Source organism: Triticum aestivum, chromosome 6D, assembly GCF_018294505.1.
Source record: "Triticum aestivum cultivar Chinese Spring chromosome 6D, IWGSC CS RefSeq v2.1, whole genome shotgun sequence".
NCBI lineage: Eukaryota > Viridiplantae > Streptophyta > Magnoliopsida > Poales > Poaceae > Triticum > Triticum aestivum.
Genome location: NC_057811.1, coordinates 2,348,879 through 2,420,967, shown reverse-complemented (window position 1 = coordinate 2,420,967; position 72,089 = coordinate 2,348,879). Strand labels below are relative to the sequence as shown.

General features: G+C 44.8%; 1 protein-coding gene across 1 annotated transcript; it reads right to left on the bottom strand.

Annotated features, from left to right (window-relative positions):
- Window positions 1-29,387: 29,387 nt before the first annotated feature.
- LOC123142909 (E3 ubiquitin-protein ligase UPL3) lies at window positions 29,388-39,353 on the bottom strand. The gene is made up of 18 exons (XM_044561615.1): window positions 38,343-39,353; window positions 37,820-37,930; window positions 37,519-37,635; window positions 37,246-37,413; window positions 36,985-37,146; window positions 36,064-36,303; window positions 35,845-35,966; window positions 34,345-35,746; window positions 33,291-33,383; window positions 31,331-32,902; window positions 30,950-31,180; window positions 30,749-30,853; window positions 30,564-30,644; window positions 30,419-30,487; window positions 30,209-30,337; window positions 30,006-30,125; window positions 29,722-29,914; window positions 29,388-29,621 (listed from the first exon to the last, which is right to left on the bottom strand). The coding sequence occupies exons 1-17, from the start codon at window positions 39,078-39,080 to the stop codon at window positions 29,849-29,851; spliced, it is 5,526 nt and encodes a 1,841-aa protein (XP_044417550.1). The 5' UTR covers window positions 39,081-39,353; the 3' UTR covers window positions 29,388-29,621; window positions 29,722-29,848.
- Between the last annotated feature and the right edge of the window lie 32,736 nt (window positions 39,354-72,089).

Here is a 72,089-nt window from a genome sequence, read left to right as displayed (position 1 = left end):
CAACAATCCTCATGAGCTACTTCAACGCATAGCCCGTCTGGTAGTTCGATCTTCTTGCTGTCCGTGTCAGCCATGATTCGGCCTGTATATTATGGAATAATAACAAACGAACAACCATCGTTATAAACAACGCAAACGGTTACAAAGCAAAATAGAAAGGCATTCGATAGCTATACTACGTACATACTTCCAGCAAGGAGAAGTGAAGAAAAAATTAAGCGTTGTGAAGATACAGAAATATTGGTGTGCTAGATGCCTTACATTGAGCAACAGTAGCAGAGCATACGAGATGTAGACACACTAGGGCTGCTATTGCAAGAATGCGAATCGTGTACTTGTCCATGCCCAACCAGATACAACACTAGCTACACAGGCACTCAGATCACTTTGGTTGTGGATGAGAAATGTTTGGTTACCAATCTGCACATGAGACGATCGTATATATTGAGAGAAGAGAGAACCGGTCATCCTTATCCCGTGTAAACATCAAACAATAAAATTGGATTTATTTAATATCATCCCATAATATGAACCCTCATTAAAAGCATAAATTAAGTCAGACTAATTTTCTCCCTATTTAGACAAGTTCCCAAATTTGGTCGGACTTATCTCCTATGTCTATATTTGTATATTTCAGAATTGTAATTAATTCTCCAATAGTCGTGGTTAGAGGAAAGGGATGGTTCCTCCACCTCGGCTGTTGAAGAGGGCTCATGGAAAAGTTTATGGAAAGTTCAGGTGGAAAGGTGAGGATGTTCCTTTGGCATCTATCCAAACATTCTATACCAACAAATGATGTTGGGGCACACAGGCATATGGCGGACTCTAGCTCATGCGGTTTTTGCGGATCAACTTACTCATGGAGTCACCCCATGTTGAATGTACGATCGCTTGATGCACGTGGGCGCTGGTCGATGACGAGCTAGCTCAATCCATAATTTGTACGACCGAACCAAATGCTGGTCATTGGCTATTCTCACTGATGAACTCATTATCACATGTGCATTTCGTAAAGCTTTCAGTCACACTATGGGCCATATGGGCTGCTCAATGGAAGGCGATTCACGATGGTATCTTTCAAAGTCCACAAGCTACTCATTGTTTCATTAACATATTTATTGACGAGCTTGAGATGATCAAGGAAGTGCCGACATCAACGACGGAGGGGTGACCCTCCATTCCAGTCACTACAGCCCAACGTCCAAAGGTCCCGCCAATGGGCTATGCCAAGATACACGTCGATGTTGGTGTTCGAAAGGGAGTAGGAGGAACAGGCAACAACATTGTGTAGAGATAGAGATGTAACGGTCCTGGGAAGTACTGCACTTATCATTGGAGGAGTGGACGATCCAGCAATGTTCGAGTCCATCGCATGCAGTGAGGCATTAGCATTGGCTGCAGATCTTCACCTCCACCGGTTGGTCATCGCTTCTGACGATAAACAGGTGATTGGGGACATCCAGAAAGGTGGGAGAGGAGACAAAGGATCAATTATTAGCAAGATCAAGTTACATGCGTCGTCTTTTGACTGTATTTTTAATTTTGAAGGTCATGATGTCAATGTTGAAGCACATAGTCTAGTCAGGTTTTCACTTTTGTTAGGTCCGAGACATCACACTTGGCTTGACCAATCCCATGGCTAGAACTATATCCCGCATTCTGTGGTGTTTGGTGAATAAAACTTGGTTTAGCCGTCAAAAAAAAATTCTCCAATATTTATTGCCTTGTATGGTCTAGTACTTTTTGCAAAAGAAATCTTTTGAGAAAACGGTGTACTACTGTTAGCAATAGAATTAATTAGGTCTATTTTTTGAACGAGGGATTTATATTAGGACCACAATAAACGCCTGGCGTTTGCCAGTGGAGGGTGTTCGACCAAGCGATTCAATCGATCCACCTAGGGGGGGGGGGGGGGGACAAGCGAACATTTTAGTTCCCTAGGATAGGTAAGCCCACGCAAACATCCCTCGATACAGTCCAACCCTCGTTTTATCATTCGTCTTCACTTGTCCAACAGCGATCCAGCCCAACCACCATTACCTTGATTTTATTACCATGCTAAAAATCACCTATATGTTGAAAAAACTGTTTTGGCCATGTTGAAGATTCATGTATTTAAAAACATTCATCTTAAACAGACAAAACACAAAGTTGCCATGTTCAAATAATTTGCATTGGTAATAGGAAAATCAATTTTCCATTGTTTGTTTCCAAATAATTTACTAAAAAGGGAATTTACGACGACATTATCAAAAAATGTAAATGGCGAGGTATGTACAAATATGAGTTTGCCATAGTACACGAAAATAATATACCATGTTACAAGAAATAAAATTGCAATGTAACTAAAATAATTTTGCCATCGTGAAAAGTAAGAAAATAAAGAATTGCCATGGTCCAATAGTATAATTTGCCATGTTACCAAAAATAAAATTGCCATCATGGGAAAAGTAAGAGAAAAGAAGGAATTTGCTATGGTTGGAAAATAAAACTTGCCATACTAGAAAAAATAAAATTGCATGGTTAAAAAATATATAATTTGCCAAGATGAAAAATCAAGAAAAGTTCCTTTTTCATGTGACAACAAATAAATTTACCATTTTGATTGTATGTTTTATAAAAATCCTAAAAAATTACCATGCGGTTTTGCGAAAAATAGCCATGATTTATGTGAAATAATTTTCTCTTTATTTTGCCATGTGCAAAGCAAAAAACAGTTAGGAATAACATGGCAAAAACATTGTGTATAGAAAATAAAAAATATACAATGTGCACATGGTTTGCCATGATTGAAAATAAAACTGAAAATTTTATGAGTTTTTTCTCTAAATGGCAATTTTTTAATTTGTAATGGTTGTCGATGAGAAATGTTGGGTTACCAATCAGCACATGAGTCGATCATATATATAGAGAGATTGAGAGAAGAGAGAACCGGTCATCCTTATGCCGTGTAAACGTCTAGCAAGAAAATTGGATTTACTGTATTTAATCTCATCCCATAATATGAACCCTCATTAAAAGCATAAATCAAGTAAGACTATTTTTCTCCTTTTTTTTAGACAAGTTCCTGAATTTGGCGGCCAAAATACGTTTGCGGGTTAGGATTGTCGGACTTATCTCCTATGTGTACATTTGTATGTTTCTGAATTGTAATCGATTCTCCAATATTTATTGCCTTGTATGGTGTAGTACTTTTAGCAACTTTTTCTTTAGAGAAAATGTTGTATTACTCTTAGCAATAACATTAGTTAGGTCTAGAATTTGAACAAGAGATTTACAATAGGACCGCAAAATACGCATGAAGTTCGCCAGGGGAGCGTGTCTGATTGAATGATTTGTTCGATCCACCGGGGGGGGGGGGGGGGGGGGGGGGGGGGGGGGGCAAGCGAACATTTTAGTTCGCTAGGATAGGTCCGCCCACGCGAACACCCCACGGTACAAGCCAACCCTCGTTTTAGGACGTCTCAAGTGTAAACCAAGTAATCATAAGTATTCCCTCAAAAATATATAATCATAAAAACATGAATTTTCCCCCGAAAATATATGATCAAATAAATACACAATGTTGCAATGTCACTCAAACTATGTTATCAATGTGAGAACCATTCTGGATTTGTGGAAACGTTGTTGGAAAATAAGGTATGAGGGGTCCGGGAAAAACGGCTCATACGCCATGGAAACCACGCCAAAACTAGCTACCAAAGTGCCAGAAACGCTGCCATGGCGACTAAACCTATGTCATGGCAGAAAAACGCTGCCACTGCAACATTTCAAAACAGTGTACCCCTCCTTCACAAACCGAAGGGCATGGTTCCCATGGGTGACTAAAACCCTCCGGTATTGTGGGGAGGAGGGGTCCTCCTGGTTGGGCGTACGGAAGTCGGTTGGTTTTTCGTAGGAAAAACACCCGTCTTCACGTAGCCCAATTCCTTCCCAACGTCGCCTCGGATGTCCCGTCGTTATGCAATGTTCTTGCATGTTGTAAGATAAGATCAAATCTACTAATCCTTCCATCACAAAATCTACTGATCTTGCACACGCATTTCCTTTCATGGAACCCTAGCATTCCACGATTGAGTCATCAGCTACATCAAGAATTATATAGACATGACAGTCCGTTAGCTACATAGAATGGCCTCCGTGAGCACAGATCTTCAAAACAAATTGCAAGCGCAACTGGGTCAAAACTGGCTAGCATGCATAGGATCTTCACGATACAGTGCTTCTGTAGGATCTTCACCAAGTCCAATTCACGGTTAAACTTATGGTGCCACATATGGAAACCTTTTCTATCTAAGAAACATTGTCAACAATGCGCACTCATATATTTTTGCAAATTTTCTTGGCAAGAAACTATTCAGCGAAAGAGGATGACAGTTGAACTGTAGTTGGTTTCATTTGGGGAAACTTTGTTTAACAAAAATACAACCGCAAGAAAGTTTTAGAATATTTGATTTTTTTTGGTGGGTACAAGCGACATTTAATTTTTCTTTAGTGCAATTCTAACAGGTAATACATTTTCAGTTCTCCAAAAAAAGGAAAATGGAGCTTGGGAGCCGCACCGATCCTCAGTCTTATGTGGCCTTGTCAAGTGTTGTCACGGCGACCCGCAAAAAAGTGTTTTAACACAGTACATACGCAAGCGCTCATACATACACGCATACACACACCCCTATGAACGCACACACACACCCTACCCCTATGAGCATCTTTGAGAGACTAAGTCGGCATATCATCTTGAGATTTACGAAGTCACCGTAGATGCCTCGTCGTCGACGGGAATGTCTCCTCCCACTGAAAGCACATCGCCGGACTAAATAAAAATGAAGGGAGTATTTGGCTCGGGGCTTGCCTGGGGCGCTCGGTCCTTGCGCCGCCACCGAGCGCGTGCACATGTCATTTATTGGCTTACCATATTTTGTCTATTTTTTCTTTTGAATTCATCTAAAGAGCCCACTGGACATAGGAGTCACCTCAATGTTCCTACTTGACTAGTGTTCCACGTAGATCTTCCCCCCGAAGACAGGAAAAGCGAGATCGCTTTCTGCCATCAGGGAATCGCCTCCGTCGCCATTCTCCGGCGGCTCCCCTCCACCGACCAACTCGATCGTCGGCGGTGGGGGGGGGGGGGTCGCCGGATCCACGCGTGTGGATATGTTTAGATCAAAGTAGCTTAGTTTTTTAGGCTATTCATCGTCTTGTCGGCGCTGAATAAAACTTCTTTAGATCCTACTCTAATGAGGCGGTTGGTCCTATGGTTGGGGATGGAATTAGAATCCAGTCTGTTCAATGATGGTGTGGCGTCGGCGGCATCCTGGTGGTGGACCTGTGTCCTCAGGATCCGTCGTTGTGACAACGTTTGCTCCAGTGCCGACACGGAGTTTGGGAGGTAGTCTAGGAGCGGATACAGATTGTGGTCTGCATCTGTGACATCTGGAAGATGGTGGATTGTATGCTGGGTTCGTGGTATGTGGATGGCAGGTATGGTTTCCTCCTCTGACGTCATATGAGGGTGCCAAATCTGGATTTCGATGGCGTGTTTGGTGAGTTGCCCCGGTCTAATTCGTTCAACAGTAATGGTTTCACCTTTGGCGAGCCACCTTAAAGGTCTGCAAAGCTGCATATCAGCGATGGAGCCTTGTCGAGCTCGGGTGTGGAGATGATCAGTCATTTTTCCTTTGGTGGTTGTTGTGGTGGTGCTACAGGCAGGACGGGCGTTAGTGTCAAACTCAAAGGTTTTTCCGGTCTTCTTTGTATTTTTACTTCTTGGCTGGTGTTCCTTTGTGCAAAGGCTAGCGTTCTATTATTTGTTTAGTTCTGCCGATCAGTATGTACGTGACTTGTACTACGATCCTTATGATATAAATGAGACACGTATTAACATGAAAAAAAAACTAGCGTTCCATGTTGTGCATGGCTTTCTACCAGTTTTTTTACAAGGAAGGCGCAAGAAGCCCCTCGTTTTAAACTTGTATCTGATTTGGGTATGAGAGCTTGGGAAAACAAGAACACGACGCCTTGCGAGAGGCAGGGTAGATGCGAACCCTCCATGACCGGGTAGAAGAACTCGCTGCCGTCGAATCTTGGCTAGGGACAGCCTCCCCTGGCCATCCATAGCCATAGGACAGGTAGATCAATGGACTACTTAAGGAGAGGAGACGCGCGGGGACGGAGTACTTCGGTACAATATGGCCCACCTGTAGATGTATTCACCTCTGTATTCTAAAACATACATGTGGCAAAAAGTTAAAAAAAACTGACAAATCCAAGCTGCGCTTGGGGGTCATTTCGCCGCTCTCCAAAGTTCAGATGCAATTTGCCGAACCAAAATACTCAGCAACAACTGCTAGAACATTACTCTTATTGCATAACTGGATTTCCGCACATGAGGCATTATTTCTGGGGACAATCTTGTAAATATGTAAGCCAATTTGACTAACTAGGCTGGAAAATTAAGGAGGGGGAGGGGACATCGTCATGGCCACTAGCATGTCTTGTGAAGACGAGGATGTGCTAACACTCCCTCTTGCAATCATCCAAAGAGGGGTAGAGGATGTCATTTGTCAAACAATGGAAGCACCCATTATTGCCCCCGCATAGTTTGGTATCTACTACATGAATGCATAGCCCATTTGGTAGATTGATCTTCTTGCTATCCGTGCCAGTCATGGTTCGACCTGTATATCATGGAATAACAAGAAACGAACAATCATTGTTATGCAACTATTTTAGAGTGGTATAAATAAACAACGCAGTAGATTAGACAAGACGCAAAAGAGAAAGGCCTTACTAACTATACTACGTACATTAACCAGTGAACAAAGATTAAGCATTGTACAGATACAGAAATATTTGTGTGTTGGCTGCCTTACATTGAGCAACAGTGGCAGAGCATACGAGATGTAGAGACACTAGGGCTGCAAGTGCAAGGATGTGAATCGTGTGCTTGCCCATACCCCAAATCGATACAACACTAGCTAGGCGAGCACTCAATCACTTGGTTAACCTTTGAAATATTTTGCTACCAATCGACTCATGACTCGATCGTATATATAGAGAGATTGAGGGAATAGAGAGCCAGGCATCCCTATCCCGAGCAGTTAACATCAACCAATAAAATTGGAACTATTTAATATCTTCCCATAGTATGAACCCTCATTAAAAGCATAGATTAACGAACATTAATTTTCTTCCCTTTATACAAGTTTCAAAATTTTAGTGGCAAAATACGTATGCGAGTTAGGAATGTTGGAGTTATCTACTATTTTTATATTTGCAAATGCTATACATCGCGTTAATTTTTTGCGTCTTTCGTGCGAGCAACCTGAGGAGCATTGGACTTGACGCATGAATCTTACGGCACATCCCCCTGTCACCTCAGCATGGAGAATCGTTCAATCTGGTCGTTCATACCATGAACGAGGGCTCCCTCACTTATTTGTCTTGTCTTGAACGCATCCATGCACCCCCAAGTTCCCCTCCCCCACTGTCTCTTCCATCTATAATATATAATAAGTTGTATGGATCTTAGTTTCAATTCTCATAGTTAATCCAGCTATTAATGTTTTATACAATCTAATCCAACGGAAAATAATAGAACCAATTGACACCACAACACTATGATCTTGACTAACGTATATCTCTCAGCATGCGAATATTGTTGGAAATATGTCATAGAGGCAATCATGTGATGATTATATTTCGAGTCAATCACACCACAATTGCTTGAACTTGGCAAGAAAAGTCCGTTTGGTGCTAAAACGTGCGACATACATTGAACTGGTGACAAAACTATGCTTGGGCGTGTATCTACGGTGCTAATCACATTTGTATACAGGGGACCCACTGTCACTGGCTGGAAGGCACGAACGGTATGACCGCTGCATTTATATGACACATATCTTTAAAAAACCACAGAACATCAGGATACATTTGTATGGTCGTTGCGGTTCGAACATTACAAACATTACAAACTTGCGTCGCTGTAGTTCGAACCCACGAACTCATGCGACAGGTCCAGTACTTTATTTTTATATATATTAATTTTAATTTACATATATTGAAATAATACGTGAATATATTTCAATGATTTCATTTATTTGTATGTATATGTTTATTATTTTAAATAAATTATATTTATAGTTATAATTTACATGAACATATTTTTTAGAATTGCATAAAAGTAGTTTTTACAGAATTCGCAGAAAGGTAAGAAAATAAACATGTGAAAAATAGTCTGCAGTGACTGCAGGCCATTAAAGGCTACCTAATTTGTGAAAAAATATGTTCATGTAAATTATAACTATACATCTAATTTGTTTAAAATAAATATATTAAAATTTAAAATAATAAATCATATACATACAAATAAATTAAATCATTTACATCTATTCACGTATTATTTAAATATATGTAAATTAAGATTAACATACATACAAATAAAATATTTCTATTTAAAATGATGTACATGTAATTTAAAAAAATATTCACATATTATTTGGCAATGTTTACAGAAATAAGATAGTATTAGTGAATATAAAATATTATTATATATCCATAAAAATATTCATGCATTAATGTATTTTAGGTTATATTCATGCATTCCAAAAAACAACAAGTATTCATTTTATGAGAAATATTATTATTTAAAATAATATTCAAGTAATTCTTGAAAATATTAATTTATTATTTGGAAAAGAATATTAACATAGGTAAAATAATAATTATGAATTATAACTAGTCGTCAACCCGTGCGCCTGTACGGCATAGGTACTACCGGGATAAATAATTATTAACAAAAGTCTATTATCATGTAAAATGTAGGAGGTTAAACTCCAGATATCATACAGTTGAACAAATGCTAAATTACTCAAACAATCAGAAAAAGTACATGTAGTATGAGCTTTATTTTTGGATGGAGTGTGTCTATTTTCCCTGTTCTGCAAGCTGCTATCATTGGTGTGAATGGACTTTTTCTATAATGATCGAAAAATACAACTCTTCCTAAATTATATGTTATCTTTCGATCAATATGGCAATGTACATATCTTCCTAAAATACAAAATTAAACATATAGATCCACATTGTAGCATATATCACATCTTTGTAAAAGTTTCGAGAAAGATACCACATAGAACCACCACTCAACAATACTTGAATTGAGAGGCATGAACATGGACAAGTTTTTTATAAAATAATGTATATATCAAAAGAGTTGGATTTTTTTATTAGAAGTGGTACTGAGTGTTTTCTAATGATAATATACTTGTGATAGATATGTGTTCCATTCAGTGATGGATTTTTCCACTATCTATGCGCCGCGGTCCGTATATATATGTACCGCAATAATAATTCTACTCTTACCATTTAAATATGGTTCTTCCTAATGCATTGGACAGTGCCCTACCTCAACTTCCAATATTTTCTTTTGAATTACTCGAGAATGTGTTTAGATATAATCAAAGTAGATAGTACAATTGTGAAATATCCCTATGTGAAAAACTGAGGGCTTGCCTCGCCGACCCCTATCACAAAAAGCAATGATGTTCCTTCATATTCATATATGATTTTTTAATGCATGAAAGTTACACATAACTTTTACATGTCTTATAATTAGGTGATTTCACATATAAATTAATGACCTTGTAAACGGTGATATATGTGATCCATTTGGGAGAGATTTATGAATATATATATATATATATATATATATATATATATATATATATATATATATATATATATGACACATTGATTTTTTATATCCAGCTTTTCCAACCCTTAGCACAAAAATCAATTATATTCCAACACCAATATAGAAAAGCAATGATATTCGTCTAATGAAATTTCCTTATTCTTTAAGTTTTTTTAGAATGGTAATGCTTTAACTTCATATAATATTTGTGGATGTGTGACAACACATATTTTCCTTCTTGTTTACAGATTAGGTTATTTCACATATTAAATTAATAATCTTGGTTGTGATAATATGTAGGAGCTATGAGGGAAAGATTTATGTACATTCGTGTATTCTTACAGAGCCTTCTTTTTGTACGTGGGGATTGAGATCGCTTTTTCAATCAGGCATAGGCTTTCTTATTAACGTGAGGCTTGTGGGCTGTTTATCTATACGTGTCCTTTTACTTCCTTCAAGCGGACATGCACGTGATTTTTGATAAGGTGAGAAGTGGTATGTGGGCTCTTCCTTTTAACATGAGAAAATGTTTTTTGTACGCATCCTTTTTCCTTTTATTTATTCAAAAGGCAGAAGGCGCGTCTTATTTTTGGAAGTTGGACGTGTTTTTTAATTAGTAATACAATTTTTTTACGTGATGTCTTTCTGTAATAATAAGTTGCGTGTCTCCTTTTTTTACGTGACGTCTTTCTGTAATAATAAGTTGTGTGTCTCCTTTTTGTATCCATGTGTTTATTAACATAAAGTCAATCTATTAATCAGCATAATCAGTCATGTTTCAAACTAATACTACATAGCTTTTCACTCCAGTTGCTTTAGTATTTGTGCTTTCTCATGTTTTAACACAACAATAAGGCTCCGATTTATAGATTGTGTAAAACTTGGGAATAATAATCTAATAATACCATGTTGGTTTTGTCCATTTGGCATTAAACATCGCACTACAAAATGAACACTACAAGCACCCCTTGAAGACAAGATTTTTTTTCCAATCCAATTCTCATAGGCCTGTTGACATATTCCATTAGCCACATACAATTCATCATTTGATGTTCGTAGGAACGCTTTCGCATTCTTACAAGATTTTTAAATCATTCTTTTATTCTCATCAAGGGATTACATTTTTTTAATTAAACCTACTTCTTCAAAGTCTAGAAAAAAGAACACGTGTCAATATGAAACTTGATGAAATTCAAACCGAAACTAACAAGATGCCACTTTTATAATAACACCTTGATCGTCAATGTGACCCTTTTGACAGAGTGCATCACTGGTTTCAGCCATTGAGCCCATATTGGAATACACTTGCTTCCTTTGGGCTTTCATTCCATTCATCTCTTCCATGAGAAAAGCTACTCTTCATTCAAAGAAATGGTCTCATGTTCCATATTATTCAAAATTTGCACGAGTCATGATATACAACATCAGAATAGTTTTAAGATAATGACAGATCAAAAACCATAATAATCTAACACGAGAAAGGGAATATAGTCGCTTGCATGAAATTATTATGAACTCCTCAATTTATTCAACTACCGAATAATTGACCATCCACTATCTAGACCATTTTCCCTTATCAGCCTACAACATATTAATCGAAAAGTAAGAAGCATGCTAAGGAAGGAAAATGAGATATGAACATTTGGATTTTTGTTACTCTTTTTTCTTGCAAACATTTATTGCATCTCTTTCTTGAGTCAATAAATGATTCAGATGAATTTGCATATGTGCCCTTGCCCAAACATCTGCACCCACAAGTTTCTGGACCTTCACTATGCAGTACTTCTATGGACTAATGAACCTATACTTCTATGGACTAACAGAAACCTGTGGAGACCAATCTAATACCTCCCTGAATTGTTTAGCTTTCCGCAGAGGCCAATCCAATACCTCCCTGAACATTTTTGCCAAACACTGCTAGCCTCTTTTCCTTCATCCATATCACCCTACAATATTGTAACAAAAACCCCACTGGAAAATTTAGATGCATTCAAAAACCAAAATGCGAGCAATTAGAATTTCGAAGTGAACAATTAGGTACTGCATAATATATTTTTGTTGTCCATTACAATATAGTACCATAACAACACCTTAAGTTTAGGCTACAAATAGAGGAAATGCAACATCAATGCTAGCATCGACAGTCAGGCTTCAGAACAAGAACTGCAAGAGACCCAATAGTACTAACCAAATGCATCAAGGGAAATTAAATTGACTATGATATAGGTACTACTTACAAGATAAAATTGCATGACGTTAAATGTTTTCGTATCTATCATCCATAACCTACATCAGTGCAAAAGAAGAAAAAATGCTCAACATTCCACTAAATGCTGCAACAGAGGATCCTCTCCATGGCTGTTCCACAACCTGCATTTATCCATAAGAATCCCAGTGAAATAGCCAGACCAACACCTCAATCAGCCGACTTTGGGTATGGGAGCTTGGGGAAGACAAGAACATGACGCCTCGCGAGAGGCGGGGTAGATGCGAACCCTCCATGACCGGGTAGATGCGAACCCTCCCCTGGTCATCCATAGCCACAGGACAGAGAGATCGATGGGCGGACTTAAAGAGAGGAGACGTGCGGGGACTGAGTACTTCGGTACAGTAATGGCCCAGACCTGCAGGTGTATTGACCTCTGTATTCTAAAACGTATATGTGGCAGAAAAGTTAACTGGCAGATCCCAAGGTAAGCTGTAGCACTCAGATTTCCGTAGCATGTGCGCTCGGGAGCCATTTCGTAGCTCTCCCAACAACTGCTAGTAAAAGTTCAAATGCAATTTGCCAAACCAAACTACTCAGCTCTTATTGCATAACTGCCTTTCCGCACATCAGACATTATTTCTTGGGACAATCTTGTAAATATGTAAGCCAATTTGACTAGCTAGGCTGGAAAATTAAGGAGCATGTAAAGGACGAGGAGGGGGCGTCCTCATGGCCACTAGCACGTCTTGTAAAGATGAGGATGTCTTACACGCTCTCGTGCACCTATCCATACTGGGGTAGAGGACGTCATTTGTCAAACAATGGAAGCACCCATTGCTCCCGCATAGTTTGGTATCTGCTATATGAATGCATAGCCCGTATGGTATATTGATCTTCTTGCTATCCATGCCATTCATGGTTCAACCTGTATATCATGGAATAATAAGAAATGGTCAATCATGCGAATCGTGCAAGCATGCGAATCGTAGAGACACTAGGGCTACTAGTGCAAGCATGCGAATCGTGTGCTTGCCCATACCCCCACTCGATACAACACTAGCTAGGCAAGCACTCAATCACTTGGCTATCGATGAGAAATATTTTGCTACCAATCAACTCATGACTCGATCGTATATATAGAGAGAGAGATTTGAGAGAATAGAGAGCCAGTCATCCCTATCCCTTGCAGTTAACATCAAGCAATAAATTGGAACTGTTTAATATCTTCTCATAGTATGAACCCTCATTAAAAGCATCGATTAAGGAACATTAATTTTCTTCCCTTTTATACAGGTTTCAAAATTTTAGTGGCAAAATACGTATGCGAGTTAGGAATGTTGGATTTATCTACTATTTTTATATTCCCAAATGCTATATATTTGACGTTAATTTTTTGTGTCTTTCATGCGAGCGACCTGACGAGCATTGGTTATGATGCACGAATCTTAGGGCACATCCCCCTGCCACCTCAGCATGGAGAATCGTTCGGTCCTGTCGTTCATACCGTGAACGAGCCCCCATCACCTATTTGTCTTGTCTTGAACGCGTCCATGCACCCCCAAATTCCCCTCCCCCGCTGTCTCTTCCACCTATTAATGTTTTGTACAATCAAATCCCACTGAAATAATAGTAACAAATTCACACCACAACAGTATGATCTCGACTAACGTATATCTCTCAACATGCGAATATTGTTGGAAATATGCCATAGAAGCAATCTGTGATGATTATTTTTCGAGTCAATTACATCACAAGTGCCTGCACTTGGCAAGAAAAGTCAGTTTGTTGCTAAAATGTGTGGCATACATTGAACCGGTGACAAAACTTGGTTTGGACGTACATCTACACCGCTAATCACATTTGTGTACACACAAGGTGCTGACAGGCCATGCCAGCGTGGCGGGGGACCCACTGTCACTGGCTGGATGGCACGGGTGAGGTCTTGTGCCATGGTTTTTTGCAAAAAAAAATCTGAAATTTTATTTTCTCACGAAAAAGACCTCGAATTTGTTTTTTCTTTAAAAAACCACAGAACGTCAAACAACAAACAAACATGGAAAAACTTGCATTGTTGCCGTTCGTACCCACGAACTCATGCTACCGGTCCAGTAAGGCTAGCCAACGGACCAACTACCAATTGACATCATATCAGATAGCGGCCCAGTTCTTTTGGCCGATTCTCTTAGAATCTTGAGAATCGAGGCTTGCCCCAGCTTCTCCTAGAATTTTGAACCCATATACTCTTTCCGTCCCAAAATAAGTGTCTGAACTTTAGTACAACTTTGTACTAATGTTAGTACAAAGTTGTGACACTTATTTTGGGACGGGAGGAGTATTTTTTACAATCTTACCTAGTTAGGATGTAAACAACTAGGATTATCAAAAAAATATGGATGCAAGATTCTGGGAGTAGCTGGGTGGAGGGTCGATTCTCAAGATTCTGGGAGAATCGGCCGAAAGAACTGGGCCAGCAAGTCCTAATGGCCTAGAACCAACCACACACGTAAGCTTTAATGGGTTGCAGTAACCGCCGCCTATTTTTCACATGTTTATTTTTTACATTTCTTGGAATTCTGTAAAAAATCATGTAATTCTAAAAATATGTTCATGTAAATTATAAATATACTTATAATTTAGTTAAAATAAGTATATTATAATTTAAAATAATAAGTCATATACATACAAAAAATATATTTATATATATTCACATATTATTTCAATATATGTAAATTAAAATTAATACAAATAAAGTATTCTTATTTAAACAATGTACATGTAATCCAAAAAATATTCATATATTATTTGGCAATGTTTACAGAACTAAGATAATATTAGTGAATTATAATTTATTATTATGTATTCATCAAAATATTCATGTATTAATGAATATTAGGGTATATTCATGCATTCACAAAAACAACATGTATTTCCTTTACGAGAAATATTACTATTTAAAATAATTTTCAAGTAATTCTAGAAAATATTATTTTATTATTTGGAAAAGAATATTTACATAGCTAAATAATAATAATGAATTAAAATAGTAGGGTTTTTTGGGTACGAATTTAACAAACTATCATGTTAAAAATTGGTCGAGGTGGCTTTAGCTCATTTAAGCCTCGTGTGCGTGTTCGCCTATAGGCCATTACATATAGCTATCCTATGCATACAATCAGCTTGACTTCGTGGGGTGGCTAGCATTGCTGTCTTTTAGCGATAGTTTGTTCGTTCGAACTAGCGTGGCTGGCATTCTTTTTAGCTGCATGTAGATTTCTGCTTCTACTGTTTCTTGACGGGTGGGCCCCAACTGTCATAGAAACCAACCTTAAGAGCTTTCTTTAAGAAAGGAAAATTCAAGGGGATTTTCGTGGCAAAAAAATAATACCAGGGTTTCTTTTTTTGCAAAAAAAGCAGGCCACACGCCCTCACCAACGTTTCCGGTCACTGACCGTGGGTCCCACGCTATGCGGGCGCGCCTAGTCACCAATGTGTTTGTATACAAACACGAATTGCACCGTATATGCACGCCCAAGCCAAGTTCTTTCATCAGTTCAATGTGTGCCGCAAGTTTTAGCACCAAACTGACTTTTCTCGCCAAGTTCAGCCACCTTTTGTGTAATTGACTCTTATATTTACAATGTATTCATTAAGTTATCCTATATACATAAGAAGTTGATCCCCACTATCCTATTTATCTCAACATGCACACATGCCACCTCACCAAAGACCCACCACTACATGCATGATAAAAGCTTTTCATTATTAGTTGATCTCATGCACACCTTTCACCTAACCACACATGCCACCTCATGAAAGGTCCACTCAATATGCATGAAAAAGGTTTTTCATTACCTTATGCCATTTATGTTCAAAATATTTTCTGACTACACAATAATTATATGTAATATTTATTTTTATCTTTAGTTCATATATTATTAATTCAATAATGTAAGCTTCATACAATCAAATCACTGAAATATATTGCAATCATTTCTGCAGCAACGCGTCGGGCATTCTCTAGTTTATATAGTCCTTGAACAATATCACCGACATATATCGACAAGTATATGTGACTTTTTTGTGAAACTATGTTTGTGTGACCTTGACACTTTTTTAGCCTCACTCATGTATATTAATTTTAATTTACACATATTGTTAAAAAAGATGTGGCATTGGCAAAAGCTGATACACACGTAGGTCAGAACATTCTTGCTGATATGATTTTGTTACAGTTGAGCATTGAGTTGGTAGAAAAGGTCTCAAAAGGATCTACATGTTATGATCGATAAATGTTTTCAGCTTATTATGATATGACATTTTTATATGTTTTGTGCTTTGAAGCCTCGCCAAAACATAAACAAGGAGACAAGGTGACCTGAGCATACTTATGGAAGGGGGCGGCTAGGCTTTGCAATATGGAACATTGAAGAACACATCTTGAGATTGATTGAAGAACACATCTTGAGATTGATTGATTGCAATATGTCTTACAATGGATGCCTTGTGCGATTGATGATTACAGGTATGAATGGGATGGATGAGCACTATGGTGGTGGTGGAGATGGCTATGGAGATGGCGGCGGCTAGGTTTGCGGATGAGGATGATGATGATGATGAAAAGGTTCTGGCTTTTGTGCTTGTCTCTCTGTTGACATTTCGACGGGTCCCTTTCACGAAAGTTGCTTAGGTGGACGATCTGCCTCGGAATTCATGCCATACGGGCCATCATATGGGCGCTATGGAACGCCGACTTTTGTGCTATCTTCGCGCAGACGCCTCCTGTTGATTCCTTCTTCCTCCATTCTCCTTCCATTCCATTTCGACACGTGACTTCTTCCCTTTTTAGCCCATTTCCTGTGGAAACACATCAAAGAGACGGTTTGTGTAGTCCTTTGCATTTATTAGTCATGTGTACCAATATCGGAGCGGATATCTCTTTTTAATTGAAATATCTCGATTTCAACAAAGGTGAAATGAGTGTAAAAATATCACTCATCAGGAAGCCATGGAGAAGCTATGAGCTATGTACAAGACGACTAGGAAACGGAGTGCGAGAAGCAAGAGGAGGAGCTGCCGGCTCACTACAGGATCCAGACGTCCGACGGCACACCAGACTTCCTACATGAAGCAGAACCTCCAGCCAAAAAGACCGCAACCGAGGAACTCTACAAAGGGCGGACAACCAATAGCACAGCGGACGTCCGACACACTCCAATGCCCGAACGACCGGCCATCTCCGCAAATCTGATCCTCGGAGTGCAGAAGCAAAACATTGGAATTCCGACGACCACCAGACACCCGGTCCTCCCCAAGCCCTCGGACGACCATCGTCCTCCGAAAACCCGACGTTGTTCGTCCAGAGCCAAATCGTCGAAAGTCGGGAGACCTCCGGGCAACCGACAATCGTCAGACGTCCAACACTGCCTGTGCACAGACACTTGGGTTTTGACCCATGTATCCCCCTCTCTACCCCTAGAATATAGATACCCCTTCACTTGGACGAACTAGGGTTAGCAAATCATATTATGAGATCTTGAGAGATTTTCTCCTATCTACCCATCAAGGCCTCCATGTGAGAAGATCCCTTAGGATTCAAGGCCAGTCTAAGGGAAGATTCATCTTGGATACAAGGCCCGTCTCTCCTTGAGATTGGGATGAACTAGCTACTTATTTGTCCTACGTTTGTTGGATTTGGATCTTGGATCTTCATATGTGTATGTGGATTTAGTGGATGCGTGATTGGATCTTTGTCCTGAGTGTTTCCTCTTTGTGTTTTTCCCCTTGATTTCTCCTTTCCCCTCCTCCAACAGTGAAAAGATCACTAGCAAGGGCTTGGCCCTATAACACTTATACAGATAAGTTTCCCCGTGCCACTTAGACCGTCGAGAAAATTTGGCTCCTATTATTGACCACGTGATCCTATATTTCATCAAATCCAGCATGTTGCTCGATGTTCAAAGATGTAAACATATCAAGAGGCTCGTAGTCAACACCGAATGACAGCTCCTTCCATACCTCTCTCAAGTGGTCGCTAGAACAATCACCACCTATTTCCACCACCTCGGGAAGGCCATAAGTTTTGATATCCTTCCCCATCTAGTGAGCAATATGTTGGATGTATCTAAGCACCATCAGTTTCCCAATGTGGTCTGGTTGGGATGGCTACGACAGCAATCCTCGAGCATTGACTCTAGACGTTTCACCCAACATTCTCTGATGTTAATCGCCTCGCGGAACACTAAAATAGTCGCAAAAAGCCTTCTTAGAGAACAAGGCATCTGGAAAGTAGCAACCTCAGTGAGGCAATATCCATCAAGGGAATTGTCTAAAGGTTAAGGAGAGCTTTCCATGTACAATTTTCAAATCGTCGTATTAAGTCACACCTCTAACATGACTAGGAGGACTCTCAAGAAGTATCTCTCACCTTCAGCTAGGTTGGCATACAGAATTTCTACCAACTTGTCCCCTTTGTTTTCTTCTTTGACACCTTTTCTTATTCTTAATCCACTGGAAGAATTCTAGGAGCTCTTTGTACAAGAATTTCTTCGCGTAAGGATCCTTCCGGTTCATCCAAATATATTCTGTGAGCATGGTTCTGGAAGAAGATGGCTTTCTGACGACATCCTCTGGATTATCAGTCGCTTGCAACTAGATAACGGCTAAGAAAATTTGTGCCCTAGCGGGGGTCATCGGAGAACATGGGTGTGCGCAGCACCAGAGTGGATGAAGACGAGTCGGCAAGGCCGGCCGAGTGCTGGTTTGGGAATGGGAGCTTGGGGAAGACAAGAATAGGACGGCTCATGAGAGCCAGTGTAGATGCGAACCCTCATGACAGGGTAGAAAAACTCACCGTCGCCGGATCTTGGACAGGGGCGGCCTCCCCTGGTCATCCATAGCCATAGGACAGAGAGATCAATGGACTTTTTTGTACGCGAGTGATCCATGGGCTTGAAGAGGGGAGGTGCGGAGACTTTGTACATCGGTACATTATGGACCACCTGTAGACGTGTTCACCTCTGTATTCTAAAACGTATATGTAGCAAAAAGTTAACTGGCACAGATCCCAAGCTAAGTTGTACCACTCAGATTTCTAAAGCATCTGCGCTTGGGAGTCATGTCGTCGCTCTCCCAACAATTGCTAGTAAAAGTTCAAATGCAATTTGCCAAACCAAAATACTCAGCAACAATTAACTGCCGGAGTATATATTACTCTTATTGCAGAACTGCATTTTCACACATCAGACATTATTTCTTGGGACAATCTTCAACATATGTAAGCCAATTTGACTAGCTAAGGAGCATTTAAAGAAGGAGGGGACGTAGATGAGGTTGTGTTACACTTGCTCTTGCACTCATCCATACTGCGGTAGAAGACATCGTTTACCAAACAATGGAAGCAACCACCGTCCCCACAATCGTCAGGACCTACTTGAACGCATAGCCCGTATGGTAGAGCGATCTTCTTCCTATCCGCGTCGGCCATGTTTCGGCCTGTATTTTATGGGATAATAACAAAAGATCAATCATCGTTATGAAATTGTTTGAGAGTAGTATAAATAAAGGGCGCGATAGATTAGACAAGAAGCAAAATAGAAAGGCCTTCACTAGCTATACAAAATGGAGAAGTGAAGAAAAATAAGCGTTGTGCGGATACAGAAGTATTGGTGTGCTGGCTGCCTTACATTGAGCAACAGTAGCAGAGCATACGAGATGTAGACAGACTAGGGCTGCTATTGCAAGGATGCGAATCGTGTACTTGTCCATGCCACACCTGATGCAACACTAGCTGGGCGGGCACTCGATCACTTTGGTTGACGATGAGAAATGTTTGGCTACGTACCAATATATAGAGAGGGATTGAGAGAAGAGAGAACTGGTCATCCTTGTCCCGTGGAAACATCAATCAATAAAATTGGAATTATTTAATATCATCCCATAATATGAACCCTCATTAAATTCATATAAATCAAGTAAGATTAGTTTTCTCCTTTTTTAGACAAGTTCCGAAATTTTGGTGGCCAAATACGTACGCCGGTTAGGAATGTCGGATTTATGTCCTGTGTCTATATTTGTATGTTTTTTAATTGTAATTAATTCTCCAATATTTATTGCCTTGTATGGTCTAGTACCTAGCAGTGCCCCTTCCTTTGAGTGTTCCCGAAACTGAAACTAATTAATGCTGATTGCCTGTGATACCGCCGCTGGATTTTAGCAAATTGATTTCTAGTCCTTTCAACGTAGGAGTAGGTCTCTTTAGTATCTTGCTTCCATATACTCCTACACATAATAGCTTCCTATAATCACGCTTATTAAATTTAAATTCCCTTTAATTTACACTCTTTTTTATACCATTTTATTTTCCAGGAACTTCCACTTAACAAAAGATGTTTCTGGTGCTACTAAGATTTGCTGCTTCCAGTGCTAGTGCTTCCAGTGCTAGGAACTTCCACTTAACAAAAGACGTTCACTATGTTTCCATTGTGCCAAAAAAAATGCTTCCTTTGTTTAGCAAATTTGCTTCCAATGCAACTGATATTTGCCTCAATGTAAGAATTATTTTTCGACGTCCCGCAATATTTTGCTTCCTTTGGGAGAAAACTTATTTCTAGGCGGTCATAGCACGTTAACTAGTTATGGTACCACAGCCAATGCTTCATTTTTATTTCAATCATATGGAATTGATGCTTCCAACAATACAAATTACAAACTATGCTTTATAATCCATAGTAATTGTTTCTCCAAACATTGTCATGCGATGTGCTTTCTTTATTTTCGCATCTGATTTCCTATGTTATGCTTGTTCTTTTTTTCGTTTACTAGCAATTTCATAGCAGTTGCCGTTCCATCCCCATCTGTCCTTGCTCTACTTCATCCACAGTGTCCGACCTAGCCTTGAAAGCTCCATTTCCCCCACAAGTCAGCAGGTGACGGTGTTGTCGAGGAACGAGAGTGGGTGGGGAGCAGCGATGATGCCACCATGGAGGGGGCGACTGTTGGCCAGAATAAGCCGCGGCGACGGGTCGGGCGTGTCTAGCGCGTGTATGGGCATGAGCTGGGCGCGTCGGGTCCACGGCGTAGGTGTGCGTGTGTGCGTGCGTGTGGTGCACGGGGGTGGCCGTGTAGGTGGACACCGTACGTGGGTGTGTGCATAGTCATGCAGTTAGCGATCTGGGCGGGGTGATCGCATCGGTCCGTTGCGGGCTTAGCGTGGCGAGCGCGAGCGGGAGCGCGTCGTGGGCACGCTGAGCGGGCCGGACCAGGCGGGGTAGTGGGTAGATGCATGCGGGTTGTTGCCCAGCGCTGGCCCGGGTATAAAATCGCCTAACCGTGTGGTGGGGTTGAGTTTGTTGCTTGAGAAAGGCAGCGTTCGTGCGCTGGAAAATCTCCTAGAGTCCACCGTGTGTTCCCTTGTATCTTCTTCATCCTTGTTCTGTGTTCGAGCGCAAAGAGACAGTAAGGTGCAGAGAGAGGCTAGCTAGGGCAAAGTTAGGGTTTGGGGTAGACACCAACAGCGACACTCTTAACCCGTGGTAGCCAAGGGCGCATCTTCCTAGTTTGCTTCCAAGCTGATGACGAGAATACTAGCCACTGAGATTGTCCATCTCATTCCACATGTCGTTCCACCATCAACCACCAGTCATGCTCACCATCTGCAAAACATTTTCTCCCGCTCCGGTCGGCCTTGCAGAACTTTAGGAAGCATGAGTTGTTGGATTTGACTACAAATAGGAAGCACAGAAATGAAGCAACCTGAAACACTATAGAAGCACAAGTGTTAAACGTATGAAGCAAGTTGTTGAAGAAACACAACTTGGGTGATTATGAAGCAAACTAATTAAATGTATGAAGGATGAAATTTTGGTTCCATCATATCGTGCAATCCAACATAATATGCATAGTGGAAGCATATAGATTTCTAAAAGCGGAAATAACAAAAGATTTCTACATGGTCATTCAGACTCTGATCATGAAGATATTCATCTTGTCCATAATATACATGAAGTTTAGAGCACGAGGGCGGCGCAGTATGAAGCATGGAAGCAAAACTGAACAAACTGAATCACAAAGATCCCGGGAGCATATTCTCACATAATATATATGAACTGAGGATGCAAAAGTAGGACATGTATGTAGCATGACGTATTGACTGAAGATGGTCCTTTCGTTCTGACGTATGAAGCAACAACGACCTCCTCTGCAGCATTGGCGCGCGCGCGGCTCCTGGCCACCTCCTCGGCAGAACAAAAAAGACTGACATGAATTAGAACGTGTACATGGGGAAGGAATCTACGATGAGGAGACGAGGCCATGGATGGTGACTCGTGAGAAGTGGGGGTATGTGCGTCAATAAATCGGGAAGGACGTAGCTTCCATAATAAGTGGAGAGATTGGAGGAGACGTGGGCACATGAAAAACGGAATGTTGGAACAGAGTTTGATGGAATCTCGCTAAGCCGTCGGATGAAACAAAGAATCAACGGTGCAGCATTAGTCTGATGACTTTCTTGCATCAGACGTCAGATGCAAAGTGTTTCCCTTTTTTTCTTTTGAGAAAATGGTGTTTCCCTTCTAGCAATAACCAAAGTGCAGCACAAGGGAGTCGGCCGAATGATATATGGAAGCGTGTATGGGAACTTCGAATTCCTGGGAAGGTTCAGCACTTTGTGTGGAAGGTAATCAGAGGAGTCCTACCTTGTTATGGTACCCTAGCAAGTCGCCATATACCTGTCACGGGACAATGCCCGATATGCCATACAGGTTCTGAAGATGCACAACATTGTTTATTTACATGTGAAAGAGTGATGGATATCTGGAAGGAGCTGGGACTTAAGGAAGACGTTCAGAAAGCTTTAGCGGAGGACCGGTCAGGCTCTTTCACAATGGCTGCTCTTGTAGGGCAACATGATACTAAAAACACATTGTCTGTGGCTGAGTTAACCGCGGTGGGAAGCTGGTACATCTGGTGGCAGTGACGACAAATTGTCAAAGGCGAGATAGTCCGGCAGCCGAACCAAACTGCTATATCAATACGAGTTTTAGCGACAAACTTCATTCGTTCACTAACACCTAACCAGCCGGTGGTGAAGCGTGATCATATGTGGCACATGCCAAGGAGAGGAGTGGTTAAGATTAATGTTGATGCATCCTTTTAGCGCAGAAAATATGTCTGCAGGTACAGGAGCGTGGCACGAGATGAACATGGCGAGTTTATAGTTGCTGCAGCCTGGTTCATACCGCATGTGGTGTCAGTGGATGCGGCAGAGATGATTGCTATTCGGAATAGTTTCTATCTAGCAGCCAAGATTTTTTTTTTAAATGGTCACCGGGGGGGAAAGACTCCCCGCCTGAATATATTTCAAAGTGGCCTTAATGCTATAATATTGATCCAGTTTATAAGGGAAATTGTGCCGAAAAACGTACAAGAGAGGGAAACGAGAAGAGAAACAACAAAATGGACGCCCCAGAGAAGGCACGCCAAGCTAGCAGACCAAAGACAACACCACGAGAGGCACAAGTAGATGAGGGGAGTCGTCGAAGGATCACAATACCAAGAGTGAGCAAGCGGCCTAACGCACCGCACCGGTGTGCGTACCGAACACCATGGTGCAACAAAGGAGCATCCACAATCAACGAGTGAAAGCCCGAACCTTGACCGGGAACTCCCCATGAAAATTCAGAAACGATTAGCAGGTTGGGGAGGCAACTTGCAGCGTCATTGAGCAAAGATGAACCAGGATGATGCGGAGCATCCTTCCATCATCCCCGTGGACTCTACACCAACACATCAAGCACCACGAGGACCCATGACAAGAGCTAGAGCACGCGCAATGGAAACCGAGGTGAACTCCTTCCTACTTGACATGCATATGGACATGAGTGAAACTTGGTTGCTACCTCACCAAAATGCACTATGTATCATTAGGTATGAAGAGGAACATCACCAAGGAGGAGGAGAACCACCCCAAGGCCTTGAGGAAGAAGAAGGGAGCCAACAGGAGCTGGAATGGAAGTCCCAGACGACCCCATGCGCACGGGCCCCCGAGACCCCATGCCCACGGGCTACACAGGGAGCTACGGCTGTAGCACCCTGTGCGCACGGGCGTGTACCGTGCGCACGGGACCCCCGTGCGCATTGGCCCAACTTACCCCGTGCGCACGTGTCCTACAGGATGGCCGGCTGAGATTGGGTTTTGGGCCTCCTCTTCATCCAGCTCGCCCCCAAGCCTATATATTTCGTACCTAGGGTTATGTTTAGACTTAGCAAAGTATATGTGAGATATTTGAGAGCTTTGCTCCTTCTACCACTCCATTGGAGATCTAGACCTCTTAGGAGAGGATCCACTTGTGGATTTCAAGACCTCCTCTTGGAGAAGACTACTATCAAGACCTCATCTCTTAGGGGTGGGAAGAATTCTACCTAGTGCTTGTTTCCTTTGATTGTGCTTCTAATCTTGTGGATCTATGTGTTTGCTATTCTAGTGGATATGTGATTGGGTATTGTTGGAGTGATTTCCTCTTTGTGTTCTTGGTGTTCATCCCTTTTCCCCCTCCAAGTGTGAAAAGATCCACCTTAGGATTTGACCCTACAACACAGGACAACGCCAAGAGCACGAAGCTCGAAGCACTAGAATGGCAGCCATGGGAGGTCTTGAGCAAGCACAGCAACACGAGCGACGGCAGACAAAGACCATCACCACCAGAGACACGGGTAGTTGTGGGGTGTCGTCGAGAGATCACAATGCTAAGACTTTGCAAATAGCCAAACGCACCGGCGTGAATGCCGACCCCCACAGCACAACTCAAGAGCATCCAAAATCAACGAGTGTCATAACAAACACGAACCTTGACAGGGAACTCCGCCATCAAAATCAGAACGACAACCAAGTTTGGAGGCATCTTGCGCCATCATTGAGCAAAGATGGACCGAGAGAACACCGAGAGCACGAAGCTCACCGCAACACAGCGGCCCGCCATGAGAGGGTCTTGAGAAAGCATCACGATAAGTGGCGGAAACTGGAGGTAACGAAGGGGTGGTTGGTGGAGCGGTCATCGTCGAAGAAGCAGAGGAAAAACGAGATAGGTGCACTCCAGACCACGCCTCCAGGGAGGTTTACGACGCAGGAGAGCGACACCATGGTCGATCAAATACGAGATAGGTTGACCATGTATTCATAAAATATCAATCTTATATTTGAAAATTGTTAATCAAGCATTTGAAAAAAATTAAATGTGTATGAAAAAATGTCGAACATATATTTAAAAAAAATTGTATTGGAAAAATGTTAATCTATATAGAAAAATGTGCTTGACATAAACAAAAAGTGTAAAATGAAAACCAAAAGAAGCAAAGAAAACCAAAAAATAAAGAAAATAAAACCAAAGAAAATAGAAATAAAACCTAAGAAATAAATAAAAAGAATAAAAGCCCGAAGAAGAAAAAAGAGAAGAAACAAAAGAAAGCAAAATAAACAGAAAAATATGGAGAAGAAACAACGACTTGTTTGGACTTAAGTAGTCTCGCCTTACTACTCTGTGATGAACCTAAGGCAAAACCTCGTGGCTAGCCGCGCTTGCTTGATACCAGGAGACCGTGGTTCGAATCACCCCGCGCTCCCTTTTCTCTTCTCTTTTCCATTTACAGTGCGCGAATGGGCCGGCCAGAATACTGTGGACCCTTCAGCAAGTGATCATTCCATCTTGCTTAATGCGAGATATAGCTCTCACGGGAACAGAGTCGCTCGCCCTGTGTGTGTGCCTTCAGGCCTCTTTGACAGTTGGGCTTCTGTTGGATGATGGGCCTCCTAGCCTACATGCTTTTTGTATACACTACAACACTACTAGGTCTCGGGGCACCTAGTTTGGCTGGGCATGGGCCGTCGCCCTGCTGCCCTGGCGACAACGGCAGCTGGGCGACCGGACGCGCTCATCCGACTCCTGAAAGCAAAAGCCCCACCCACGAGGCATCGCCGGGGCTAGAAAAGAACACCTACTCAACTAGATAAAATTGAGACCATCATATCGTATTCGTTTGGTGTAGGATCTTCACGGTATGGTGCTTTTGTAAGATGTTCACAAAGTCCAGTTCATAGTTAAACTTATGGTGCCACATATGGTAAACTTCCCTATCTAAGATTGGTTGTCATCATTGTGCACTCATAAGAAATTATGTTTTGAACACAACACAAACACATACGCCCACATACACACACGTACTAGCCCCTATGAACGCACACATATACCCCTACTCCTATGAGCACCTCCGATATACTGAGCCGGTATCAGTGGAAGAGGATGACACCAGAGTTGTAGTTGGCGCTTCGTTTTGGGAAAATTTCTTTAAAAAAAATGCAACCGCAAGCAAGTTTGAAAATACTCGACTTTTTTTTGGTCGGTACAAGCTACACTCAAATATTTCTAGTGCAATTCTAACATGTAGTACGTTTCAATTTTCCAAAAAAGAATGGAAAAGGGAGCTTGGGAGCCGCACAGATCCCCAATCTTATGTGTCTTTGTCGAGTGTTGGCATGGCATCATGTGTGTCTCACCAAATTGGGGGATGGATCCTTCTTTTATTTGTTTATGATACGAAGAGAGAAAATATGGCGTGACAGTGAAAGCTCGTTGGTTGCATCTACCTGTCCATGTCTGTTGTAGAGGACCTTTTGTGAACCCTGTTTACAGCCTTCGGTCATGTTCATGTGGGCCCGCCTATTTAAGGTCAATCATCTTTTGAAAGAGAAATGCAGGGCCCACGCTGCAAGTATATTATTATTATGCACCGGGATTGTTCTCTTGATACCAGCACGTGCTAATTTGGGGGCAACACCTGTTCATATAATTCCTTTTCGTACCAAACTAGAATGGACAAAATTTGTTTTGGTACGCAGACATTTTGATAATTTGTTTCGCCTGTGTTCTATATACCCTTTTTTTTATTTTGTGAAATAGAAACAATACGCTCGGTCAAAATGGCGCGCCTAGCCTAGGTAGGAACGAGGCTTGGTCAAGATGGCGCACCTAACCGAGGCGGGCACGAGGCAGAGGCAAACAAATACTCCATGCAGAGGCAAACAGATACTTATATGATGCGTGAAAAAATTAGAAAAATACTATTATTAATGTTTCTCCTTTGTACATCTTACGATGGATGCCATAGCTGGACGTCCAAACCAACCCGAGCGCTTGCATTGCGTGAGCATGAGCAACGGCGAAGACATGTCAAGATTACCCGACCTGGATCATGAGGCTGAGTTCCTTTGTGCACTATAAAAAAAAAATGTTCAATACAGTAGCTAGTATACAGCATCACGATCCAAGACGGGTATTAGAATTCTTTTATCTATTTTGTACGAGCTGTTAGAATTAATGGGCTAGGCCCATAGCAATTTCTGAAATCTCAAAGCCCATGTGTAAAATGGAAGTGGTGGTGCTAAGTTTAGTCCCACCCCGGAAGTTGAAGAAGAGTTGGACCTCTTTATATAGTGGGTTCTCTCCACCACTCTAAGTGGTGTGTGAGAAGAGAAAGGGAAAACCACATGCGCGCGCTCGCTCGCCTCGCCTTGCCGGGCCGTGGCGAGGCGTACATGCGACATGCGCGTGAATGGTCCGCCGAAATCTGGTCCGTCTCCTTGCAGGCGCGCAGCTTCCTTTTGCCGTTTTATTTTTATGTCTTGGCAGACAAGTTTTTGATTTCTTGTCCGGTAAGTATACGAATTAGAAACCGAGTCGGTTTGGGATTGTGGTCGCGACACAATACCGCCTCTGGTCCTAATATATATACAGCAAAAACACCTAGGGTTTTGCCTCATCTCACAACTTGCGCCGCCATCGTAGTCTACTCCATCCCAAACGCCGGCGTGCATCGGCGCGTGGGAGAGCAGGTCTCCGGAACCGTTCGTCTTTGCGATCCTACACCGGGAGAGGACGAATTAGGTTTTTGGGAAGCGCTGTGCGCGACTGCTCAAATTCGTCATCACGGGTCGTCTTTCGTCCAAGTCGGGCGGTGCTACTCATCGTCGTATTCATCGCCGTCAGCAGCAGATCGTCGCCAACATCGTCATCAACACTGTCGCACCCATAATAGCTAACGATCAGTACGTCCAACATCCTCTGTTCATGTCTGTTTCTACAGCTATTGTTACGTGTTTGCTGCTGTTATGCATGTCTTGCTGTTCTTCTAGTTTGCTAGATTATTGCATGCTAGTATCTCTTCTAGTCATAAATTATTTACTGGAATTAATCATGAACTTGCCTAATATTCCAACACGAGCCGCATTTGAAGACATTCTTTTCTCCCTCATGAAATCTAGCAGACCTTTGTTGCATTCTAACATATGCATGCCATATTTTTCCTTTTGAATTCGTGTAAATAGCCCTGCCCCCATATTTTTCCATGTACAATGTAAAAGAAAAGGTTAGGGAAGTTGCCATGTTTTCTAGAATAACATGGCAAAAACATCGTGCACAACAAAAAATAAATATACAATCTCCACATGGTTTGCCATGATTGAAAAAAACTACAAATTGTTCTTCGAAGCTGCCTATTTTAAAAAAAAAACTCAACTCGGATTTGAAAATGTAAGGCATATTTATCAAGCAATTTGTCTCTTGTTTCATAATTTTGAATATGTCATACTGATCCCAGGTGCACATCCAACTGAGATGTACAATAAATTCCAGAAAAATAGAAAAATACTAGTTTAAAAAAATTAGTGACAAGTATTGCTTAGTTTTTTAACCACTTGCACATTTTTCTGATGGGACGGCTTTCATGGAGGCCCGGGTACAAATAAAATATTGCTTCAAAATACTTTCGGAGATTGTAATTTTTTTTTGTTACAAAAAGTGCTTTGAGAGATAGCCTTTTTGAAAATCGATTTTGTTTGTTTTCCCATGCTACTACAAATGTTTTTCTACCAGTAAACTTTGCACGCGGGTGAAACACTCAGTAATGTTTGGCACTCTCAAGTAACTAGTTGCACATGATCTCAAGCAGCTGCATACATCGACAGTGTATTTATCAAATAAGAAGACCTTAACAGCTTGCTAAAGGCACTCTCAATTGCTTCCAAGAACATGCACGATCTTGACTACTCCACGGTTTTCCGCTCCGCCAACAGATCTGAAATCACATCGTCGAAGCTTAACCGGTGCACCCTCGCATCCCTCGTGAAAGACGCAAAAGAACTGCATGACATGGTGCCATCTACTTCTGTGAGCGGCGGATTCGCAATTCAGTTTGGATCCTTCTATTTTTCTTATGTTTACCACATCAAAAGGCAGTAGATGAACCATCGTTAAAAAAAAAACAGAGAAAATAAGATCCTATCGGTTCATCATAAACACAAACATTGTGGAAGATGAGTGGTTTAACATGCTGGCCCTGTTTGAAATGTTGATTTGTGTTAAAATGCCAGGGACCACTTTACCTTTCAAGTTTGGGCGATAGGGCTTAGACCGTAACTCGAGAGAACCAGCCAAAGAATAATCTCAAATACACTAGAGCGCGTGAATTTATTATCGAGTTACACATGTACACAATGTCAAAGCAAACACAGCAACATTCTCAAATCGATACATAGGACAGGGTATCGCCAACGAACGAACAAATCCTTACGACAAATATGTATACTCCTTTTTATTTACATGTACTGGAGGGAAAGGTGCTCCTGATACTTGTCGGTGGTGCTCGTGAGGCTCGCCGCTTCAGCAAGTTCAACTGAAAAACCGCAACACAGACAGCACATGAGGATGAGCGGAAGCAAAAGATTCCACGACGAAGCCAAACATAGGCAGGCTGGTAACAGCTGGAACCTGACCTTTCAAGCTTTCTGCAGAGCGGCTGGTAACCTCAACCTATGTTATTACAGGCAACGAAGAAGAAAACTAATTCGGGATAAAATTGACGGGCATCGAATGGTGAGCCCTGTATCGTTAGTTATCAGCTCAGGATAGATCAAAAGATCCACGGCCTTCTAGGATGGCGTAGAGCAGCTTCTTGCGCATGACTTCCTGCAAGAACACGCCCAAACAAGCGAGTTAGTGGGGATACAACAGACCTTTAAACTTACCTCCAAACACCAGAGAATAAAGCCATACTTACTTTTGTGGAATATGGGGGTAGTTTGAGATAATTGGCACATGTCATGACGCTGGGCAAATCGTCATCCGCGGCATCCGTTACCCCGCTTGTATTCAAAGTACTCACCCCACTCGAGGGGTGCTGACAATCAAAAGAGATAACAAGTTAAGAAAGAAACATGGCATAAACAAGACGTGTATGCAGCAGATGTCGACATAAAGCACCTTTCGAACTATGGTAAGCTTGGGACTAAGAGCAGCCAAACCACCAGTTGGAAGCCGAGAAGCACCGGTTACAAACTGGCAGAATGCATGCTGCTGATCAGGGGTAAATTCCGACATGATCTCGAGTAGCTGCAGACAAGCAGAGGATCAAGAAATCATTAAATATACACAGTGCCAGATTAAGATATAGGAAAATACGGGCGCACTTACATTTATAATGGCAGGACTTTTAGCAGTAAACCCATGATCAAATTTTATGTTATCTACCAGTGATTCAGCCTGCAGCAATCAAGTCCGGTTCAGTAGAAATGTAACGGAACACAACTGAAATCAAGAGAGGGAGGTGAAGCATTACCTCCCATATTTCTTGACGACCACATATTAGATAGTCAAGCTCTTGAGGTGAAAATATTTGGAGGGATGAGATATCAAAGACCTAAAACAGAGAAAAGTAGGCAGGCATTTAGGAAAAATAAATAAGTCTTGAGACATCTACAAAATGATTAAAAGGAGTTGACAAACGACAGAAAGAGGTCGCACCTGGCTAAAACCTGATCTGAAAGCTTCAACCTGCTTCATAATCCCTGACTTCACTGTCGCATCGACTACCAAAGAAACATACTCCTCTAGGTTGTGGATATTAACCTAAGGGAAAGAATAAACTCTATTTATTACTCCCCGCGTAAAAAAAGAGAGCAAATGCAAACACAAAATCCCTAAGATAAACACGAAATCACTTACAATTGTGTTTTGCTCGCCTTCTTTGAGAATATAATCAGGAAAACCTGGAAGAGTAAAATCTAAACACAAGTCCTCGATAGGAGCTCCCCGGAAACGCAAGTCTGCAACTTCTAGCTGATCCTTGCCACAGGTGGACTCAAGGAACCTCTTACGCTCAACAAGAACTTGCAGTTCTTGCAGCGTCTTTCCAAGCTCAGCATCAAACGAGATAATGTCGAATAAATCAAGCTCCTAGCAAATAGAAAGCATTTTACATTAGTAATAAATGCTGAAAATGGAAGGAAATACAGTGATATAAGAAACTCAAGTAGAACAAGCATAACAAGATGGAAAAAAAAAAGAATGTTGTTTCCCTGAATAAGAGGGTCTGTATGTACTTACTTGTCCGAGTATGAGCTTATAAAATGCTGTTGACAAAGGCAAATCTAAGAGCCTTCCATCCTGCAAGACTTTCGCCACGACTCGACCGACCAAGCGGAAATATTCTACGACTTTGAAGAATCTGCTACCCTCTGAGGTATCAACATTAGATGGCCAAGGGCGAGGAAATAATCCAAGAGGAGCTTGTATCAGATTCCGGGCATCTTCGGATGAGTTGAGTTCTTGAGGAGCTGGCAAATCATCGTCAGAATCCACATGGATCACACCATTCTTATCGATTTCCATTTCTGAATAATCGTAAGGCGAACTAGATCTCCATAATCCCAACCGAGCACTCTGCAGTTCATGGCCCAGGAGAGTATAGAACTCCAACGTAGGACCCAGCCCTGTCCCAACCTCACCAAAGTATTCCACCTCAAGAACAGCTCTCTGACTAGAGAACATCTCCATAACTTTAGCGGCAGAATCCAGAATACGGTTACGGGAAACACGGACTTTCTGGCGCTGTAGCCTGCCAAACCGGACCTCTCTTTCGCTCCCGGTGTTGTTGGGGTTATCGCCCTGCTGCTGCTGAAGTCGGTTCAGCGCTCGGGACAACCCGAAAGCTGTGGAGTGGAAGTACTGCCTCCTTGTTTCGAAGGGGAACAGAAAGGGGCAGGCTTTAGTGATCTGATTACACCAAGAAGGTAAACTGCCACTGCAGAGTGCAAGAACATCCTGCATCTGCCGAGTAAGCTTCGGTGTCAACTTGCTGTTGACGAACTCTTCTGAAGGCATCTTGGTTCCAGTTTCATATAGCTCATCCAGCGTAGCGATTTTCCCCTCGGCGAAATCAACAGATGCTGCCTGTGCTCTTAAACGAGGGGATAGCTGATTCAGCCCCTCTAATACACGTAACAAGGCTAAAATGCTGTAGGTTGAGTTTGTTTTCTCCAAATCACATGGCAGTTCCCCTTGTAAGATGCTATCAAGAAGAGAAACCTTGTGTGCTTCAGAAACAGATCTGCAAGATTCAGATTTTTGATGCAACGAGGCAGAACTACCTTGGGATCCCTTCTCAGCTTGGCTATCAGCCTTCTGGTAAGTTATCGTGAACACGTCACCCCAGAATCGGTTTCCATCGTTTGGTAAGTCAGACCCGTTGAACCTTTCTTCATCATCCTCATCGAGCATCAGTTGACGTTGGATTGCTTGATATACGGTCAAATTTTTGCTAAGCTGCTTCCCACCAGCCATGAATATCAGTTTGTTGTGCTCACTCATGCTACCCCCAAGTGACAGGCCACGCCGATCACGACCACCTCTAACACCGCGACCACCACCAGAAGTCAGCCCAGCCATTGTCGCAGCAACAAATGACATTGCACCTTGCGATCCAAAGGCACCCGCACTTCGAAATTCAGCAGCATTTACTCCCCTGCCCATAATGTTTCTAGCACTGGAACCAGAACCAGATGATGGCTGCGCCTGGCTATCACTTGCTGAACCAACATTGGAGTCATCAGCGTCACCCAATTTCACATCATGCACCCCATCTTGAACACAAATAGGAAGAGATCCCTCTTGGAGAACCTGAGAATCTCAACATCGTTATTTATTTAGAAGCAGAAAAAAGTAAAAGATCTTCAGGGTGTTCAAGTAAGACCTTTATTTCCTGAGTGTGGGCTAATCTTAAAGCATGTCTGTTAAGTTTAGTATCTTACAGCGTATAATCTCAATAAACTAATTTACTATATGAGCCACCCCCAATGCCTTTGTATTCTCTGTGGATGGATCACTTAGGTCAAACAGGCAAAATATAGATGCTTGTCTACCCCCAACTTACACCTAAGCATGAGTGTAAAATAGGCCAGACTGGCCGGCTGTCTAAACTATCTCATGAACACATTAATACTCCAAATACAAATACATATGAGATTTACGAGAGAAATGAAGCGGATTGAATCATAATAACTATCACCTCATGGTCATCATCTTCATCCTCTGAAATGTCATCATCATCAATCATCAAAGCATCATCAAGCTCAATATGAGATGTGTCAAGCTCCTCATCCTGCACATAAGTACATAACAGATAAAGAGGTATTACCTGGTAAAGTTCCAGTTCGAGTAAAAATCCAAACATTATCCTCAGATTTTAAATTGTGAGCTTGGTTGACAATGGCTTAATCACCCTTGCATATTATGGCAAACTATACAGCACAAGATGGTCCTCAGTGCATGGCACCATTACTCACAGAGAAACTCACCAGGAAAGCGCCAATAAACAACCATGGGTTATATATAAAAGGGTGGGGAGCTTTATCTATTTCTTTGGCAAGAAGCTACGAATAACAAAAATGGACATGAAGCGATGCCCAAAGAAGATGCATGTTTAAATATCTGGTGCTGGCCTAGGGTATGTGCCAATTGCACTGGTACTTGTACAAAATGTCTCAAAACATGAAGCCCTCTTTTTCAAACATGATGTACATCATTGGTAAAATCTACTCCCTCCATCCGAAAAAGCTTGTCCCTCGAATGGATGTATCTATCACCAAGTTAGTGCTAGATACATTCATTTGAGTGACAAGCTTTTTCGGACGGAGGGAGTATACAGCTTGTGTCACATATAACAACAATAACTAAATTCAAACCCGCGTGATATCCATGCACAGCTTATTGCTACAAATTCCTTATGATATCACTAGCTTTCACAGTTCGTGCAAAAACAGAAATACAAGATTTGAGTATGTTTCTCTATTCCCAGAAGTTTTTCTGGAAGATATAGTTCAATGAATTATCTAGCACTTTCTAAAGCTTACGGTGCCGATGCAGCCACATGACAAGAAACAGAAGGAAGTTACCCGTTTTTTTATAATTTATTATTATTAACCCGATCTTTCTCATATTTAGTATCACAGCTTAGATGGAACATGCACTAGAATCTTATATAGGAAGCTATACTGAAATAACAACCACATCCTTTTTTGGAGTTCTCTTATTCGTGTAGAGTGCGAAAAAAAATAGCATACCTCAGAACTACTGTCACCATGTGTTTGCTTCATGTCCAAATCTTTCTCTGAGGCAGATTTTCTGCGGGTAGCATTCCTTGTGTTCGGTCCTTTTGGTTCAGCTGAGCTCGGTTTTACAACAGCTTTGCCTTTTGCCTTTGCACTACTAGTGCCTTCCTCTAGAGGCTCCTTATTAGATGTACCGCCACTTGCAGCAGATGACTTTGATCTTGTCGTTGGACGCCGGGCTGATGCAGGTGTTGATGATGCACCAGCAGTGGCAATGGGTGTACCAGATTCAGAATTATTTGCAGAAGCGGCTAGAGGTTTGGAAGCAGCCTCACCGCGCTGAACTCTGGGCCAAAGAAAATCTTCGACAGCTGCTAGACTCGCAAAGGGATCAATAAGCACAATATTTGATGAATAATCCCGAAGTGATTTTTCGCCTTGAGCTCGACACAGGCGCAACTTGAAGGGTTGAGCTAGAGCACCAAGACCTGAGGTAAGACGGGAGCCTCCAGTACCAATTCTGTTAGACTGGCTGAGCACAACAGGGAAACGCTCCAATGAACATAATGCACTTTGCAGTTTTTGGACCAAAAGAGTCATTGGAGTTTCATCCCTTTCACGGTCAGCAGAAAGGGCAACAGATATGAAGGACTTGTATCGCCTAAGCGCCTGCTGGCGAAGCTTTGGCAGGTTTGCTTCGGATACCTTTTCCTTCCCAAATGTCCCACATGACAAATAGTCAAGGAATGATGTGATAACTCCGCTCCTGATGAACTCAAATGTGGAAACACCATTGGCTTTGCTTAGCTCAGCAAGCATTTCATTTACTATCAGGTCTAACTGTTCCTCCACATCATGTGAGATGTCAAAATGGCTAGGGCTCAAGGCTTTTGATTTCCCTTTGGCTTTTGTTACGACATTTTCAGTTGCAGTATTCAACTTTGCACACAGTGCTCTCAGTTTAAGAAGGTCATCAGTGACTCCAGCATCGCTCGAACCATGGTCTGAAGGGAAGTATTTATCTTTGAACGACTTCGCACGATCGCTAACTTCAAAACGGAGACTGGTGACTGGAACTTCTGTGGAGCATGGCGATGCGCTGGCAATGCCAGAATTGGAAGCGTTTGACACATCTAACAAACTGTTCTCTGTAGGTGCAGCACCCCCACGACGACGCTGTCGTCTAGGGCGTGAGGACATAACAGAATCACCATCCTTATCCTGTGGTGGTACCTGAGGAGGCACCATATTTGAGGATTCCGGACATATAAGTGCTTCCACAGCATGAACAACACCTTCCCTCACAAATAACTTGGAGAATGTCTCGGGAAGTTTTTCCATCATAATTTCTGCTATCTGAAGAGCAGGAATCAGCACTTGCGGATCTTTCCAAGCAAGAATGCCTGCTAGGAAGCTGCAAGGCACATTTGTATAACTCAGAAAGGATCAGCTAAGAAGAATTGTATATTGAAGAAATGAATCACACATCATAGTAGAAACTTGTATTAGTACCTGGATATGTTTGTCGTGCTAAGGAGAGTCTGGATCATTTCAGCAGAGCTATAGCACATTAATTTCCCGATGATAGATAAGCACTTATGGCGTATTGGTGCATTTACACTTGAACCGTACACCTGTCCGGTAGGAGAGGTTATTAAGCATGAGAACGAAAAATAAGTCCAAAAGTTCGTAAACAAAATTCATCAATAAGAAATAAAAAGGAGAACAGACCTGTGTCATTACGGGCAATAAGTCCATACCGAACTGCTGTAGAAGTTCGGGGTGCTCTTGTAATAGACTCTCATGGCCTGACCTCTCATTTTCTGTTGAAGCAGCCCCATCTTGTTTGGTGGGAGCAGGTCTCCTTGTAGAAGAGCCTTTAATAAATACACGGCAGTTTGTTGGTAAAGAAATTATCCCCACAGGCAAATGTGGGAGCAAATCATCAGCAAGGCTCACGATCTCAAACATCTGCAGGGTTAAAAGTAAATATATGAACACAATTCGTGCAAGAAAAGCATGCAAGTATATATCACCCTCTCACTCCGGATCAAACACATGTGATTTTATTGTTTTAATCAATGTTTGAGAAGCTACGCAAGAGAAGTAGCTCCAGACAACATTACACATCTATACCCAACAAGTGTCAGATTCTTTTGAAACTCTACAAAATATGTTTATTGGAATACATGATTTACTTGTGCATTTCTGTTCCCTATTCGTGCCTCCATAGAACATCTCGAAGGTTTTGATGCAAGATGCCTAAATCAAGGATGATAACTAAATTGGTTGGCCATCCATGCTCCTAAGTCATGGCATTTTTACTTGGCTCTATAGTTCTCTTTTGGATGATAATCTGCACGTTCATCGTCAAGACAACTGTGGACTAGTTGGCTATATAACTCTCTTCAGTACTGAAGAAAAGTACGCATGTATCCGGCATGTATAATTAAACAAATGTTACGGAACCTTTCCATTTTCAGCAAGTTTTGTAAGGCGTGGAGAGGGTGTGAAAGAGGCAATGCTAGCACATCATCTGCTAGTCAAATTTCAATAGATAATACATACAAATCGGGTCTCATCAAAGATGGTAAAACCTAGTCCTAAAGCTAACACCCACAGAATAGTAAAGACAGTGATAGATGTAACTACCTGATCAGCAGGCCTTGACAAAGCTGGGGCGACTGACGTTCCAGCAACTAAACCGGACCCTGAAAGAATTTCTTTAATGGTGCCACTAATGCCAAGAAGAAGAAGTGTTTTGGCTGCCAACAGCGATCCACTCGCACATGTTGAGAGAAGACGGATTAAGCCCTGAAAGGATGCCCAATCCATGCTTAGCAAGACAACAGGGGGAAAAAGGCCCAAGTAAACAATACAGATGGATAGCAAAACAAATATATCTGTGTATACCGTATATGTCGAAGTACTCAGCGATGTCTGGCCTGGGGAGTTACTGATGGATACCAAGTTAGCGGCTTGCGCAACCAACCCATGATTGCACAGCTCATCCAACTTCTCTGGATGGTGAGCAAAGGCCTCTGCAATGCGTGTCAAGCAAACCGAAGCATGCTCTAGCACCTGTACTCAATGTGCAAAAACAAAAGGTTGAAACAAATGTGTGTATGCCCTGGCAGGATTCGAAGTTTGTAATAAGAAATCACGGGTCAGAGGCAAGGCACATACCTTAGAGTCATGGTGGTGTAGGAGATTAGTGAGCAACGGTACCGCTTCCATGACGAACTCGGATGCATCAGAGGGTAGCTTCCTGCAAATATTGGCAGCAGTAGACAATGCAACTCTCTAGAAAAATGCATGTCCACCAAGGAAACATATATGGTAAGCAGAAGCAAACAGTGCACACAGGAGAGAAACGGGGGAAACAAAACTGAAGTAAAATGGAACCAAGGCTTGTATGCTCTGTGAATACGACAAAATGAAGTACATTCTGATGAAGAAACCGTGGAGTTGTAATTCGAATAAATACCTGAACACCAGTGGAGAAGAAGTCCAGATACGACAGGACGGCCATTAGCGCGCCAGCTCTCAAACAGGCGGTCGGATGCTCCAGCGAAATCTTCCTCAGAGCTTGCAGAGACTAGGAGCATCATACAAACATATACCGTTATTTGTCAGTATCTTGGCAAGTGAATGCATGAGTGGAGCAAGAAGACATGTTTGTCTCCCATGCGAATCTACCAAGACTGTAATAAAATAAGTAGAAGTAGACACATCCATGATTCATGACAACATAATATCCAAATATGGCGCGCACACATTCAAAGTTCTAAGCAACAGCATATTCATTTCGCAGGCACAAAGAAAAGAAAACCAGTTACAGCTTGAGCTACCATGTATTGTAGATCGATCAATTAATTTCTACTCCCTCCATTCGGAATTACTTGTCTCGGAAATGGATGTATCTAGAACTAAAATACGTCCAGATACATCCATTTTTGCGACAACTAATCCCGAACGGAGGGAGTAGGTCGGTTAATTTGGCAATTCACCTGCTCAGCGAGGTCCATGTACTCGATGGTGAGGAGCCGGGCGCAGAAGCACGGTATAGCGCCATAGTGCACGACGGAGGAGCAGGCGGACGGCAGCACGTCGACGAGGTTGGCGAGGGCGCGCGCGGCGAGCAGCATGACTTCGGGGCTGGCGCCGGGGCCGTCCTCCTCGCGGAGCAGGCCGACGAGGAGCGGCACGAAGGCGTCGACGGGGAAGGCGGCGAGCGAGTCCTCGGTGCCGATGGAGAGCATCTCACAGAGCTGCATGAGTGAGCCGAGCTGGCGGGACTCGTCGCCCTCGGCCTGCAGCCCGGCCAGGATCCGCTTGAGCTGCGCCGAGGTGGTGGAGGAGGCCGCGGCCGCTGCGGCGGAGCCCGGGAGCAGGTCGTCGAGCCCGGCGCCCAGCCTGCGGAGGAGGCCCTGGAGCGCGGTGCTGGCGGAGGTGAAGGAGGGCGGGAAGGGCGCGGCCGCCGAGTCGTCGTCATCCTCGTCGTCGTCTTCCTCGTGGTGGTGGTGGTGGGGCGCGGGGTTGGAGGTGGACGAGGGGTCCGGGTCCTTGCCCTTCTCCGCTGCGGCGGCCGCGGCCGCCGCCGCGGCGCGCGCCCGGCGGCGGGAGGACGGGGACGGGTCCATCGCGGGCGGTCCGGGGCGGCCGGCGGGGGCGGTGCGGGCGCGCTTGGAGGAGGAGGCCGGGGAGGAGGTGCTGGCGGCGGCGCGCTTGCGGCTGCGCGTTTCCATGCACGCGGCGGGCGGTCCGGCGGGGCGGCTCGCTGCCGTGCCTAGGCGGCCGGCGGCAGCGGGCGCATCGGGCGGATCTGCGCCTGGCCAATCCCCGCGGGCCGGATCGCCGGCGGCCGGAATCGATCCGGCGGTGGCGCGGGGGAGGAGGGGGAGGGGGATGGATCCCTAATGGAGGGGGGAGGTCGCGCTAATGGCGTGGGATTTGGGGATTTTCTCGAGGGTTGAAGGAGAAAGACGGGATTTTTGGCACTGACTTCTCTTCTCTTCACTCCCACTCCCGGACCGCTTCTCCCCTCCCTTTTTACTCCCTTCTCCTCTCTTCCTCCACCAATAAAAAAATTATATATTTTTCCTCCTCTTTTTGTGCCGAATGACAATGTTTAATTACTATGTTTTGTAACAAACAAATATTTCCTTCTTTTTTCGCTATCTTTTTCCGTATCTTACTTGTATCTTTGTTCCAGACAAGACCGAGCAGCCACTGAAGGGCTCAAACCGCCGCCCATGCGCGTGCGCCGTGCGGCCGCCCAACGAGGGATCTCCCCTGCGATCGTCACACACAATGACAAACAGGGGACTACAAGATCACGTGCATTTGCAAGGGGCGGGGCTCTTTAGACCAATTCGAAAGAAAAATCATGACATGTGTAGGTTAGAATGCAGCAAGGTCTGCTGAATTAAGAGAGAGAAAATGATGTCTTTGAACACGGTTCGTACAAATAGACATAGATATGATGATCTAATAAATGACATGTGCATGCTCGTTGGCAGTGGCACAATCGGGCAGACCAAGGCAAGCCCTAGGCCGAATACCAGCTAGTGTAGTAAACAACATAAGGGCTTCTTTGATTCGTAGGATTTCTAAAACGCGGGAATAGGAAAAACATGGATTAGAGCGGAATATCGTCTTAAATCCTACAGGATGGTACGAGTGTTTGATTGTGCATAGAAAAAACGCATGATTCTTTCAAAAAGGTTTGAATGGATGGGATATTTCCTATGAAATCTAGTGCAAATGAATCCTATGGAAAAAAATCCTATGGTTTACAATCCTATGAATCAAACAACCAAGATAAAATAAGGATTAGAATTTTCCAAAATTCCTTTGAGAATCCTTTGAATCAAAGAAGCCCTAAAATTTGCTATACTGCACAAAGGAACCCAGCCCACGATTCAGGCTGGGCAATTCTGGCCTGTCTTCGCCGTTGCACGCGCTCGGCTTGCTTCGATGTCCTGCTATGGCAATGCACCATAAGATGCATATAGGAGAAAGATTAACAATAATATTTTTCTTCTTTTTTCGCCCGTCATATGTCTTGTTTTTTTGCCTCTGCCTAGTGCCCATCTCGGTTAGGTGCGCCATTTTGACCAAGCCTGGTTCCTATCTCGGCTAGGTGCGCCATTCTGACCAAGCATATTATTATTATTATTATTATTATTATTATTATTATTATTATTATTATTATTTCACAAACTAAAAATAAGGGTGAATAGAGGACGGGCAAAACAAATTATCAAAATGTCTGCATACCAAAACGAATTTTGTGCATTCTAGTTTCGTACGGGGGGAAATTGTGTGCATTATACATACTACCTCCGTCCTGGTTTATTAGTCTCCTGTGTAATTTGTGCTAAATTTTGACCAAAGATTTAACTGGTAAAATGTTAGTGCATGTCAACAAAAAATATATCATTGGGTTCATATTTAAACATAGTGTTCAATGATATAATTTTTTGTGACATAAATGAATATTTGTTAGTTAAATTTATGGTCGAATTTTGGCTCAGAGTACGATGGGGACCAATAAACCAAGACAGAGGCAGTAGTTCTCTACGAAAAGGAATTACATGAACAGGTTTTGCCCCAAAATTAGCACGTGCTGGTAATCATGAAAACAAACGGTGTATAATATGCTCGCTCGCTGCGTGGGCCCCGCATTTCTCTTTCAAAGGATGATTGACCTTAAATAGGCGGGCCCACATGAACATGAGTGAGGGCTGTAAATAGGGTTCACAAAAGGTCCTCTGCAACGGACATGGACAGGTAGATGCAACCAACGAGATTTCACTGTCACGCCATATTTTCTCTCTTCATGTCATAAAAAAAAAAGAAAAGAAAAGAAGGATCCATGCCCCCAATTTGGTGAGATACACATGATGCCATGCCAAACACTCGACAAAGACACATAAGAGAGCCCCTCAAAAAATAAAAATAAAGTCGCATAAGAGTGAGGATCTGTGCGGCTCCCAAGCTCCATCTTTTTCATTCTTTTTTGGAAAATTGAAACGTGCTACATGTTAGAATTGCGCTAAAAAAATTGAATGTACCTTGTACCCACCAAAAAAAAGTCAAATATTTTTAAACTTGCTTGCGGTTGTATTTTTTTAAAAGAAATTTTCCCAAGACGAAGCGCTAACTACAACTCAGGTGTCATCCTCTTCCATTGATGCCGGCTCGGTATCTTGGAGGTGCTCATAGGAATAAGGGTATGTGCGTGCGTTCATAGGGGGTGAGTATGTGCGTATGTGTGGGCGTATGTGTTTGTGTTGTGTTCAAAAATTAATTTCTTACCGAAAAAATTCACAAAATATATGAGTGCAACGATGACAACCTATCGTAGATAGGAAAGTTTTCCATATGTGGCACCATAAGTTTGACTGTGAACTAGACTTTTGTGGAGATCCTACAAAAGCACCTTACGGTGAAGATTAGGGATGTAAATGGTACGGATAATTTCCATTCCGGATCCACTTCCGCATCCGTTTTTAATGATATGGTATGCACTTTCACAAATCCGAAGGATATGGATGCGGATATGGATTTTGGTCAACCGAATATCCGGCGAACATGGTAGAGGATATGGTATTGATAATATCCGGCATTTTTTGCGGATTATCCGAGGTTGTCAAATAGGATTATTCGACAAATTTAGCCCAATTGAGAAGCCCAAATCCACAATCCACATATAACTAGAGTTTAACCTAACCCTAGTACGAGACGACCACAATCTCTACTCCTAATGTCTCAGTTGGTAGTCCGCGTTCCGGGTTTATTTTCGTCCCACCATTTTCGTCCGGTTTTTTTTCGTCCGTTTTTTTTCCGTAGGTTTTTTTCGTCTGCTTTCACCACCTGTTTCACCCGAAAAAACCCGACCCGCAGTTGTTCGCATCCTTCCTCTCGTCGCTCCTCGTCTCCACTCTCTCTCTCGTCTAAATCTCCGCCGCCCCTCCTCTGATTCTGGCCAACGCCATCCGGCTCTCACGTCGGCCACCATGAGGACGAGGCGCAGCCGCAGACGCCGCCGCCGATCCGGGGACACGCCTCCGCGACGCCGGCAACCGCCGCCGCCGCCGTCGCGGATCACCAGGACGCCGCCCCCGCCGGCGCTTCGGATACGTCGCGGATCTGCAGCCCACCGTCTTTGCCCGCCTGCGCCGCCCACCGTCTTCGCCCGCCTGCTGCCGCCCCTTCGCCCGACCTTCCTCCACCGGTGAGGCCTACCCACGTCCAGATTTTTCGTTCGTAGGTATCTGTATCTTCCTTTCCTTTTCCCACCCTCGCTTGATCTGGATTCAGAGGAGGGGTTGCTCTGTATGGCGGCGGCGTCACCTGGATCTCCTCGAGCCAGGGCCCTCTGCGCGCCAGCACCTTCCCCATCGCGCGCGATTTGTCCGCTCCGACGCACGGTGAGCGCGCTGCCGCCGCCTTGTCACCGACGTCCTGATCCATCGGCGGCAACGGCGGCTCCTTCTGGCCGGATAAAGGCGCGGAGACCCGTGGGATCCCCTCCTTCGGCAGGACCTCCTCATCTGGTGAGATCCCCTTCCCATGTCTAATGCCTCAAACCGTTCGGAAAGCACCAACAAGTTTTTTACTGAGTAATTAATGTATTGAATGCAAGATTGCATTCTTGCATGGACAGAGAGTGGAACACCACCTTCAGTTTCTCATCTGATCCCACTTGTGGACTCCATGAATGAAGTAAGATAACAATCCATTGGTCAATTACATTGCCTCTTTAGATGGTTTTTAGTGGGCGTCAGACTTGGTTTAGATGGCTTTTGTTGTGAAAGAAAACTTATCTTTCTAAAGACTGTACTCTGAATCTTACATCTCATACTTGAATTTTTTTTGCATAATTTTTTTAGGCCTGATGTGTATCCAACGGCATGGGAGATTAAAGATTTTCATGAGACTGACGATTGTGATTTTGGCCCTGTACTGAATAATTTTGTGAGCGACTGGGTGATGATGATTACAAGCCAGGTAACCGAAAGAGTCCTTCGGCCGCTGGCTAGCTAGCTGTTCTTATCTTACTATTATATGTCTTCCTCAGTATTGATTTGTGAATTATTTCTTTTTTCGAACTATGCAGGAGGACTGCATGTGATGAGTTAAGGCACAAGAACTACGACCATTTTAGCTCCAGCAGTAAGTACACAACTAATCAACAATGCATTTTCACGACCCAGACTTCTGCATTCTGGCTGACAGGCTCGCTGGCACAGCCACATAATCTCATGCATTCAAATTGCTAGCTACACGAAATACGCCCAGATCTACGAGTAGGAATCCAAGGTAACACTTATTGCTTACAAGTATTTACTTCATTTTTCTTCTTGTAAAAAGAGAATGCAAGCTGAAATATAAAGTCTGCAGATTCCTCATGTATGTTCAATTTCCAGAATAGGAAGAACCATACCAACAGCATACATACATATTACAGTTCTGCATTTTAAATTTGAAGACCAACGCAAAGCCCGATCGATGTAATTGGAGGTGAATGTCTGTTTTCTTGCTTGTATTTAATCTTAGAAAACAGAATCTCATCAAGTGAAAATCCGCAGGCATTGCAGTCCAATTGTTCTAGGGATTGGAACCAGACGTGTGACTGAATACTGCTTGGAAGATGTGATTCTGCAAAGTTGAGGAAGTTGAGGAAGTATGGACTCAGATCCTTTAAGGGTTTGTTTCCATACTGTGGGGCAGCAGGATCTGAGTCCCACTATGAGGGATCAACCTTCATAGATCAGCTACCGGCGTCATACTGCCCCCACAAGGTAAACCCGCCATTTATCTGGGGTCCCAAATTGCAGTGTTTGTCTCTCTTCATTTGTTATTAGTCTCTGCGATTTCATTCTTTAGCATCTGATGTGGTAGACCGTTTAATCAAGTTTCGTGGATAGTCTAGCTCATGTGTTTGTGATCTAAGTGGTGCCACATGTTTCTTCATGAAGCCTCACAAGAAAGTTAGATTCTTCTCCATATCTTCAAATTGGCTGTTTATTGATGAGCTAGGTTGACTTGAGCCGTCTTCTGCAAGTGCTCAATTGCAACCTTAAAACCAGTCGCAAAATTGTTTTGGTCCATGTACGACTTAAATAACCTACTGTGTATTTAACTATTGATGTGTATACGCAATTATTTACTTCTATATACGGATATCTTCGTTACATAAAAAAAGTTACGGTGTACTAATTGGTAAGTAAATAAATTTAAAATAGTCAGTATGATAGTTCTTCTCTCCTCAAGTCTCAGATCTATTTAGACCTATTTTGTTTTTGTACTGACTCTTGAATTTTCTGCTTTCTATTTCCGAACCCTTTTGATATGTTCCTTACTCTTGATTTCAGCCTTTTAAGGTATGTTCTTCTTCAGGGATTGCAGAGAGCATGGACCACCGTATGGAAGAAGGAGATGCCATCCTTGACTGTCGTTGTCTTTGGTGTGTTGCTGCCATTTTTCTAATTCTTGCACTACAGAGACCTTAGTCTATCCATGTAGGTCATGCCTTCTGATCAGTCTTTTGACTCTTATGTACGTGTGTGCTCTTGCATTACTTAATAGATCTTGTTGTATACGATGATCCATTGTCAGTTATACAAAGGTTCTGATTTTAAAATTTTGTAATGTTCAGTTTAGATTTAATTTTATTCCACCTCATTTTGAATGGACAACGTGTGTGCTGTTTAAACGATCACATGTGAAATTCATAGGCATTGTGAGGGCATGGAGAAAGGATTCGATTTTTGAATCTTTTTTTCAGGGTTCAGAGCTATTACCTGCTACACCTACACACATGGAAAACTTAAACTTAGCAGTCCAAAATTAAGCAGCAAACTTTATTGCCAGTCATCTGAAAATTCAGTGACAACTGCTGACACATGAGCTTCATTTTTTAGTAGAGTAAGTAGATGATGCAGATGACAGTTCTACCTCTCTGACAGAAACACGAACTTTCTGACCAAGGGCATACCTACAGGACAGCAGGAAGTCCTAAGGCACGCATCACACATTCACAAAAGATATGGAGCTGATATTTTAGATTAGTCTGAAGCTTTGAACCTTACCAACGCCCGTGATTTGACTCTTGGTGCTTGTGAAGTCTGAATGAAGTACCAGCAGCCAATCTATGAATGATTTCTCATAGTATGTTACATGCTCTGATGTGATTTATGGCAGTTGTGTTCATCGTTTAACCGATCTAGCAATCTATCTTCAGTTCGCTCGAATTGTTTCTTGTTTTGTGGTTACATCTTACATGCATGGTTTGTAGAAGTAAGGGTCCATCTAGCAATCTATTTTCAGTTAGCTAACTACTCCCTCCGTTCCGATTTACTCGTCGTGGTTTTAGTTCAATTTGAACTAAACCACGACGAGTAAATCGGAACGGAGGGAGTAGAAGAGAATGGTATTATTATTCTTAATTTCCTATATTAAAGAAGTATGTTGCCAGCAACCTACTCGGGTCCTCCCTGTGCACATCTGGTGGTGGCTCCTCCTTCTGCTTCTTCATGTGCAGATCTATTGGTGGCTCCTCCTACCCTCCACAGATCTTTATATTTTGCCATTGCTAAAGGTACATGCCTTCATCCTAGAAGAGCCTGATTTTTCTTTTGATTGCATACATCATTAGCTTGCCAGTTTAATAGTCAAATAGGAAATCAAATTCTTCCTAAGATCATGAACGGATTTTCTATAGTTTGGTTGCAAACTTAATGAACCGGTTCCTCAACATTCCAGATTGTGATGATAAGGTTCACAGGAGATGCAAGTACGTCTTCTGTCCAGAAAGGATAAATTGGTGTCCGATTTGACCACAAGCATATGATCTTTGCTCCACAAGGTTGTACTTTGATAAGGCGTGATGCTCTTTTTTGTGTAAGTTTGCCGAGGAGCAGGTCGTGCGCTGCCGCAGGGACGGGAGAGCCGGCGCCGGCTCCAAGTACGCCATCGTCCAAGTTGCGCTTGGGCTTCCCTCCAGCAGGTCCACACCGTATCTTAGGTCGTGATCGGGCTGACAGCGGTTTGGCCACTACACTCGACCATGTGCTCTGCTGACCTCGATGCCCATATTTTCCTAGACACCATGTCACGAGTACCTACCTCACAGGCTGAACTGATGGATGTTGGTATTTTGATCTTGCTATGTCAAATAGTACGATGTAATCTATGGAGCTGAAGCTATAGCTAGATCTTGATCTTACTGTCATATCCGTGTCAAGCACAAGCCGACGCCTCTATTTCCGGTGAGGCCAACCATCTAAAATACCTCCTCCATCTTAAATCCATTGATATACTTTTTTGTTACAGGCTTTTTATATATAGATATTAGAATTGGCACTATTTGGAAGTATCACTTAACTGTTGGACCCTTTTTGCAGTATACATCTTGGCTGGCCTCAACATATAGTTTTTTCTCAAATTATGGGTTTTCTTCTTCTCTCTGTTCATGCATGGTTTGCTTCTGGTGATCCGTAATGTCAGTGGTGTTGCTGCTTCTAACTTCTACTGATCCATAACAAGTGCATACTATTTCGTTTGGATAGATCTTTATATATTTCACATTTAGCAGAAAAGTTTAGTATGTGAACAGATGGTACTATTGCGGATTCTTTAACCTTTTCATGTCTGATGGCATGAACTTATCCATAGTAGGTACATGCAAAGGAACTTGACAAGAGAACAATACTCTTTTGAACAAGGCTAATTTGTTACCTTTAAATATCAGGTCCACACCACACACACACCGTAAAAGAGAGATTTATATGTATCTTTTGCAGGATTGACAGCACACGATGAGAAGAAGACATGGTTTACCTCAGAGCTGGGGACTACAGAGGATAGCGTCTTCGTGGATTCAGATAAGAATAATATTGTAAGAGGGCAAGGTATCATGTATACAATCAAGCATTGCAAAGGACTAGCTACTGCCTTGTTTATTTGTTTTATGATTGCCCAAAATTTTCTTACTAGAATTTTGAGAAGTTTGGCCATCAGTTCTACTGCTTGGTCATTTTGTATATCATGTTGCAGTCTTTCTTTTAATACAAGGTAATATTAATACCATCCATGTACTTTTGTGTTTGCTGTCCTGTACATGGTGACTAATTTTCATATACATTTTGTTTCATATTATCCATGAATATGTTTTTTTATGCATGTACCCTACAACTGGGTTATTATATGTGTGTGAAGTTTTTTTCCTTTTCACTTGATTACCATCTTTGGGCTGAGACTTTATAAATTATTGCAAGTATGTTGAGAGTGTGTTAGAAACTAAGGGCAATCCTAATTGGATATGTCCAGTTCGACATGGCATTTGCAATTGCAGTATCCGTAGAACTAAGAAAGGACCGTTCCAACTGGCAATGAGTATTGGAAAGTATAAATACTACATTACATATGGTTTCAGAAGTATAATAACAAGCTCATTGCTCATATGGTTTCTGAAGTAGAAAACATCTATACCCTTTGATGTTTGAAGTGGAAATGTATCCATGACTGTTAGTTGTTGTTGTCAACGATTTTTTTTGGAAAAGAATTAATAAAGCCATTTTTGTTGAAGAATAACTGGGGGGTAGCACCCCACCGGTTTGTAATATTACTCGCAGGACGATATATTTTCATCGAACTGATAAAAACAACTAGATAAAGAGCTAAAACAAAAATATGGGGGACTGGTCAACATGCTAGGTCAGAGCAAAGCAAAAACCCGTATAAATGAGTCCCAAGGAGCAAAGATCATTATGTAGAATAGAATATTTTTGCTCCATGAAACCTTTCCTGGGCTCCATAAATTGTGTTTTTGTGCTCATGCTTGTGCATATTCTATAATTTTGATTCGTTGTTCAGGCATTTGGAGTTCACAGTTATCTAAGTTTCTCTTATGTGTGTTTTCGAAGAATTTGGTACTTTAGAGTTTTCTATTATATTATCTTTGAATCTACTTAGAATAGATTAGTGGTATGATATAGTGAAGTAATCTAATTCAATTTCCTTTTTCATTGCAACCACTTAATTTCAATCGGGTCAAAATAAAAAAAATCATAGACAATTTTTTCAGCCATAAGTAGAACACCAGAGCTAATTGATACACCATTTTGAAAATTGATACACTGTTGCAGGGAGAGCAGTGCACGCAGCGGTGGTCAAGGGCTTAGTGCCTGTTGACCTCGTCCGTGGCCGCTGTTGGTCGGTGAAGGAGGCATGCATGAGGTGGTGCAAGGGCATGCTGGTGACGGAGTCGCGCATCATGAGGCCGGGTGAGTAACGCTCGGGAACTGCCGGGCGCTCAGATTGACGCGGGATGGGGTTGGCGCGGTGAGTCAAGGAGGAGGATGTAGTTATGGGGGAGGGAGTGATGACGGAGGGGCTTCGATGGCCCGACGAGACCCTACATCATAATCAAGGAGGACCCTACATCTAAAGGAAACAGAGCAGTCTATATCATTAGTCTATTACTGGATTTCTAGAAGAAGGAAAAAGGGAGAAATGGTTGTTTCTGCTACTCTACATTTGCTTTAAAATTGGTGTACATATATCAAGAAGAACTTGGTTGCACACAAACACATTGGTTTTGTAATTAAATGCCTAAGATCTTATAATTTTGAATTAAATTGTTTGATTATACAATCAGTTCACATTATTTGGTGTAGCATGCTGTTTAACATTTTAGAGTTCCATCCTTTTTAGTAACAAAATAATGACGAACTCATATTAGTGGATCCATAAAAGTGTATGATATTAGTTTGACGAGGTTATATAGCAAGGCAATTCTTGTTTGACGAGAATAATGAAAAACCAAGCAGCAAAAGAAGATAAATTTGGAAAGAAGGGATAATTTTTCGCTCGAGGGTGGGGCTGTAAGGAATCTGTGGCATGAGTAAACAAAACCATCTTGTTCGCCATATAGAAAAACATCTTGGTTGCCTCTTCTCTATCTCGCCCATTTTGTTGCCTGGCATGGAAGAGAGGAGGGAGAGCCGAGGAGCGTGGTGGCCTCTGGCTGTTGCCCTGGAAAAGGCAAAGGCCGTGGCACGACTGCCTGTCGCAATGCCGCTGCTCCTTGCATGCTTGTTTCCCTCCTTACACCCCCACGTCCAACTCGATCTTCGGCTGCCGCAACGCCGTAGATGACCAAGTCTAGCGCCCGTGCCCGCGCCGCCGCCCTCTTGTGAATGGCCAACTGATGGCCGAAGGTGGGGAAGGCTTCGATAGTATGATAGTATGATGTGTGTTAGCTGATTGTCAAGAAAAAGATGTGAGTTAGTTGAGACGGCCTTATTCTTGGTTATTTTAGCTTCATGAGTAGCATCTTAAATTTTTTCAAAAGCCCGTGACAACGCACGGGCGTTTTACTAGTCCACAATAATAATTCACAGGCCGCCGTCGACGACCTTGGTCTTGTCTTGCGCCGCAAGTTGGTTGTCCGGCACAACCGGCAAAGATGCCAGCGCGCGGTCCTAGCAACGGAGGTGAGCACTCTATTTGACATTCCATGATTTTTTGGATGGAAAATGAATCACATAAGTTTTGGTGTCAAGGTTAGGCACACCATGCTACTTCTACATGCGCAACCAGTCGTGGTCGGTAATCTACACTACACCCGTACATGACAATGAGCACACCCGTACATGACAATGAGCACTCCACTTGCGGCCCTAAGAGCATCTCCAGCCGTTGGCCCTTTCAGGACGCATAAAAATCGCCCCCTAGGGGTGAGCTGGTGATACAATCGGCGCTGGGGCGGTTTTGCGCACAGTCGTCGCCCCCAGGCGCCGATATTGGCCCACTTTTCAGCCCCTTTCGGCGAATAAAGGGCCCATATGGGCGAGAATAGGCCCATATTCGGCGTGGTTCGCCGTGGCTCGGCGTTCAATTATCAACATAAATATTTTTTATCACATATTTCATCACAGAAAAATCAAATACTTCAACAAAATAGTACAACAACAAATAGTTCAATACAAATTATATAGTTCAACAAATAAAAACTCATATTTCATCACACGTCGCGCCCGGCGTCGCCCTTGAGCCTCCATAGGTGCTCCACCAGATCATGCTGCAGCTGATGATGCACCTGTGGGTCTCGGATCTCCTGACGCATACTGAGGTAGGCAGTCCAGGTTGCCGGTAGGTAGTGATCAACTTCGGCTAGAGGACCCTGCCTGTAGTATGGTTCAATGTCAAACACTGGGCCTTCTTGCTCGCTCTCGATGATCATATTGTGCAAGATGACACAGCAAGTCATGATCTCCCACATTTGATCTTTCGACCAGGTCTGAGCGGGGTACCGGACAACAGCAAATTAAGATTGGAGCACACCAAATGCCCGCTCGACATCCTTCCTGCAAGCCTCCTGAATCTTCGCAAACCAGGCGTTCTTGCCTCCTGGCACAGGGTTTGAGATCGTCTTCACAAATGTCGACCATCTCGGATAGATGCCATCAGCTAGATAATACCCCTTGTTGTAGTGCCGCCCATTGATCTCGAAGTTCACCGGAGGAGAATGACCTTCAACAAGCTTGGAAAAGACAGGAGAGCACTGCAGCACGTTGATGTCATTGTGAGTTCCTGGCATACCAAAGAAGGAGTGCCAAATCCAGAGGTCCTGTGTGGCCACCGCCTTAAGTACCACACTGCAACCGCCTTTGGCGTCTTTGTACATCCCCTGCCAAGTAAATGGGCAATTCTTTCATTTCCAATGCATGCAGTCGATGCTTCCAAGCATCCCAGAAAATCCTCTTGCTGCATTCTGTGCTAGGATCCGAGCAGTGTCTTCCGCATTGGGTGTTGATGAAGCTATGTACCTAGGGTAGGGTCATAGGCCTGACCTAGATACCCTTCCCTAGGACATCAGCCCAAAGACAGAAGCATTCAAGGGATGTCATCATCCACTCGACCAGAAGCATTCCACTCGGAAGACTCAATGTCACTCGACCATAACAAGAAACCACTCGACATACAGAAGATCTAAAGTCACACTGCGCAGCAACGGTCGGGTGTTTACTCCTAGACTTAATGATCATTTATATCACTTTATTACGGACGTTACCTGTAACGCCCCCTCTTTATGTACATTGAACTCCTTGTAACGTGGGCTGGCTGGGGTCCTGACGCACTCTATATAAGCCACCCCCTCCTTCGGGATAAGGGTTCGCACCCCTGTAAACACACACATACATAATCCAGTCAACCGCCTCCGGGCTCCGAGACGTAGGGCTATTACTTCTTCTGAGAAGGGACTGAACTCGTAAAACTCGTGTGTACAACTTCGCCATAGCTAGGATCTTGCCTTTCCATACTTACCCCCTATTCTACTGTCAGTCTTAGTACCACGACAGTTGGAGCCCACCGTGGGGCAGGTGTCTTAGCGACTTGTTGGAGAAGTTGCAATTTTTTCCGTTCCCCATCAACATGGTTTCTGCGGAGGATTGGCCGAGGGCCGCGAGATCCGTCTCGGCGCGCTCATGTTCGTCGCCGACGACTCCGCTTGGCTCCGAGAGGCTCCACTCGACGTCGAAGCGCTCCCCGTCCGCGGGGCAACGCACTTTCGCGCGTGCGCCCGCGGCGTCCTTCTGCGGCAGCCGTCGACTCAGTATCGGTCAGCTCTTGTAGCGTCTTCACTCCCTGCTGCTCACCGGCGCAAGCGTTTCGGTCGGTCGCGGCTCCAGCGGTGGGTGAGGCACGCGGTGGCTCGCCAGTCTGCCACCCCGCAAGTCGCGGCAATCGAGCCCGACGAAACTCTCTACGGCCTGTTCGACCTGTCGACTGGTTCCGTCGAGACAGCATCCGAGTGCGACAGCAGTGACCCCGCGGCGGAAGTCCTGATGGTCAACGGACCGCGCAGTCCTCATGGCTTCCCCCGCGACGATGGTGGTGATGGCGGAGGCGACCCGTCGCGTGTCTACGAGGAGTACCGCCCCGAGCCCCTCTCTTCGCAGCAGAGGGAAGAGCTTCGCCGCCGTAACATGGATGCACTTCACACTCCTATCGTTGGAGAAACCCCCGAGGCCCGGGCCTTGGAGGAGGCGCGCCTGGCCAACTTGGCTGAGCGCACTCGACTGGAGAACCACCAGCACGCACTCGACGAGCGTGCTCGGCAGCGAGTTCCTGAGTCCAGTCGATGACAACTTTTTCTGCCTCCAACTCAGGTATATCGAACTCCGATCCAGAATCTCACAGCTGCGACCTGAATAGCAGAGTCGATTCAGCCTTCCCAGTCGGAAGCTGGCAGAGGTTTGATGCAGATCCGGGCTTTGCTCCGGGCGGCGGGAGAGCAGAACATAGCAGTTTCACAGTCGTGGAATAGGATTCATAGTAGATCTGTTATGGCAGACACAGTTCAGTCGGCTCACAGCCCAAGATCGCCTCCAAGGCATGAGGGACGTGGAGATCGACAGGATCAGTACAGAAAACGTGAGCCGTATGATCACCAACTCGACCACGATGATCGTCGTCGAGTGCCCACGCCTCCCCCAAGGAGTGGGCCATAAGCGCCTCGGCAACACGATGACAGACGCCCTCACAGTGGTGGGTGAAGGATTCCAGTCGACCCCCGGGAGCCGGGCTTTGACGCGAGATCAATTCTCGTTCAAGGTCTGGTTGACAGGAACAGAGCGCACAGAGAAGGCCATGACAGAGATTACCCGACTGGCAGCAGAATGCATGTTTCAGGTCCCGAGTGTTTTAGCAGAGCCATCAGGGCTGCAGTGATTCCTCCCAACTTCAGGTTGGCACCTGGAGTCAGCAAGTTCACTGGTGAGTCCAAGCCTGATACTTGGCTTGAGGACTATCGAGTGGCTGTTTAGTTTGGTGGCGGCAATGATGAAGTGGCCATGAAGCACCTTCCTCTGATGTTGGAGGGCTCGGCCAGAGCGTGGTTGAATCAGTTAGCACCTGGCAGCATATATAGTTGGGAGAAACTCGCCCGAGTGTTTGTTAGAACCTTTGAAGGTACATGCAAACGACCAGCAGGGTTAACAGAGTTGCAATCCTGCGTGCAGAAGCCAAATGAAACCTTAAGAGATTATATCCAGAGATGGATCACGTTGCACCACACGGTGGAGAATGTGTCAGATCACCAAGCAGTTTGTGCCTTTAAGGAGGGTGTCAAGTATCGAGAATTGAACCTGAAGTTCGGTCGGACCGGAGATATGTCTCTGAGTCGAATGATGGAAATCACCACCAAGTATGCTAATGGTGAAGAGGAGGATCGGCTCCGGAGTGGCAAGCACAAAACAGTCGCCCACGAAACCGGAGGGGGGAACTCCAGTCGGAAGCAGAAGCGCAAAGCCGAGCCAGCTGCTCCTGGAGAAGCCTTAGCCGTGACTCAGGGAAAGTTCAAGGGGAAGCCCAAAGGGCCATGGAACCCCAAGAAGGTCACAGATCAAGACAGAAATGATGTGTTGGATTTACCCTGCCACATCCATACCAAAAAAGATGAAGAGGGTAATTTCATTTACCCTAAACACACCACTCGACAGTGTCGCCTCCTGATTCAGCAGTTCCGAGAGAAGCAGCCCAAGGAGAAAGAGAAGGAGTCGGACAAGAGTGAAGACAAGGAGGAAGACGATGATGGTTTCCCCAACGTCAATTCCACTCTAATGATTTTTGCTGATGTTGAGAGCAAAAGTCGACTGAAAGTCATTAACAGAGAAGTGAACATGGTCGCTCCAGCGACACCCAGTTATTTGAAGTGGTCTCAGACTGCCATTACATTCGACCAGTCAGATCACCCAGCGCACATAGCCACCCCTGGGAGGCAAGCGTTGGTGGTCGACCCAGTTGTCGAAGGCACTCGGCTGACCAAGGTACTGATGGATGGTGGCAGTGGCCTGAACATACTGTATGCGGAGACCTTGAAGGGAATGGGCATTCCGATGTCCAAGCTCAGTAAAAGCAATATGAGTTTCCATGGGGTTATTCCTGGCAAGAAGGCTGAGTCACTCGGCCAGATCGCCCTCGATGTGGTTTTCGGTGATTCCAAGAATTACCGCAAAGAAAAGTTGACGTTTGAAGTCGTGGATTTCCAGAGTGCTTATCATGCTATTCTGGGTAGGCCTGCTTATGCACGTTTTATGGCTCGACCATGTTACGTGTACCTCAAATTGAAGATGCCTGGTCCCAGAGGAGTGATCACTGTCACTGGCAATCGGCAGAAGGCAGAAGAGTGCTTCCAGAAGGGCTCAAAGATCGTCGATGCACAAATGGCAGTAGTAGAATTGCAGGAGTATTAAAAAAATGCAGATCCGAGTGACTTTGTTACGAGCTAAGAAGCCTGCCATAGACTCTGCATTTCAGTCGTCTGGTGAAACGAAGCCAATTCATATTCACCCGACCGATCCCAATGCTGCTCCGACTCACATTTCGACAACACTCGACTCCAAATAGGAATAAGCACTCATTCAGTTCCTCCGTGAGAACTGGACATCTTTGCATGGAAACCTTCTGACATGCCAGGTGTTCCCAGGGGGCTGGCTGAGCACCGTCTGCGAGTCGACCCAAAAGTGAAACCAGTCAAGGAACATCTTCGACGGTCCGCCGTACAGAAGAGAAAAGCAATTGGTGAGGAAGTGGCTCGGCTCCTGGCAGCCGAGTTTATCCGAGAGATTTACCACTCCGAGTGGCTCGCCAATGTTGTCATGGTCCCCAAGAAGGACGACTCACTTCGCATGTGCATTGACTTCAAGCATATCAATCGGGCCTGCCCGAAAGATCATTTTCCTCTCCCCCGCATTGACCAAATAGTCGACTTGACTGCAGGGTGTGAGCGCTTGTCCTTTTTGGATGCCTATTCCGGGTATCATCAGATCCGACTATATGGACCCGATGAGATAAAGACAGCTTTCATCACTCCATTTGGGTGCTTCTGTTACGTCACCAAGCCATTCGGCCTGAAGAACGCTGGAGCCACATTCATGAGGATGATTCAGAAGTGTTTACTCACTCAAATCAGTCGGAATGTGGAAGCGTACATAGATGACATTGTGGTCAAATCACGTAAGAGTTCCGACTTGCTGGCTGACCTTGCTGAAACTTTTGCCAATCTCAGAAGGTATGATATCAAGCTTAATCCATCAAAGTGCACATTCGGAGTTCCGGGCGGAAAATTACCCGGCTTCCTCGTCTCCGAACGAGGGATCGACGCTAACCTAGAAAAAGTTGGTGCCATACTCCGGATGAAACGCCATGTGCGTGTGCACGATGTTCATAAGCTTACTGGTTGTTTGGCCGCCTTAAGTCGATTCATTTCTCGCCTCGGTGAAAAGGCATTGCCTCTTTACCGACTGATGAAGAAGTCTGATAAGTTCGAGTGAACTCCTGAAGCTGATGCAACGTTTGTAGAGCTCAAAGCTCTACTTTCCACCCAGTCGGTGCTTGCTGCCCCGATCAGCAAAGAGCCTTTACTGCTTTACATTGCAGCCACTGGACAAGTTGTCAGTACGGTACTTACGGTCGAACGGGAAGAAGAAGGAAAAGCCTATAAAGTTCAACGCCCAGTATATTATGTTTCTGAAGTTCTGACTCCATCAAAGCAAAGATATCCACATTATCAGAAGCTTGTTTATGGGATCTATATGACCACGAAGAAGGTTGCACACTATTTCTCTGACCACTCCATTACAGTCGTCAGCGATGCTCCATTATCAGAGATTCTGAACAACAGAGATGCAACTGGTCGAGTGGCAAAGTGGGCGATTGAACTCCTTCCCTTGGATATCAAGTTTGAGGCTAAGAAAGCTATCAAGTCCCAAGCAATAGCAGATTTCCTCGCCGAGTGGATCGAACAGCAACTGCCGGCTCAGTCCACTCGGAGCACTGGACCATGTTCTTTGATGGCTCCAAGATGCTGAATGGTTCCGGTGCTGGGGTAGTACTGATATCCCCCCGAGGAGACAAGCTCAGATATGTTCTCCAGATTCACTTTGATTCCTCCAATAACGAAGCTGGATATGAAGCACTCTTATATGGGTTACGTATGGCCGTTTCACTCGACGTCCGTCGCCTCATGGTCTACGGCGACTCAGATTTGGTAGTCAATCAAGTGATGAAGGAGTGGGACGTCAGAAGCCCAGCTATGACTGGTTACTGCAATGCGGTGAGAAAGTTGGAAAATAAGTTTGAGGGGTTAGAGCTTCATCATATACCCCGACTGAAAAATCAAGCAGCCGATGAGTTGGCGAAGATAGGTTCCAAAAGGGAAGCCATTCCCAGCAATGTGTTTTTGGAACACATTCATACACCTTCAGTTCAAGAAGATCCTTCCACTGAAGAGCCCCCACAGCCTAAGAGTGCCACAGATTCGACTGAAGTCAAAGTCCCAACCGTGGTCGACTTGATCATGGAGGTTTTGGTCGTCACTCTCGACTGGACAGTACCATACATCGCGTATATCCTTAGGAAGGAACTCCCAGAGGATGAAGAGGAGGCTCGACAGATCGTCCGTCGATCCAAAGCCTTTACTGTGATAAGGGGACAACTGTTCAGAGAAAGTGTAACGGGAGTCAGCCAGAAATGCATAACACCAGAAGAAGGTCGAGTGATCCTTAACGACATCCACTTGGGGACCTATGGCCACCATGCGTCCTCTCGGACCATCGTGGCCAAAGCATACCGAGCTGGATTTTATTGGCCACGAGCAAATGAAATGGCGAAAGATATCATCGACAAATGTGAAGGCTGCCAGTTTTACTCCAATATGTCCCACAAGCCTGCGTCAGCCCTGAAGACCATTCCACTCGTCTGGCCCTTTGCTGTTTGGGGGCTGGATATGGTTGGACCCCTGAAGACCGGTAGGAGCGGCTTTACCCATGTGCTTGTAGCAGTCGACAAGTTCACCAAATGGATTGAAGCCAAGCCGATCAAGAATCTTGAAGCCAGTACCGCCGTTAGCTTCATCAGAGAATTAACATTTAGATATGGGGTTGCACATAGCATCATCACTGACAACGGATCAAACTTCGATTCTATCGAATTCAGAGCTTTCTGTGCTTCCCAAGGCACTCGAGTCGACTACGCTTCAGTCGCCCACCCCCAGTCGAATGGACAAGCAGAAAGAGCAAATGGCTTGATTCTCAAAGGACTGAAACCCCGATTGATGCGTGATCTCAAGCATGCAGCAGGCGCCTGGGTCGATGAACTTCCATCAGTTCTTTGGGGATTGAGGACAACTCCTAATTGGTCGACTAGTCGAACTCCATTCTTCTTGGTCTATGGAGCTGAAGCCGTTCTACCGAGTGACTTACTTCACAATGCACCCCGAGTCGAGCTTTTCTCTGAAGATGAAGCAGAACAGGCCCGGCAGGACGCGGTTGATCTCCTAGAAGAGGAAGGAGAGATGGCCTTAATTCGGTCGACCATTTATCAGCAAGACTTGCGTCGATTTCACGCCAGAAATGTGAGAGGTCGAGCCTTTCAAGAGGGAGACTTGGTTCTTCGAGTGGATCAGCAGAAACCACACAAGCTCGCGCCTACTTGGGAAGGTCCCTTCATCGTCACCAGAGTGCTCCACAATGGGGCATACCATCTTTACAATGTCGAGCATCAGAAAGACGAGCCACGGGCTTGGAATGCGGAGCTGCTCCGCCCCTTCTATACTTAAGTACTCATTCTGATGAGATGTAATAAGAAATACTTTTGTAGTTTGTTTATCAAAGACAAGAGCTTTACAGTCTTCCTAAACGATTGTTGTTGCTTATGTTTGTGTCTCAAATCCCTAGTGGGTGACTTTGCCGTGAATCCGTTTCGCCTAAGTTTGGAAAATCCTACCGAGTGGTGAGCAACCCTCCCACTCGGGGGCTTAGCTGCAGTCCGGTACTCGCATAAGTTTAAAAAATCCTACCGAGTGGTGAGCAACCCTCTCACTCGGGGGCTTAGCTACGAATCCGTTTTGCCTAAGTTTGAAAATTCTACCGAGTGGTGAGCAAGCCTCTCAGTCGGGGGCTTAGCTGCGAATCCGTTTCGCCTAAGTTTAGAAAATTCTACCAAGTGGTGAGCAAGCCTCTCACTCGGGGGCTTAGCTGCAGTCCAGTACTCGCCTAAGTTTAAAAAATCCTACCGAGTGGTGAGCAACCCTCTCACTCAGGGGCTTAGCTGCAGTCCAGTACTCGCCTAAGTTTAAAAAATCCTACCGAGTGGTGAGCAACCCTCTCACTCGGGGGCTTAGCTGCAGTCCAGTACTCGCCTAAGTTTAAAAAATCCTACCAAGTGGTGAGCAACCCTCCCACTCGAGGGCTTAGCTGCAGTCCAGTACTCGCCTAAGTTTAAAAAATCCTACCGGGTGGTGAGCAACCCTCTCACTCGGGGGCTTAGCTGCAGTCCAGTACTCGCCTAAGTTTAAAAAATCCTACCGCGTGGTGAGCAACCCTCTCACTCGGGGGCTTAGCTGCAGTCCAGTACTCGCCTAAGTTTAAAAAATCCTACCGAGTGGTGAGCAACTCTCTCACTCGGGGGCTTAGCTGCAGTCCAGTACTCGCCTAAGTTTAAAAAATCCTACCGAGTGGTGAGCAACTCTCTCACTCGGGGGCTTAGCTGCAGTCCAGTACTCGCCTAAGTTTAAAAAATCCTACCGAGTGGTGAGCAACCCTCTCACTCGGGGGCTTAGCTGCAGTGCAGTACTCGCCTAAGTTTAAAAAATCCTACCGAGTGGTGAGCAACCCTCGTACTCGGGGGCTTAGCTGCAGTCCAGTACTCGCCTAAGTTTAAAAAATCCTACCAAGTGGTGAGCAACCCTCCCACTCGGGGGCTTAGCTGCAGTCCAGTACTCGCCTAAGTTTAAAAAATCCTACCGAGTGGTGAGCAACCCTCTCACTCGGGGGCTTAGCTGCAGTCCAGTACTCGCCTAAGTTTAAAAAATCCTACCGAGTGATGAGCAAGCCTCTCACTCGGGGGCTTAGCTGCAGTCCAGTACTCGCCTAAGTTTCAAAAATCCTACCGAGTGGTGAGCAACCCTCCCACTCGGGGGCTTAGCTGCAGTCCAGTACTCGCCTAAGTTTCAAATATGCCCTATCCGCAAGGACGACGAGGTGCAGGTCGACTGCAACCTTCTCCTGCGGAGCTGCGCCACAAGTACAATGTGCGCTCCATCCCTGTCCGCAAGGACGACGAGGTGCAGGTCGACTGTAACCTTCTCCTTCGGAGCTGCGCCACAAGTACAACATGCGCTCCGTCCCTATCCGCAAGGACGACGAGGTGCAGGTCGACCGCAACCTTCTCCTTCGGAGCTGTGCCACAAGTACAACATGCTCTCCATCCCTGTCCGCAAGGACGACAAGGTGCGGGTCACCTGGAACCTTCTCATCAGAGCTGCATCTCAAATATAAAGATTAGTCTGAGTGAAGAACAAGCTCCACTCGAAGGCAAATGCAAGCACGTCCAGAGATAATCCAAGTTCAGATAAATCCTAAGGTTCCGGACCACAGATCAATGTACTCGGGCATCTAGCCCGAAGGAGTTTAACGATTACAAAATCACTCGGCATTCCGAGGCAAATTTAAAGTGAGGCATAAAGTTTGTTCACTCCGCAGGAGGTGGGCTAGCGCGCTCGACGAACTCATCCAGGTCGATCCCGTCAGCAATCCGAGTGGCAGCAGCGATGAAAGTTTCCATGAAGGATTGAAAGTCGTGCCTCTTGGTATTGGCAACCTTGATTGCTACTAGCTTCTCTTCTCGCGCTTCCCTACAATGGACACGAACCAGGGACAGAGCCACATCAGTGCCACACCGAGCAGAAGATTTCTTCCATTCCTGCACTCGACCAGGAACCTCATTAAGTCGAGCCATCAGAGACTCGAGGTCGTTTTGGAGCGTCGCCCTTGGCCAGAGCGCCGTGTCGATTCGCGACACCGCGACTTTCAGCCGAGCGAGGTAGTCGACAACACTTGCGACACGAGATTCCAGTCAGAGCACGTTCATGGCAGCTTCATCTTTCACAGGGGAGTGGATGGGGTCCAAGCTTGTTTCGATTCTTCCCGTCTCTTCCTTGAAGTTCTGGCAGAATTCTACACACACAACACAATGATGAGTCAATGGCTGTATATCGAGTCGATAGCAACTAGTCGGTTGGACAAAGGAAAAATACCTTCAAGCATGGTGAATAGCTTCTTGGCAAGCCCTCCCAGATAGTCCTCCAGGTCATCCCGCTTGCGAGCAATGCCTTCCATCTTGTCAGTCAGATTCTTCTTGTCCTTCTTCAGACGAGTCGCCTCCTTGTTGGCTTCATCAAGAGCAGCCTTCAGCTTAGCATTTTCTTCCTCCAGCTTCCCGACTGAAGCTAGCTTTTGGTCAGCGAGTGCAGTTTTCTCTTCGGCGGCTTTTTGCGCGGCTGCAAGGTCCAGATCCTTCTTCGCCAGAGCCTGGTTCATGGTTTCTGAAAGAAAAGACACTCGGTTCAGAAAAAAGAAAATAACACCCAGTTCAGCAACTGAGCAGTCGACAAAATCTTCATACCAGCAGCTTCATCCTTGACTTTCTACAAATTGGTCTTGGCCAGCTCCAAATCAAGGTTGAGCTGGATCTGTTTCTGCTCCAGGTCAGCAAAACGAGCTCCAAGCGCACAGGATTTCTGTAATCAAAGACAGCCGGTCGACAGATGAAAAGTTTGGCGACTTCAGAGCAACTGAGCAATAAATCCAACAAGTTCTAAGACTACTGCCGAATCAAACATTCAACAGTAGTCTCGGGGACTACACCCAGTGGGTGCACTTAGCGTGCCCCCACTGATCCGGTTTCCACTCGACATGGTCCGCCCAGGCCGAGTGTAAAAAAAGAGTTGTTCTCAGACCATAGTCGCCTGCCCGCAGTCAACCATGGTCTCGGGGACTACACCCAGTGGGTGCACTTAGCGTGCCCCCACTGATCCGGTTTCCACTCGACGTGGTCCGTCCAGGTCGAGTGATGAAATTTCGATTCTCAGACCACAATCGACCGCCTGCAGTCAACTATGGTCTCGGGGACTACACCCAGTGGGTGCACTCAGCGTGCCCCCACTAGTTCAAAGACTTTGTCAACGCAACTCAGTCGATTCAAGATGCAAAACTATTACGCAGAAAATAGAAACACCCAGTGGGTGTACAAACGCAAGACGCGGACTGGCGAAAAGATGCTCAAAGAAAGTTTTCAGATAGCATATCCTAACAGAACAAGCGACAAGCTAAAGGGTCAGTCAGAGTTCAACCAACCTGGACGTTGCTCTGGAGAGCTGAGCTGGTGTCGTAAGCCGCCTGGCTGGCCTCCCGAACCACCTTCATCTGCTCCATCATGATGCCCGCCTGGCGTATAGCTTCTTTGGGAGCACCCACTTGGTCCTCTGGGACGGGATGTGCAGCGAAGAGTGAAGGTGGATCGGCTGGGATCTGTGCAGTCGACGCTGAAGGCTGGGCACTCGACAATGGTACAACGAAGGTCACTGAAGCCCGGTTGGCGTCGCCAGTCTCCTGGATCGTTGGCTCTGTCACCAACGACGATTGGGGCCCCTTGCCAGATGGTGTCTTCCTGTCTCTTCTGCCCCTGGGCCTCAGCGACACCTCCTCATCGTCGTCTGGCAGATCAATAACATTGGGAGGAGCTGCAAGAAAAATCAATCGGCAGAAATTCAGTCGACCAACAGAACAACTGATAGAAGTGATACAAGTGAAAACAAGATTATGAAAGTCATACCCGGATTAGAGGTGATTGCGTCCTCCATTTCCTCGTCTTCATACTGATGAACAAAAGTCGCAGAAGTTCCATCACTGCAAATCTCAAGATTCAGTCGGTCAGATCTTCCAAAATGGGTCGACTAAGGTTAAGTTCATGACAAAATAATAAATCAAACCCAACTATTACCCAGAAGCAATGGGAACGACCACTTTGATCCTGGGCAAAGCCTTCCGTGGCTTTGACGGCTCAGCCTTAGACTGCTTCGGGGCCTTCTCGGTCGGTGCAGGAGAAGACGTCCGAGGACGCTTCAAGGTCTGTCCAGCCTGCACAATCACCTTGCCACGAACACTTGCCGGATCATGCTTATTATTGGAACGCTTTTCATTATGGGGTGGTGACTCGACCTCTTCGCCACTGCTCGAATCCTCGTTTTCCTCCTCCTCATCTCCATCAGACTGATACTCAGCGCTTTCGCCGCCGCTTTCTTCTCCCTCCTGATACTGCTCTTGCTCCCCGTTCGGCATTGAGTACGTTTCCGTATAGATCTGCGAAGCAAAGAGGTCAACAAAGGATAGTCGACTCAGCAAACAATTGCAAGTCAGAATGAGAAACACTCGGAAATGAAAAGATGAACCTTGTCTGGTTGGTTGTTGGTGTCGAATGGAAGAACTCTTCGGGACCCCCTGGGTTATCCTTGTTACCCGTGATACCCTTCAACCACTTCTCTACCGTATCCTCGTCGACTTCCTCTGGGTGGATCCGAGTGGTATCATCAATGCCCGGATACATCCACATCGGATGGTCACGAGCTTGAAGCGGCTGAATGCGTCGTCTGAGGAAGACCTCCAACAGATCCATACCGGTCACGCTGTCACGAACGAGCTGGACCACTCGCTCGACCAGCATGTTCACCTCCACTTTCTCCTCCGGGGTCACTTTCATGGTGGAAGGCTTCTCGACTCGAGCCATGGAAAAGGGGGGAAGTCCAGTCGACTGGCCTAGAGTCGGCTGGTCTTTGCAGTAGAACCAAGTCGACTGCCACCCTCTGATTGACTCGGGAAGAATCATGGCTGGGAAAGTGCTTTTACCCCTCATTTGGATCCCAAGGCCCCCGCACATCTGGATCACGTGCGTCCTCTCGTCACTTGGATTGGCCTTCTTAACCGACTGAGAACGACATGTGAAAATGTGTTTGAAGAGACCCCAGTGTGGTCGACAACCCAGGAAATTCTCACACATGGACACGAATGCAGCAAGATACACGATGGTATTGGGGGAAAAGTGATGAAGTTGTGCTCCAAAAAAGTTCAGAAAGCCCCGGAAGAAAGGATGGGGAGGCAAAGAAAAACCACGGTCCACATGAGTGGCGAGGAGAACACACTCACCCTCCTGCGGCCGCGGCTCGGTTTCGCTCTTCGGGAGCCGCCCTGATCCATGGGGAATTAGTCCCCCCTCAACCAGATCGTCGATGTCATCCTACTGAATCATCGACCGGATCCAATCACCCTGGATCCAGCCGTGAGGCAAGCCGGACCGCGACAAGGTTCCGCCCCGGCTGGTCCTCTTCCCCATCGCCTTCGCCGTCGCCTTTTTCGCGCGCACCAAGGCCACCGTCTTCTCCTTCCCCATTGCAGCGGGCGGAGCTCGAGCAAGACGGCGGCCCTGAGAGCAGAAGTGGATGCGGTGGAGAAAACAGAGGAGAAAGAGGAAGAATGGAGACCCATTGTGCAAAAAAACCCCAATCCGGTGCCTTATATGGGGTCGTTTCCGAGTGACTGACCCGTGGGCCCAGGCAATCCTGTCAAATCGCGCAGCAGCCGTGCGCGCAGTACGTGGCGAAAAAGGTGGCACGGGGATCGAGGCGCCTCCGCCTAATCTTCTCCGATTACCGCGGCCTCCTCCGCCCCGCGCGCTTCCCGAAATTAGAATCCCGCACTATCCGCGAGCAGCAGAGCAACCTGTCAGACAGAAGATTTTTTCCATATCTGCACTCGGGGCTTAGCAATAAACGTTCACTCGACAAATCTAAGAATGGATCAAGGCGACTGAAGAAGAAGTTGAAGTCATCACGATTGTCCACTGATCCTAGCAAGACACTTCCAAAGTACTAAAATTGAGTCGGAGGTATTTTCAACTCCTCTCGAACCCTGAACCATTCGGGGGCTAATGATGAAGCTATGTACCTAGGGTAGGGTCATAGGCCTGACCTAGATACCCTTCCCTAGGACATCAGCCCAAAGACAGAAGCATTCAAGGGATGTCATCATCCACTCGACCAGAAGCATTCCACTCGGAAGACTCAATGTCACTCGACCATAACAAGAAACCACTCGACATATAGAAGATCTAAAGTCACTCTACGCAGCAACGGTCGGGCGTTTACTCCTAGACTTAATGATCATTTATATCACTTTATTACGGACATTACCTGTAACGCTCCCTCTTTATGTACATTGAACTCCTTATAACGTGGGTTGGCTGGGGTCCTGGCGCACTCTATATAAGCCACCCCTCCTTCGGGACAAGGGTTCGCACCCCTGTAAACACACACATACATAATCCAGTCGACCGCCTCCGGGCTCTGAGACGTAGGGCTATTACTTCTTCTGAGAAGGGCCTGAACTCGTAAAACTCATGTGTACAACTTCGCCATAGCTAGGATCTTGCCTTTCCATACTTACCCCCCTATTCTACTGTCAGTCTTAGTACCACGATAGGTGTTCTCAAGTATTGCGGTCCAAACACTGCCACCACTGCCCGACAGAACGTGTAGAAACACTCTATGCTGGTGGACTCGGCCATGCGCCCATAGTCGTCCAGTGAATCATCGGGAGCTCCGTATGCAAGCATCCTCATCGCCGTCGTGCACTTCTGGATCGAGGTGAATCCAAGTTTGCAGGTGCAATCCATCTTGCACTTAAAGTAGTTGTCGAACTCCCGGATGGAATTCACAATCCTGAGGAAGAGCTTTCGGCTCATCCGATAACGGCGCCGAAATGTTTTGTCGCCGTGAAGTGGAGCATCGGCGAAGTAGTCGGAGTAGAGCATGCAGTAGCCTTCGAGACGATGTCGGTTCTTTGCTTTCACCCGCCCCGGCGCCGAGCCACCTCGCCGCGGCTTTTCATTGCTTGCCAGCAGCTGGGCGAGGGCGGCGAGCACCATGAGATGCTCTTCTTCCTGGACGTCGGCCTCGGCTTCCTCCTCCAGCAGCGCGGCGAGCGCTTCCTCGTCATCCGAGTCCATCGCCGAGGCAGGCAAATCGCCGAACATCTTGCGCCCGATGGGCGTGTACCCGCCGCTAAACTGCCCCTCCGCGGCCGGAAACGGCGGCCGGAAACGCCCAGCTGCTGTTGGAGGGGCTGCCGCGGCGAACCTCTGCTATTTTTCCGGCGGGGAATGGCTATCTAGTGGTGAAGAGCGGCGGGCAGCGCCGGGATATAGCTAGTGGCGGCCGAGGGCGCGGAGGGTGGGAGGCGAGTCGGGGAAGAAAATCTTGACTTTTCACCTGACGGTGCGGGCCAGCCGCGCTTTTCCCTTGCGTCGGAGCCCCCAATCGCCCCCCAGTGCGCCGGGTTCGGCCTGTGACCGCCGGTGGCCTTTTTTGCAGTTGATAGGACAGGTGCATATACAACTGATAATCAAACTTAAAAAAAAATGCAATCTTAACATTATGTCTCTACAGGTTACTCCTCTCATCGTGCCGGCATCCGCCTTGCCATCCTCACCGCTCTCTGCTGCCCCCAACGAGCCGACGCTCACCATCGCCATCGCCTCCTTGAGCAGCTGCTCATTCACCGTCGTAGGCTAGCCATCATAGTAGTCCTCAATGCACCCATGTCGCGGGCAAAGAAGTAGCGGTCATTGTCGTAGACGCCAGGGGTTTGCAGGACAAAGGGCACGATGCAGGGCATAAACTGGAGCACACACATGGAGGGGGTGCGGAACCGGAATGCTAGCATCTCAACGATGGAAAATTCCCGCTCGTGGTGTAGCAAGTCGTTGTGCCTGCCGCCGAGGCCGATGCGACTGTGCCGTATGCAGTGTCTTAGAGCAGGCGGAGGTTGTGCGCCGCGCTCCCATTACGCGCCCACAAGCAAAGAAAATCATCTGCAAGAGAAAATGTTGTAGTACTACCAGGGTGAAAGTCAATCATTCATAGCTAACCTAGCAGCTAATTTAAGAACCATTTTAACATTTGAATAAAGGGAGAGTATTGAGCTTGTGTTTTTTGAGCCATCAACAACCATCCAAACTAAACATATGAACCTATAATGAACATGTCAGATGATCTAGCATAAATAGAACCCTGGCCAATGTTGAAAGCAAATGGCTCCTGCCCAGGGTCATTGCTTCTGAAAAAAAACATAATAAGATAATTTTCTAGTCAGATAAATTAACATTGGATTGCAACATGACAAGAAGCAAAAGTTAGCCAACCCTTAAACTAACACAAGATATGAAGTCTAGAATCTATCCGAAAGGTAGCTATATTGGACAATGGTACACTTGCAACTCTAGTTGAATCTAGAGCTCCATGCTGCAGCAACGGCTGCCCGTTGCAAAAGTGAAGAGAGACGGGTGAGGTTACCTGGGTGAAGAGGGGAAGGAGGCGCTACTGTCCCCTTGCTGTCCTTTTCGGCACATCGGACCCGGGCGACCTCGGGACAGAGAACCACGATCACATAAGGAATAAAAGACCAGTGTCGGCGGCTCGATACCCGGCCACAGTCCCGTTGAGTGGGTGTGGTGGCGCCATGTGGCCTTATCTGAGCAATAAAAGGAAGTGCAATGAATTGGCTGTTTAAGGGTATAGACATATGAGATCATAAGAAATGAGCTCCTAGATGTAAATAAACAGTATTATAAGTGAAACCAAAATAGGGAGCCTGGTAGCCGGGCAGGCGTGAAGAAGAAATCCTGAATAGCATTTTCAGTTAGAACAGCTGGGTGCAGGAGCATATGTCAGGATTGGTGTTGTGAACCACCAGTAAAGGTAGCATAGACAACAAGGTTATGCCTAAATGTAAACAAAGTAGTATGTTTTGCACATCCAAATTTCAGTTACCAAATTTGAGTGTTTAGAAAGGAGGTGAGCGAGGTAGGCTGACATACTGGAGCAAGCAAATACAATGCTTTTGTATTACCTGTGGAAAAGGAAAAGTAACAATGTCAAAAGTTGATATCACAGAGAGGGAACAAGATAATGTGTATGAGCAAGACCCAAATTAACAAGCTACCATATCATACAAAAAAGGAAAGCAACAGAATAGTACAACTATGATTTTATATGCTGAATCATATTTTTGAACAGACTATCGACTTGAAAGAAAGGAATTAACCATGGCGAGCTCTTTTTTATAGACAATAGGTGTCAGCGAAGTTCTATTTTGCTGAACACATGTTACGGCCGTGACTAACCTTCTTAACTTCTTTTTTCAAAAAGCATGTCTTGATGTTTTCTGAAGATTTTCATCAATTGTACCCTTGATCTACAATGGTTTGAAGAATAGCATGCAAATCAATGTATCCTTGGGCACAATCAAATTTCAGAAAACAGCAAGACTGGTTGGCCTTTTCTTGTTTAATTACAGAGCTCTATGGCTGGAGAGTCTTTTCGTGGGTAAACGGGTGGATAAGAACATTTGGTGCCTATTTAACATTTTATTAAAAAAAACATCTACTATGAAAACCACACCCATCAGCCAGCTATTTCACCTTCGTAAACGTTTTTGCCAAATTATATAAAGGAACAACATATGTCTTGCTGTTTATTATATTTATATTTTTTCAACAAACAGACACCACATATGAACATCTAAAAAAATTTAGTTAGCTTCAAATGCACAGATATGAGCATCTTAAACTCTTTAGTTAGCCTACATTGATATGAGCAAAGCCAACTGAGTAGGGAGAATAGACAGTATACCATGTCAACATCACCATTAGTACACAAGCACATAATCCATGATATATGTACACAACTGAACCTTAAACACAAGTAGGCCTAGATCTAGAAAATAGATACATTATATTACTAAGCAAAAGAAAGTACAAATATCAAATGGCGAGGCAGCACTATATGAAAACCAAAATGTGGGCCAAGTAAAATAGATACATTAGTGATTTTCTCGCCGTCACACGAGACATGGCAGTCTAAAACATAAAACTGCCCCTGGGTAAACACGAGACTCTTTTAAGTATGTCCAACAGAAGATAAGTCTGAACCTGTCTTTTATTTATAGACACACCACAACACAAGCTTACTGGAAATTGTTGTCTCTTCGGTATGAAAATCCTAACAGTTTATGCAATAGTAAGGATGATAAATAGCATGCAGAAGTTGATCAGGAGTGATCAACTTGACAAAATGAACCCAAAAGCGGCCAGGTAGACTGAACTGAAATTACTATTGCATGTTACGGGTAAATCACAAACCTTCCTCGTCAGGATCCTTTGAAACCATATAATCCTTTACAATTTCACCAGAACTAACTGTTGCAGATTTAACTCCCACTAAATCCTGCGTCAAAGAAGGCGAACTGAATTTCCAAAAAACAAATACATATAGAGCACACAGAATTGATAGTAACAGAAAGAGCTAACACAGATGTACCGAAGAGGTAACACCGCAATGCAATAAATCAATAGTTATGAGCAGAAGCAGTGCGTACTTATCGACGATCGTCTGGTCCTTCAGATTGTTGGCCGGGCGGCGTGATGGCGGAGGCTTCTTGCAGGATGATGACCAGGAGAATCAGCACGAGGCATATGGCTATGCGGCTGCTTCAGCAAGAAGCCATTGTTTCGTGAGCGTCAGTGAGGAGAGTGACTGTAATTATAATCTGAATTTTATGATGCATGATTACCCAAATCGGCATGAACAAAATACAATAAGAAATATAAAGTTACCGAAAGCAATAGTTTGTTAAAAATCATGTATCATCTAGAAGCATGATTTCCCCACAGAAGTTCTGCAACTATTTAGTTTCTGTAGCACCATTTTCATTAAGTGATTATAATATAGCAACTATTATCTAGCAGCAAGAACCGTATTTTTGGCTTAATAAACTAATTAAAGTGCACAAATGGTAATCGTGGTTGCGGTTATCAGAGTTCAATTTATATTGTTTCACTCTTGCGAGTAAGAACTACGTTCCTCCAGCTACCATTGCTTGATGGGCAAACCTCTACACCTGAGAAAATGCAGCATCAAGCCGCTTGTTCTCTTTTACCAATTCCTCTGCATATGAACAATCATATTCCCATATACCTAAACAGCAGCCCTGCCAGACTCCTGATATGTACAATGGAGCCACAGTCAACGCCTCAGCAACAAATTACTATCAGCTTCAAGACTACCGCAGCAAACTAACCAAATTGATCCTTTTGATGGAGGTAATGGGTTCACATACCATCATCGTGTCAAATGGGCTAGTCTTCATCCAACTGTAACAACATATAATCAGATGAGCATCGTCTCTCGAGCAGAATATAACAGGGAATTTTAGAAACGATCGAGCATTACCGCTATCTGTCTATGTTGGTAGCTTTCCATGTTATAAACCACAAATAGGATTATCATCAAGCACAGAACCAGCAGCCGCAGCCACAGCCGCAGTCTCATCTTAGAGCAGTGATAGCTGATGGCTCACGTGACCATTCTGCAGAAGCAAGCAGATAGTGTCATCACAGCTTACAGATATAGAGCTGAGCAGCCGTAGATTTGACAACAAATGAAGCATTAATCAAAGGAGCACAGGGGAACCCACCTTATCCCACTGGCACAACTTCTCGCTCTTCATGAAACCCTGCATTCACGACATAAAAAACTGCAGAAGTTGAGTATGTTTGAAATCTTCCCAAAATCAAAAGGCAGGTGTACAGAAAACAAGTACTACCAGAGCAGGAGATCTTCCAGTCCGGGATTGCGGGCGCCACCGCCGCTGGGTCACCACCTCCATTCCCATTCCCCAAGGCCTCCTCCAACCTCCATGCATGGGCCAAGTAGGCCTGCTCCACCACCTGCAGGTGCTGGATCCGCCGCGGCGACTATGCAAAATATCGACGCGAGCGCCGAGTAGGGGGGAGACCTCATCGAGGGCAGGGAAGATGGGTGAGGTTGCTTTGGTAGGGAGGAAAAGGTGTGGTTGCTACTGCAGGCTGCCGTCTGTGATATCGAGGAGGGCTCGGACGTCTGTGTCCCCGGAGGCGCTCTGGATCACGAACCGGTGCAACCCGCTCACCGTCTCCGTCACTGACCACGAGCTCGATGGCGGGACGAGGGGAGAGGGGTTCCTGTACATGAGCAGCATGAGCACAACCCCCATCATTGGGGGCACCGAAGCCGGCACGGCTGCAGGCGTCCTCGGCCGCCTTGAGGGTGCGGGCCTGTACCTCCCCGACGGCGCCATGCTCCCGACGCCCCCACCCCAGCCCCCAGGGGGGCACGTCAACGGTGGCCGGTGACGAGGGTGAGATCCACGAATGGCGGCAGGATCCGGCCCTGCTGCTCGATCTGGGGCGAAGAAGAGGGGAGGAGCTCGTCGGTGGTGGGGAGATTGTGAGGGAAGGAGAGAAGGGGTGGGGGCGGCGGCTGCAGACGAGGGAGAGGGAGAGGGACAGGTGCTGTGGCTGAGCGAACCCTTCCACTCTTTTTATCCCAATCGACTGTTCTTTTTGTTGCTAGCTAGTCGGACGTGGATGTAGCGAGGGAGCGCCCATGCCGCAGCTGTTAATGGGTTTTATATTGAGCGACCAGTACCGCAGGTAGTGATTCCTTGCATGCGCTGATGCACGCTACAAGATGAACACCAAGTTTCTAGTGGTTGAGTAGGCTTCATCTCCTTCCCCTAAAAAACGAGAGTAGACTTCATCCTAATAGACTACAAAATACTATGAATTTATGAGTTTTAATGCACTGATGTCATATTGTTTGCATAAAAGAAATAAAATCATGTTTCTTTGCATGTATCATCCGATATTTTTTGCCCGTTTTCGGTTCGAGTCCGCTTCGAAACCGCTCCGAATCCGTAGTCCGCATTCGAATCCTCATCCGGCCATTATCCGCTCCGCTCCGAATCCGACAAAAATATATGATAAAGGATATGGTAAAAGCATTATCCGATCAGATCCGATCCGATCCGATCCGTTTACATCCCTAGTGAAGATCCTACACCAAACCAATATGATTTGATGATCTCTGAATTTTATCTAGTTGAGTGAGTGTTCTTTTCTAGCCCCGACGATGCCTCGTGGGCGGGGCTTTCGCTTTCAGGGGTCGGATCAGCGCGTCTAGTCGCCCAGCATGGGCAGGGCAGCATGGCGACGGTCGTGCCCAGCCAAACTAGGTGCCCTGAGACCTAGTAGTGTTGTAGTGTATATACAAAAGACTGTAGGCTAGGAGGCCCATCATCCAACAGAAGCCCGAGAGCTATATCTCGCATTATGCGAGATGGGATGATCACGCGCTGAAGGGTCCACGGTACTTGGGCCGGCCCATTCGCGCACAGTAAAAGGAAAAAGAGAAGAGAAACGGGAGCGCAGGGTGATTCGAACCACGGCCTCCGGTTCGTGAGAGAGTAGTAAGGCGAGACTACTTAAGTCCAAACAAGTCGGGGTTTCCACTGCTTCTCCGTATTTTTTCAGGTTTCTTTTTATTTTTATTTTTCTTTTGTTTTCTTTTCTCCTTTGGTTTTTAATTCTTTTATTTGTTTCTATGTTTTTGTTTTTCTATTTCTTTGGTTTATTTATTTTGTGCAATTTCAGTACTACTAGGCACGAGGAGGAGGAGGAGGTTAGTCTTGATGGGCATGTGGTGCCTCAGAAGGACACCTTTCGATATTTGGGGTCGATACTGCAGAAGGATGGAGTATTGATGAAGATGTGAACCATTGAATCAAAGTCGGATGGATGAAGTGGCGTCAAACTTCTGGCATTCTCTGTGATAAGAGAGTGCCATAAAAGCTAAAAGGCAAGTTCTACAGGATGGCGGTTTGACCCGCAATGTTGTATGGCGCTGAGTGTTGGCCGACTAAAAGATGACATGTTCAACAGTTAGGTGTGGCGGATATGCGTATGTTGAG

Excerpts from the sequence above, each read along its gene's own strand:
- LOC123142909 (XM_044561615.1), bottom strand. The coding sequence starts at position 39,080 with ATGGAAACGCGCAGCCGCAAGCGCGCCGCCGCCAGCACCTCCTCCCCG. Across the intron at positions 30,338-30,418 it reads AAAGTCCTGCCATTATAAAT|CTACTCGAGATCATGTCGGA; the intron begins GTAAGTGCGCCC and ends GCTTGTCTGCAG. Across the intron at positions 29,915-30,005 it reads TACCCCCATATTCCACAAAA|GAAGTCATGCGCAAGAAGCT; the intron begins GTAAGTATGGCT and ends GTGTTCTTGCAG.